The sequence below is a fragment of the Cryptomeria japonica genome, chromosome 3 (genome assembly GCF_030272615.1).
Source record: "Cryptomeria japonica chromosome 3, Sugi_1.0, whole genome shotgun sequence".
In the NCBI taxonomy this organism is placed as follows: Eukaryota; Viridiplantae; Streptophyta; class Pinopsida; order Cupressales; family Cupressaceae; genus Cryptomeria; species Cryptomeria japonica.
The window spans coordinates 506,257,624-506,329,712 of record NC_081407.1 but is presented as its reverse complement, the minus strand read 5'-3'; the positions used below and the strand labels follow the sequence as shown (position 1 = coordinate 506,329,712).

At 37.0% G+C, this 72,089-nt stretch overlaps 1 pseudogene; it reads left to right on the top strand.

The window, feature by feature from the left end:
* The first annotated feature begins 14,359 nt into the window (after positions 1 to 14,359).
* LOC131045498 (NADH-ubiquinone oxidoreductase chain 4-like) lies at positions 14,360 to 70,263 on the top strand (annotated as a pseudogene).
* The last annotated feature ends 1,826 nt before the right edge of the window (positions 70,264 to 72,089 follow it).

Sequence of the window (72,089 nt, the reverse complement as noted above, 5' to 3'; positions counted from 1 at the left end):
TCTGAAAATTCTTTTATTTCTCTCCCACCAGATGGCCCAAATGGCGAGAGAAGGGGAACATTTCCAAATGCCTGAGAAAGTTGAAGATGAAAATAGAAGAGGCCAAGAGTTAAACATATCCCAAAGTGATTTCGGGAAGGGCATAAGAACTTGGAGTTTATTCATGATGAAGAACCAACATTGAGAGGCAAAAGTGCAGTGTAAAAATAAGTGATCCATTGATTCTTCTTCTAAGCCACAAAGCACATGATTGAAAACTTCTGAGATGCCCAATTTTACTAGTCTATCTATTGTTAGGATTATTTTGTTCAATGTTAACCATGCAAAACAACCTGCTTTTGGCAAAACAATATCATTCCAACAAAATGAGTATGCCTGACTACTCACCTTACTGCTACATCCCTGTTGTGTGGCTTTGTAGCCTTCTTTAATTGAATATTGCCCTAATTTAGAAGCTGCCCATATTATCACATATTCCCTATTAGACATGAAAACTGTTCTATTCAAGAAGATATCTTCCAAGGAAGAGGATTGCTGATTGGATATAGGAAGAAGAGACAGGTCTTTCCATATTGTTTTACCTGAAAAGATTTCTACAGCTGACACATAGTCACTCAATTTTATACCCCAGTGAGCTATAGCTATATTCATAATATCTTCCATATTATCCATTTGAGCAATTGGAGGATTCCCACACCATGAGTCTATCCAAAAGTTAACACTAAAACCATTATTGACTTCCCATGTAATATACTTAGTAACTAGACCTCTTGAATCAATCATAAATTTCCATATAGCTGACCCTTTTAAAGGATCCAAAGTTGTCAAAACTCTAGATGGTTGATTGTTGTCCAAATATTTGGCTTGCATGATCTTACACCATTTTGAAGTAGGATTAGTATACAATTTCCAAATCAATTTTCCTCCAAAAGCCTTGTTGTGATGTTTTAAGTTATGAAGACCTACTCCTCCTTGAGACTTTTGTAATGACATATTTTCCAGAGAGACTAAGGGGATTTTCCCTTTCATTTGTCATATTACTATTCCATAGAAAATCTCTTACAAGTTTCTCTAACTGTTGAATGACAGATGAAGGTGCTTTGAGAACAAACATGTAGTAGTTTGGTATTGTTGTTAACATTGTCTTTACAATAAGAATTCTACCAAATAATGATAGCCACCTTACTTTCCATGCTGAGATTCGTGCCTTGATTCTTCCAATAACAACAAACCAATAAGAAGATTTGTTTGTCCCCATAAAGAATGGAATACCAAGGTAAGAAGATGGCAATTGATCCATTGGGAAGTCCAAAATCTTGGATATTTTTAGTGACAAAATTGGATTTGTATTGAAAATGAAAAGCTTAGACTTAGCATCATTAATTTTCTGACTCGAAGCTTATGAATAGACTTCCAAAGTTTGCTTAATATGCCTAGCTTCTTTTAGAGAAGACTTACCAAATAACAACGTGTCATCAACAAAAAGAGAGTGAGTAACTGCAATTGAAGTACCTGGAAGACTAGCTCCATGCCAAAGCCCTTTTGATGACTCAAGATTAATGCTTTTGCTAAAGGCATCTGCCATAAGAATAAAAAGGAAGGGTGATAAAGGGTCACCTTGTCTTACTCCCTATGTACCTTGAAAAAACCCTGAGGGATGTCCATTTACTAGAACCAAAAAGTATGCACCTGACACACATGCTTTGATCCATTTGCACCATTTGTCTGAGAAGCCAAATTTAGATAATACCTTAAAGAGAAACTCCCACTTAACCCTGTCATAAGCTTTCATCATGTCAAGTTTGACAACAAAATTTGCTTGCTGATTTTCATTGATAGAATGTAAAACCTCACGTGCTACTAAAGCCCCTTCCATAGTCTCCCTTCCTGGAACAATGCCCCCTTGTTCTTGCGAGATGATCTTAGGTATGAGATGATGCAGTTTGAGGTAAACTGCCTTAGTTACTATCTTATAGATCATGTTGCAGAGTGAAATAGGTCTGAACTCTACAAATGTTGATGGAGAGGTTGTTTCTAGAATAAGAGCAATATTTGTTGCATTGAAACTTTTTAACATTGCACCCCTTTTCCTGGATTCTTCCATTACCGCCAAAAGGTCTATCCCTATCACATCCCAACACTTTTGGAAGAAGAGATCAATGAATCCATCTAGACTTGGAGCTTTATCTGGGGAAAGGGAGAATACCACTTTGTGGACTTCCCCTAATGTGAAAGGGGACAATAAAGCTCTATTATCCAAGTCAGTAATTAGAGGAGGAATAGACTGCAGTAACTGCTCAACTTTATCATTCCAAGAAGAATCTAAATTAGAAGGTATAGGGGCTAAAAGATTCTTAAAAAACCTAACTCCATCTTGAATATCTGCCAAATTTTCAATCAATGCCCCTGTGTCTGCATGCTTGATTGAGAATATAACATTTGATGCTTTTCTTTGTTTTGTGGATGCATGAAAAAAAATTGTATTCTTGTCTCCCTGCTTCAGCCAAAGCTCTCTAGACTTCTGTCTCCAATATTCTTCTTCTCTCTTACAAACCTCTTCCCACTCACTTTGAAGACCCTTCTGTGTAGAGTACAAAAGCTGATCCAATCCCTTGGAGATTATATTTTTATTAACTTCTTCCAACTGTTGTTCAATGATTTTTTTTTGTTCAAATACATTCTTGAAGACCTTTCCGTTCCATTCTTTTTCCTTAACCTTAATAACTGAAGTTTCTTGAACCAACATCTTTGTTCCTCTGCATATAGGGGCATATACCCACCACTGCCTTAATAATGCCTGAAAGTGTGGATGTCTAAACCACATACGTTCAAATTTAAAAGAAGAACCAAAACAAGGCATCGGGTTCTGATTTTGCCATTCAAGTGCAATATGAATACGAAAATGGTCTGATTCTGATATAGGAAGAATTTCAGAGCAATAACTAAATTGTTTGAGTCGCCACTTCAAAGGTATAAAAAACCTATCAAGTCTTTCTGCAATCTGAAGAAACCCTGATCTCCTGTTAGTCCAAGTGAAGAGACCATTATTGGGAATCACATCCAATAAGTTGTTATCTATGGTGAAATTTATAAAATCCTGCATAGTTTGTGGAGGTGGGTAGATTCCTCCTTGTTTCTCCTTATGAGGCAAAATTGCATTAAAGTCTCCCCCTATGAGAAAATTCTGATCTTCTTCTCATTGGAGCAATTGAGTCAATTTATCCCATAAATCTTTCTTTTCCTAAAAAGGGGTAGCACCATACACATTTAATAGCATAAAGGTCATATCATAACATACTACTTTCAACATTTGCCAATTATGATCATGATCTAGTAGTTGGACTTGAACTCTTTTAGGGTTCCATAATGTCAACAATCCTCCTAAGGCCCTAGTACCTTGCATATGTGCAGATCCAAATTGTGTCCATTTAGCCACTTTTTTGAGATACATTTCCTCTGATAACTTCATTTCTTGAAGTATGTAGATGTCAGCCTTTGTAGAATCAAGATGAAGCTTAATTCTACCTCTTTTGTCAGGAGCATTAATGCCCCTGACATTCCATGAAATCACTTTCATTGCGAACAAGGAGTTCCTTTTGCACTCCTTGTAACTCTTTTTGACACCTTGAATTTTCCATCTAATGTACTCTGAACACCTGCCTCTATTTCCTCTTGAATCTTGACAGAGTTTGGTTTTCTACCTCTTTTCTTAGGAGTTCTAAACACTTCTGTATTCATACTTGGACTTTGCTCGACCGATAATGACTTTGAATAATCAAAGTTACTTGTGTTTGTCTCATCATCTTGCTGAGGAACTTCCATAACTTCCTGCATAATTTTTTGTGAAGGGATATCTAAGTGTGAGGAGATCAGAGTGACATTTTGCTGAATCTTGTTTGTAAAAATTAATCTTGGTCCAATATGCAGGTGGTTTAAAGGTATGTGAAAGGAAAGAGATTCCCTAATACCGAAAGGGTGAAGAACAAATGAAAAGTTTGTATTAAAGACATCCTTTATTGGGGAAACATATTTACTTAGTCCAAGAGTTTCCTTACCCAAGGGAAGTTTCCCTTCCACTGAAAAATCAATTGTTGGGCAACAACACATTACCTTTCGTAAGGGACACATTACATTTGTCATACTAACACCTTCCAATTCTGCAATTTCCTCAATCATAGTGGAAGATAATGTAAACAAAATATCATCTGCTAACCCCTGAATATGTCCTTCATTTCTTGAAATAGCTACCCCTGAATCTGAAAAATTCTGCATTAAACTCTATATATCAATCAGGGATTCATTATACATTAGGCCCCGACCTACAAGCTCTCTATCATTAGTTGTTCTATCACATATTTGAAGAAATGTTGTCGGCCTAAAGCAAGATGTATAGATATAGAAAAGCCGAATCCATATATACATGCTGAAAAAATTGGTCAGCTGAATAAGCCATTGAACATAAGATAACTCAAATTTTGAGTCATCATGAGGCACAAAGACGACACTGCATGCTTGTACAAAATTAGAAGGCATATCTGCCTCATGCTGATGAATGGTGTACAATAAAGGGTCTGAGAAATGATTTTTACAAACTATAATCTATGAACACTCGAGACCACTACAAGCATTAGTAAAATGCCCTAGTTTATGTTGATATTTGCAAATGTCCTCTGCATTATCCATCACGATGTCTTGATACCATAAACCCCATTTTGATGTGATAGAGATTCGCCTTCGAAGGGTTTTATTTGAATCAAGAAGTAGGCAAAATCTAACTTCTCTTTGAATTACTTCAAAGGGTATAAGATCATGAGAAACAAAAATACCTGGTTGATTAGCCATGATCTCCAAAATTTCTGGATCTCTATATTCCAAAGGCAGACTCGGGAAATAAATCTAGTTAGGGTAAAATCTACATAAATTAGCATCTGGCTTAAAGTTTGGAATCCAAGGCATGGTAAATAGACCAGCCCCTTGACAAAACCAACCTTTGAATTTATGGACTACATCTCTATCTTTGGGTGAAGAAAACAGAACGACAAAAAACCCCGAATGGCTATCAACATAAAAAAGGTCATGAAAACCTAACCATTGGCTTTTAGCCCATGAAAGTAAAGATTGAAAAGGGATCGATGAAATAAACTTACCGATGAGAGCCTAATTTTGGAGAAATGATACAGATTGAGAGAGGAAATGCTCAGGAAAAGTAATATTAATGATAGAGGCATTCTCTTCCTGATCCGATTTGGAAAGAGGTATTTCCGCCTCCTTGAGATTGGTCTATTTTCTTCTCCACACAAGAGGCATAGATTTTGGATTGAAGGGACCTCCATGATCACCATGATGTTCTGTTTCATTATCCCCTTCGACTAAAAATTCCTTTTGCAAATATTGTTGGGATACAGACAGAGTTTCTACACAAATGTCAAAAACAGGTTGTTTTCCTTTTTGCTTTGGCTGATACGCTTTCAAAGGTTGAAACTTTTTGACAAGATTTTGAATTTTTTTTCTCACCCAAATGATTTTAGAAAAATAAACGTTTGATGGCCTGTATGCCCTCTGATAACATTTTGAGCCCCTTGTTTGGATGATTCTACCCATTCATAGTTGTTGAGATTCAAATAATTCTGCAAATATCCTTGTTCTTTGCAAAATTTTTAATGTAATGAGTGAGCCGATTGAACAATTGGTTGACTGTAGAAGATGTCAGAAATATCCGTATGAGCTTGGGATCCCCAATTAGTTGCGTTTCTTATGTAATCTTCATCAAGACATGCAAAATGATTCAACCATTGTTTCCCTGAAGGTAAGTTTGAAACCAGTTTAACAAAAGGTTTATCTCTGAAAATTTTGGTGAAGGGATTATTATCAAAATCTGGTTTATGAGCCAAATGAAGGACACCTTTGCCCTGCCCTGAATTTATCTGCTGAAAATCACCATAGCCTTGCCACCATCTTCCATTTCCTGAATGTCGTAACTACTCCCTACTCTGATACCCTAGTGCTCCATGTGGCCATCCCATGATTTTAATTCTACACCATCCTAGTTGTTGATAAATTTTGTTCTTATTGAACAATTATTGTTGTGTTAACCTTTTCCTTTATAAAAGTGTGACACAGGTTTATACTTTTACCCTCCTATAATTATTGTAATTTATGTTCTGATAAGCTGCCTATTCTATTGATTCTATTGATTTTGTTGATAAGGAGGCTGATAGGGTTTGGAATTCTGCCCTACTTTATTCTCAATGTTGACCAATTTGTTACCAAAACCTTGCATAATTTTTTGTATTTGCTTATTATTCTCATGAAAATTATTTATCATTCCTTTCAACTCCTAAAAATCATTATTTGGGGCTTGGGTAGGAATAAAAGATGGTATTTGCTGATTTTCATGTTTTGGGAAAGACAAAACAACAACTATGGTAGGAGGTATAATCGGAACATAAGGTTGAATCTCTGGAAAAAAGGGCATTAAGGGCCTTGAGGCTATTTTTCCTTCTTGAATCAAACTTTTTTCAGCCCTAACAACTATATCATAAGCTTGTGGCAAAGAATATCCTCCCATTGATTGAATCATAACTGATATATCACTATTTAAGGCCTTTAAATAATAAATGAAAGCATGGTCATTTGTAGGCCTTACCGCTTGTGGAATGCAATTCAGAGTCTTCTAGAAGCGACTGTTGAAATAAGTCATGTGCTCATATGGTGCTCTTTTGATAGTAGTAAGCTGCTCAATAAGAGAAAAATTATTTGATTTATCATCAAAGTGATGGTTTAGAGAAGCTCCAAGCTGATCCCATGAATTGATTGATGTTACTAGCAATGATTTGAACCATTCTAATGCTTGCCGCCAGTAGTCTAATTGTCAAATTCTCATGCATGATTTGATGAAATCCACACAAGGTAGAAATATCCCTGACGCGTTCAACTGCTATTACCTAATCTTCTCCAGTGAAACTTGGCATATTTTTCATAGTAGCAGCTAGAATATCATGATAATTGGCCAAAACTAGAGGATTACCTTGATGAAACGCCATGAGCAACTGGTTCCTTGGTGGATTTTGTGCCATTCGAACTAGTTCAACTAGCTGAATTGGTGGTAATGGTTGTACTGGTAGTGTTGGTTGCACTACTAGAACTACTAGTTGATAACTTGTAGGTACTGATCCTTCTAATTGTTCTGCAAAAAGTGGGTTTGAAAAAGATGCAACTTCCTCTCAAGTCCTTAAATTTATACAACTTACCTGATTTGTAGAACTTGTTATAGATTGTCGTGCTTTAATTCTCTTGTTCACAGTTAGCAATTGAACATGCTTTGCAGGATTAGATTTTGATCTTGTTTGTCTCATAAGCCGTCGAAAAAAGAACTGATCTGATTTCCCAGATCTTTAGAGTCGCTAGGTACATAGTAATTAACCTCAAAAGGCTGAAATAATTGTTGTAAGTACGAAAATAGCAGTAAAAATGAAATTTGTAAGAGCTGAAACAACTCAATGAGTCACACCGAGCATGCCAAAAACTATTGTACTCATGAAGGATTGCACCCGCTTCTACTAAGTATATCAATACCAGTAAGGCAATCTTGTGCAACATGGAAATGAAATCGAGCTTTTGGGTTAGCTCATAATGAGATCGAATCTCCAGGTTGTGGGTTGGATCCCTTTGAAATACCTCCTAAAACTAAAACATGGGCATGGAAAAGAGTAAGAAATGGCTTGAAATGCTAAAACTAAAACTATTCTAGGAGGCGATGCACCAAAAGTATGATGATGAAACTTGCTAACAACTCACAAAAATTTATCAAAATTATGTTCACACAAAGCAATTATCTTTTCAATCACAAAAATGATTCCTAGAAAGGTCAAGGAGTTAGTGAACTTGGAAGGAAAGCTGGTTTCACAACACAAATTAACTGAAAACCTACAACACAAACTAAGACCTGTGGTTTGATGAAAAGAAATGATGCATGCACACTAAAGAGATGGAAGTTTCAAGGTTTCAAATGAAACACAAAATTACTTCTATCAAATCTGTCATGAAAATACACAACTACTAGGTAAACTCATGAATTTCTACAAATAAAAGGAGTCCTTTGCAAACAATATAGAACTAAAGCTATTGTAAATCTCTATATCAGCGAATAATGAGTTACAAATCTCTGAAAATTCTCTTAAGGCAAGAGAATAACAAAGGCAAGAGTTGAGGAAAAAAATAGAAATTTTTTCCTCTAAATACAATAATAGGGCATGCAAACCCTTGAAGAATGAAACTCCACTCTCCAAGCTGAACTTGAGTCTTAAATCCGAGCTCAGAAGAAAAGCTTGGAAAATAGGTGCCAAAACTATATGAAAATATGCCAAAACAATGCCAAAATGTCCTCATATGAATGCATAACCCAAGAGATCTCCCAAAAAGAGCCCAAAATACTGAAAACTGTCTCATCTCCACTCAAACTACTGCTGAAATATCTTTTCTATCCTATGCATGTGTGTGTAATAAGGATAATTTTAGAATAAATATCAAAGTTAGTCAAAAAATGACTTCACTTTTAATATCTATTATATACATGTATGACTTCATCCCTTATTGTATCTATATAACAAATATTAACAATGATTTATAACAATATCACTTTAATATTTATTTGAATTTCTCAATTATGCATGTATGCATATGATAAAAAGCCTTCTAAGTGCCAAAAAAAATATTAATTATTCATTTATATAAATAGAAGTATAAAGATTTAAAAATCTTTATATTGCTTTTATTACTTCTATTTATATAAATAAATAATTAATAATTTATTATTATATTTACTATATTAATAATGGTGTATTAATTTCTTACCATTATTAATATATTAAATATAATAATAATATTAATAATATTAATACAAGCAATGCTTGTATTCATACATTACAAGCACTTAAAAATGATAAAGTGGGAGTCGTAGGCTCGACCACACATTACAATAGTTCAACAACACTTAATAAAAATAGAAGCCCATCATAATTCAAAAGGAATTAGAGCATAGTAAATGCGAATATTGCAAAAAGAGAAGATGCGAATGCATTCGCATGTATTTGTATCTCTCTTGGTTACCTGGACATGTTGTGGTTCTATTGGAAGATTTTTGTGGCTCGAACTTGGCTTAACTAGCATTCCTCTGGGCATTTCTTTGACTTCGAACTCATGAATCATGGCATTTCTCTATATCTCTATTGGTTTTTCATCATTCGTATGAAAGGATGAAGTGTTTTTGTAAATTTTTTTTTTTAAGCTTTCGATTCTTTTTAAAAAATTTATGTCACTCTTCTTGACTCTCTGAGACTCACGTGTTGGCCAGAAATGTTATGATTTTTTTCCTTTTCTTTCTGTATATGAACCCTAATAGGGTTTCCGCTCTTATGTATTTCATTTTCCCGTTACAATATTTTGCATTTAAAAATGGGACAGACCCAACTAGCTGAAATTAGAAAATATATGTTTCATTTGAACCCTAATAGGGTTTTGGCTTTCTTTACTTCATTTCTCTTTTGTTCTGAAACACATATGGGTCGAAATATATGAAATGGTTGAATATTCTAGAAAACCCGAGATGGGTTTCAATCTCATTTTATCATTGATGCCTCTGTATTTTTTCATAAAAACCTGATAATGGGTTTCAGCCTCTTGTATACATTTTGTATCTCTACAACTATATTACTCGATTGGGACTTATATGTCAGTCAGTCGAGATGAAAAAAATCATTTATTTATTGAAAACCCTAAACAAGGTTTCAGCAATCTATCTTTAACCTACTTTGTTGCTATTTCACTCAACTGTGACTTTCAATCAGCCAAGATGAAGGAAAAAATTAACCCTAATATGGTTTTGGCCTTTCAATTCTGAGATGCATTGAAAAAACATACTGAAACACATAAGGGGTCGATAAATGATGATTATGTTTTATGTTGAAAAATCAAGATGGGTTTCGGCCTCTTTACTTTTAACTTGAAACAACATTGAGTCTCAAACAGAAACCCTCATCCGAGGCCAACACACATAACACAAAACACTGCTTTGGTTTCACTATCAAGCATTTATCATTTTTATCATTAAAATGAAAATACAAATTGACATTCAAACATGGGCAATATGCGTACTGAAACTCTGGCACCTTCATTGCGAACTGAAATCTTGAATAAAGATCAAAATATGTTGAAACAAACAGTTAGGGTTTAAAAGAATGTTATAAATAACAACTTTAACTAGTTTAATATATGGTATTAAATATATCCTTTCCCTTATTCTGAAGATAATGCACATACACTATCACTATAATAATATATGATAATACTCCTATCAAGAACATAAAATATATTCATTGATATAAAGTAAGTCAATGTTTGAACTTATCTGCATTGAAATCTTGTTGTTAATGTCGTGATATCCTTTCTTTATTACCGTTCTATTTCAACTTGGATAATCATATAGTGTATAACCTCATTGTGTTGTAGCTACAACAACATCCTATTCACGACTCTCTCTTTTTTATTGTTTGATATTCTACAACAATGTACTTACTGGCTTGTCATTCTTTTACTTTTGTAGGTCTGATTTGTTCTAATAGATCTTTGACCCTGAAATGTACATCTTGTTGTAGCTACTCTCATGTATGCATTGTTCATTAGCACTCATAATGTTGTCCTTGATTTGTTATACTGTTTTAGTGAAATAGGAATCATTTGAATGTGCAAACCAAACTGAGGGTGGGGAATTTTTGTTTTTACGTGATCGGTTATCACACTTAGAGAACTTTGTAACTGATTCAAAGTTGGTTTCTCTTGTTACTTTTTTATGACATTGAAGGCATTTATTTTTTTGTGATAGCTACTTTTGCTAAAAAACAAAATTTCTCCTTCCTCAAAGGTTGATCATTCAAAAATTCTTGTTGTTCATTTGCATGGTTTGGATTGTTTGATAATAATGGTTTGAAAACACTAGTCTTATGCTTTCATTATTTCTATCATTGATATGATGGCTCTAGTCACTTGTCGACTATTGAGTGCAGTTCATTCATTGTTGTATATGTTGTCATTGGATGTTGGTTTATACTGTCATTGAATGACAATATATGGGACCATGGATAGAGTTGCATTCTATGGTTAACAACTTATTAGTGTCACCCTGTGAGTGATGACTGGTATATCGAGCTCAACCCTTATGGGAGCCCATTTTTTCCCACATACTTGATATTCATGAAATTGAAACTTTTCCGATACCTGCACAGTGAACACACAAGTTAGAAAAAATAAGAAGCTGATGAAGCTTCTGATAATTTGTCATTCTGATTTCTTTGATTCTCTTGCTTGATCTGATATGATTTTCTCCATTTGTAGTCTGATATATATGTGTATTAGTAGATTCATAGAGGAATAAAGATCCCGAGCTCTAAAACATCTGTTCTCCACCCCCCGCAACTACTTTTAGGAGCACTAGGAGCATGAAGACATAATGATGCAGCTTCAATAAAGCAATTGTTCATCATTGAAAGGAAATGACAAATCTTTCTCTCTCTCTCTCTCTCTCTCCTTCTATTTATACATTTGTATATCATTCTAGTTGTTACCTTTATCAGTTACACCCATGACTTGTGTGGGTACTTACACATTTCATGTAAATAAAAGAGCTTCTTTTATAAGCAAATTTGAGATATACATTGTTGAAATACATTGCAATTTGAAATAAATTATTCATTTGTATGATCTATTTTGATAAATAATGAAGTATGAAGATATGTTTTGTGTACCTTTCTTTCTTTTGATGTGTAAGGTCGATCATAGGCCTATTAAATTTTGCTGGTTCAAAATTTAAATAACAATTCTAAAGATTCAACTTTTGTTAATTCGGTCTTAGAAAGAGCACTAAAGATAGCAAACCTTGCTTTTTCATTGTCTTCAAATTCCTTGATCTCATCCAGAGTGTTTTCCCCAGTCTGCAGTTTAGTGTACTTTTGTGTAACAAACTTCTAAACTTCATAGCCAAGAGAAATCAGGCAACCTTGCATCTTCACTTTCCAGAAAGCATAGTCGGATCCATGAAACATAGGGATTGTCATTTTTTGTGCTATTAGGATATCCTTAATCAGTTAAGCTCTACTCCAAGGAAATAAATATCTGATACCAATTTTTTAATGTTCTTACACAAAAGACAACTAAGAGTGGGGTGTATCAATTGTACAAACAAATCTTAAAATCTTTTCTTTTAATCAGATCCTCAACTTAACTTTATTACTTAGACTACAAAAAGATATGAGCATGAAATAACATGAAAAGTAGAACACACCATACAAAAGGAACATCCTTTTACATGGAAAACCTTGTTAAGGGAAAAACCATAGAGAATGATATTCTCAATATATGAACACCTGCTAGGGTGGCATCGGTTAAGGTGATTTTTAAAAAGAAAGACTCAATGTTTGGAAGGAAGAAATAAACTATCATTGTCAAAGGGCTCACTACCCAAATGACGAAAAATAAAAGAGAAATAATCCACCGTGCTAATGTACCTCTGCAACTATAAGATCTATAGATATCTTTGGCCCACTAATTTTGGTAGCTAACACATGAAAGTCCACATTACTCAATATTTTTCACCAACTCAAACAACACTCATCAAACGATCAAGGAGACAGATCCTCTTTCACACACCTTCATCATATTTCACTTCCTTTATATGCAGACACACATATGCACATACATGTATATCATTCTCATCAAATTATCTTTTATTCATATCATCCTCACATATACAAAAATCCCAAGGCTAGCTAAGTATCTTAACAAAATACAATTCAAATTAGGTCAGCAATAAACATTCCTGCGGTGGAAAATAATGTAAAGTGGACCACAAAACATATTAACTAAGACCAAAATAAACATCAAACCTGTTATATAATGACCCATAATCATTAGAGCAATAATGTGAAGTGTAAACACCCAAGGTCAGACAAACCTAGAGTAAACACCATTAAAATTTGAAACCATGCTTCTAAAGCCCAAGAATGTATGCCAACTTAGTAGAATGAAGCTAACGATATTATCAACTTAACTCCAAAACCACAACACCAAAAACCATAAGGTGGAGAAATGTAGAGCATGCATTTAATATGAAAACACTGACAAACACTATCACACACTGGTGAACACAACTTCCTTTGTACTTTATGTCAAATATAGAATTTATAAACACTGGTTAACAACATATCCAAACTACATTAATATATATACAATATAGAAGATATGTAGAGTAAATATCTTAGCACAATTGCACATGAAACTCAATGTCAATTATACCAACCAATCATTAATGACAACCAAAGTATGTTGATGTCATTGACAAGACATCAACAACTCATTTTGACCAAACTTGCAACACAATGTAACATACAATGTTATGTATCTATGAAAACAACAAAAATAATTTTAAAAATAACCAATTACAAAATTTAATAACACGTATTTCTAAGTGTTTATCCATATGGGCCCACTCACATTTTTCACTTTAAAATTAGGAGTGTGTCACCATTTAATTATCTGACCACCCTTTTATGTCCACCATTGGCCATGTGCATAGCTTTAGCTAAGCCCTAAAAACATCTTTTTTGGGCAAATTTGGGGCATATGTTTGTTCTCTTATTTACTGAAATTTTTAAATGTATGCATATACATATGTAGACATAAATATTCTCCACAACATCAATGGAAGATAGACATATGCATACATATTTTGGGTGTCATTGAGGCCTAAAAATAATCCATGACAACTATGGAAGATAGACGTGCATAATTTGTTGTTTGGCATTGTTACAATTGACTATTTTTGCAGGTAGCAATAGTCTGTGAAAGGGGAATTCATTTTAAGAAACTATAAATTCAAAGGGCAAGCATGACATCTATATTTAGTGCATAATGTAAGTGTGATGAAAGAATTGGAGATCAATGCAAAAGGCTCTTGAATTGTGAGGATAATAAGGTTAGACATGCAATTTTGATGGTATTAAAAAGGTGTTATGCCTCTAGTTGTAGTGCCCCTCCTAGACTCACATTTTGTTTTTTGCTTCGATAGACCTATTTAGACTTATGGTTGATGTTTTGATGATTATTTATGACTCTATTTCCATTCAGATGATACTAATGATGCTAGACATTTTATATGGACATATGCTATCTGGTGATTCATATGATTGATAATATGTTCTAGATTACTTGATGGATGGATTTACATTGGATGGATCATATGCACTTGATATTCCTATAAGGACTATATGATGTATGATGTTATGATGGTTCTAACCCCTAGTTGGTCAACATGAATGCTTTGGTTTCCAAACTGGAACTGTTAAAGAGGAGAAATGATCAGAAGAAAAATGAGATCAACCAGAATATGATGCAAGTTGAGGAAGGGATGAAGAAAATTATGGAGAAGAGTGCTACTATGATGAAAGTTTCTGTTGTCAACATGAGTGCTTTGGTTTCCAGGCTGGAGAGTATTCACAATGAGAAGGATGTTGTGGATCTAGAAAATGATGTTGGGGCCTTGAGCTCTAAGTTGACTCCCCGCACCACTAGAAGAACTAGGCAGAGCACTAAACTAGTGGAAGAGTCTCTTCCACAGGACCTATTGGACCTTAAGGAAAATGCCAAGGCTATGCTACTTCTTGAGAAGGAGGCCTCCCAGGATTTAGACATTTTTAAGTAGGTGGCATGTGTTGCTATTTTTGCCAGCATCTCGTTGGCCTTTTGCTGGTCTTTTGGTGGCTGCTAGGTTTCCAAGTCCTAGGTTCTGTTATGTTTCTATAATTCTTTATCTTTAAATATGTGATGTAAGGGGTTTCGGGTCCCCTCAAAACCTATTTTTGCTTAATAAAAAACCCCTAGTTGGTAATTATGGTTTCATGTGATGTATTATTGTTGTCATTGTGTGATTGTCTTCGTGAAAGGGACGCTACCTTATCACTCATTGCGAGCTGGTGTTGCGATTCTCTTTTCACTTGCCTATTTATCATGATGGATATATGTTGTATATGTATTGTATTCTGGTTGCAATATTATAGGTACTGAACATCGACTCCACCTGGTCTCATAGGTCTGAGCGTGTCCTATCCCAATGGAAAGTTGTTGTAGATGGCATGGGTTTCTTTCACTCACTCTAGGCTTAGTTTTTCACCTTGTCAGATTGCACCATGACGCAAGTTGATGGTTAGAGTCTTGTGGTTAGAGTCACCAACTAGGAGGGACCTCAAAGAGATCAGTCCAAACCGGTTAGCAAGAGTAAACATAATGGAAAAATAGGGACATGATGTAGGAAATGCAACATAGATTGAATTATATCATGAAAATTGATTACAACTAACTGGTAACAACTTGGTTACAAAAACTGGCTCATAGGCCTGCTAAAACATGCTCAAAATACAGAACAAGTCACAACCGAGACCTCAAATCTTAAGATCTACCTTCTGTGATAATTATAACTTCTTGATTACATTCTAATGCTCTATTATAATGATTTATATGATCGAAACCCAAAGAACAAGACCTAATGTGCAAAACCAACAAGGTCGGCCTCCACCAAGGAAATTCCTATAAAAAATCCAAAGGATGAAGTATAGATCACGGGGAAAGGTCTGCCACATGCTAAGGAACACCAAAATCAATGCTCAGGGCTCCACAAGCTACGAAGGGGATCCGGTAGATCACCAATGCAAATAGGTCCAGGTAACCAGTAACATAAACTGTCTTGGAAACCAATAACGATAACTTGTCAGAAAATGATCCAAATGCTCCACAGTTTGGAAATCAGGAAGATGATCAGGACTTCAAGCAAAATCTAACTCCATAGGTTTTGGTGAGCCAAATCCAGAACACATAGAAAGAAATGCTGAAACTGCAAACAGAAAGCAAAGCAAAAAGGAAATATTTTTGGTTGATGCAAGATTTCTATGAACCGGGGATGCTCCTACATCAGAATGTGCGTTATTATTTAATTAATAATAGGAATAATGTAGTTTATTAATGTTTAAACTAATTGATCCTATAGTATGATTACCGTTTATTTATTTGGTTAATCAAATATTTGATAATTATTTATTGTAGAGGCTTGCATTTATTTAATTGAGATTAATTTAATTAATCTATTTGATCTATTTGATTTATTGATTAGTGATCTATTTATTATTTATTATTTTGATTTATTTGGTTATTTATTTATTATTGAGATTAATTTATTAAATAATTTGATTTAATGTTTAATTGATTTGCATTATTCATTTATTTATTATTTATCTAATGTTTATGCTTAATCATTGATTTGATTTTTACGTTTAATTATTAGTTTCTATTTATACAAGCCTTATATTTATTATTTGGATTTGATTTATTATTATCCCATTTATATTTGTATTGTTACATTAATATTATTTGTATAGCTGATATAATATATAGTTTACCTACCCTCTTCTCTGATTGGTTGATTTCAAATGAGTAAGTAAATAATATTCCTAAATAATACTTACCTTGAAATCGAAAAGGGTTGGTATGAAATATAGTATTTTTGAAATATTTTAATTGGATGACTCTATTACATGGTTTTTGAATGAAATCTATTTATTGAGTTCTCTGAGCTTTGTGCCAGGTTAGCTTTGGAAATTATTTCATGTATTAGAGATCTTGGTCAGTGCACGTTTAGCAGAGGAGAACCCGACTTTGGAATTGGGAAGTGTGTCAGGTGTGAAGACGGTTAGTGCTCCAATTTTGGGATCAGTTGTGAGGGGAGCATAGCTGCAATTGTCAGTAGTTGCCAAGAGTTATCCCTCTTCCTTTCAGAGTGGTTTGTGGTATCGAAAGAAGTATCCTTAGAGTTAGAGTTTTGTGAGTGGTTCTAGTTCTTAGTAGGATAGAGATCGAGGTAGGCAGCACAATAGGTGATCAGTTTCCTAGCTAGAGTTTTGTGAGTGGTCTAGTTCTTAGCAGGATAGAGATCGAGGTAGGTGGCACAATAGGTGATCAGTTTCCTCTCAGCTAGCTCAGAGTTTTCAGCAATCAAGTAGAGGTAGTGTTCAACAGTCTAGTGTACCTCCAGATACTTGAGGATTTGGTAGAGGGAGTTACTTTAATTATGGACAAGAGGGCCACTATGCATCCCACTACCCTCATAAATCCACACAGATGTCAAGATAGAGGCTATCAGCTTCCGAGCCTACAATAGGTGATGCAAGGAGATCCCATTGTGTGTTTGTGATGGTTGATAATCATCAGGTTGAGCAATAGGCTATAGCTGTTGAGACTACATGTGAGATAGGTGGTATCTATTGCTTAGTGCTATTTGATTCAGGTGCTTCTAATTCTTTCATTTCTCCTTTAGTGGTAGAGTGATGCAGACTTGTTGCAGCAAAGCAAGGTGATAGGTGATAGGTTGAGTTGGTCACGGGGTCCAAGGTGGCAGTTGATTCCATGGTGCATAGTTGTGAGTTCGTACCACCTTGGTAGATCTTCATGTTCTCTCCTTGGGTTCATACAGTTTTGTGCTAGGAATGGATTAGCTTGAGTCTCATCGGGCTAGTATTGATTGTCATGGTAAGAGAGTGCAGTGTGTAGATAATAGTAGGAAGAGTGTGAAGATAGTAGGTGTTTAGAGACCTATCTCTCTTTGCATGATCTCCACTACGTAGTTGAAGCGATGTGTGTAGAAGGGTTGTCAGTTGTTTTTAGTGAGAGTAAATTATTTGGATGAAGGAGCGAATCGTGATGACCTCTTTTATCGTCATTCCATTCTCCAGGAGTTTTCCGATGTTTTCCCTAGTGAGATTCTAGGTATGCTACCGAAATGCAACATTGATTTCCAGATAGATTTGGTTCCAAGTGCAGAGCCTATATCTAAGGATCCTTATTGGATGACTACTCAGGAGTTGAGTGAGTTGAGATTGCAATTGGAGGAGTTATTGGCTAATGGATTCATTCACCCCAGTGTCTCTCCATGGGGTGTGCTGGTATTGTTTGTGTAGAAGAAGGATGGATCTCTTAGGTTATATATTGATTACAAATAGCTTAATAAGGTGACAGTGAAGAACCATTATCCTTTGCCGAGGATTGATGACTTGTTTGATCAGATTAAGGATGCAAAGTCCTTCTCCAAGATAGACCTTAAGTCAAGGTATCATCAATTATGAATTCATGAGGTAGATATTCATTGTACCACATTCCACACTAGATATGGCACTATGAGTTCACAGTGGTACCTTTGGTCTCACGAATGCTCCATCAATTTTTATGAGCTTGATGAATGGAGTTTTCAGGACGTATCTCGACAGGTTTGTGCTTGTATTTTGGATGATATATTGGTTTTCTTGAGGTTAGTGGAGGAGCATGAGGAGCACATGAGGCAGGTTTTGCACTGTCTTTGGGAGAGTCAGTTGTACACCAATATGGCAAAGTGTGAGTTCTTCTAGATAGAGGTGAGATATCTTGGTCATGTTATATCAGGAGAGGGTATTACAGTGGATCCTGTTGGCATATGTGTTGAGCATGATGACATGATGATATTGTATGTTGTCATTGATGTCAATATGCTGAAGTATGAATCAGTATATTGTGGTAAGCAATCTGGCAAGAGAACCGATATGATGATGTAAACCAGTATATGCGAAAAAGTGAAGTGGTATGTTTGTTCAAGGTGAACCGGTATGTTGGAATCAGAACCGGTAAATGGAATTTTTGTATTGGGGTTTCATTTGGCATGACTACCGATTGGTAGTCTCAACTTCAGGGCTTCCGGTTGATGCATTCCAAGCCTGTGTGACTCAACCGATGACATCTTGTGATGAGTTAGAATTATAATAAATATTAGATAGTGTTTCCACGTCAGCCTTGTGTGCGTGAAGGATTAACTTGAGGATATTGCATGGAGATTGATCTTATCTACCTCGAGAATGTGCGAAGTCTCTCTAAACGATGGAGAACACATGATGGGTTATCAACTTCCTGAAGCGGCAAAGAATGAACGTTGGAGAATCTCTTGAGATCTGTTCAAGACTGTTGTATTCAATGCAGTGTGATTAATGGTCATGATTGAACCGATTGAATTGTTAAACCTAAATGTTTAGGGTTTAGGGTTTATGCTACCAACCTATCTATTTCCTATAAGGTCGATGATGTTTTTCATTTTGAAGTTGTTAGAAAATTCTATGTGTGTATCCAAGTGAAGAGATACTTGATTCTTTCTAGATAGGAGAAGTGTGTTGATACCTGCAGAGTGTGATTGTAGAAGAGAAGGAGCTAAAGTGGATCTACCTTGGCATTCAGTGTTGTTATCAGATCAGTGTATTACCTGTTGATTTCTAACCATTTCAGCAATTGGAAAATCCCTTAACTGGGTAACTTTAACAAGCTTTTGTGTAAATCCTTTAACAAGGTGACTCAACTCAATGATTTCTTCAAATCCTCTTGCGAGGTAACCTTTAACAGGGTTCTAATCTTTAACTAGCTATTTAGCCATCCCTTAACCGGGTGATCCCTAGCAGGATCGGTTCCTACCAAAACCTATTGTAAAAGTCTTTAACCGGACTAGGCTCGTAATAGAGCAGACTTCAAAAGAGTTCAAAGAACAGCTTGTGGGTATTCATCCCCACCATGGTTTTTCCCAGTTGGGTTTCCACGTGAAAAATCTGCATGTCATGTGTGATGCTTTAATATTTTCTATTAAGTGGTAAAGTATGTTGAACTAGCAGTCATTATATTTTTTATGATAGATTACTTGTTTATGTAGAAGGGTGAAGTGGAAATGAGGTATTAGATTGTATGGAAATCTAAGGGTTACCAGTTTATGTCTTTCACATTCTCACTATGTTTTACTGGTAGTAATCTGATTTAGACCAGTGTTATTGCTTGTCAGTCAAAGTTCAATGTGTGCAGTCAAATCGGTTCAGGGAAAGTGTTTTTGCCTGTACTGATTCACCCCCCCCTCTCAGTACCGGTTTGGTACTAACTATTCATCATTTATTCATCAATTGGTATCAGAGCATCCTCCAGGTCCTCTGTGTTGTAAGCTTAACCTCTTGAGGAAAAGATCCCACTCTAATGATGAAGAGGGAAGGTCCAAAGTTCAACAGAGACAACTTTAAAATATGGAAGGACAGAATGAAGATATACATCAGAAGCATTGGTGCTCAACACTGGAGCTATGTTGAGAATTATTATGTTATCCCTACCGGTACTCTCACCAATGATCAAAAGAGAGAGATTCAGGAGAATGGGCAAGTCATGGAAGCCCTAATCAATAGTTTATTTGACATTGAGTTTATTGATGTTCAGGATAAAGACAATCCCAAAGGAGTATGGGATGCTATTGAGAATATCTATGGTGTTGATGAGCATGTAAAACAAGCTAAGGAAGAGAGCCTTAGGGGAAAGTTTGAAGACATGCAGATGGTTGAAGGAGAGACCATTCAACAATATGGAATAAGAATCAAAACTATTGTTGGAGACATCAAGAGTGCAGGAGGTAAAATAGATGATTCCACTATTGTTAGCAAAGTCTTGAGATCCTTATTACCGGTTTATGCAATAAGGGTTGCTGCTATTCAGGAGTTGAGGTGTATAGACAAGACAAAGGTATCCCTAGACTCCATCATTGCTAAATTGACAGCTTATGAGCTAAATAATTATGATGGTAGTATGCAAAAGATTGAATCAGCCTTTAGAGCATCTGTTGTACCATCTAGAAAGGGTAAATAAGCTAGTACCAGTTGTGAACGAAGACAAAATAGAGAAATGGATGATGAGGAGATCCTGATGAAATTTGAAGCTCTTCTTGCCAAGAGACTTCCTAAGGGAACTGGTAAATATAGAGGTATGCTCCCTTTGAAGTGCTTTTCTTGCAATAGGATAGGACACATTGCTATAAACTATCCTAATGGTGATAATAAGGACAAACCAAAGAAGTTCAAGAAGTTCAAAGGAGGAAACAAGAGAAACTATTTTGTAGCAGTTGACGAAGGTGTCAGTGATGAGGAATCAGAAGATGAAGAAAGTGAAGACATTGTGTTTGTAGCAGTTAAGGAAGATGTGTCAAACAAGAAGGCTCTTATCTCTCACTTTAATAATTCCAATGAGTGGATTATTGACAGTGGTTGTTCTCACCACATGACTAGTGACCAGAGTAAGTTTCTGTCTCTAGAAGAGTATGATGGTGGTGTGGTCCGATTTGGTAATGATGCACCATGTATGGTAAAAGGCAGAGGGTCCATCTCTTTGAATGGAAAAAGCAGTGCTGGTAATTTGTATTGGGTAGAAGGTCTCAAACACAACCTTTTGAGTGTTGCCCAGCTGAATGATAATGGACTCACTCTAGAATTCAAAGATAGATTATGCAAAATCAAAGGAAAGAATGGTGAACTGATGGCCACCGGTATGCAGACCAAAGGTAACCTATTTCAGCTAAATGCAAATATCAGTACATGTCTAATGGCTAAGTTTGATGATAGCTGGCTATGGCATAGGAGACTTTGCCATGTAAACTTTGATAATTTTGTGAAGGCCAGTAAGATCAAGGCAGTTAGAGGATTGCCTATGTTGAGAAAACTGGAGAATCCTTTGTGTAGAGAGTATCAACTGGGGAAAATGTCTTCCTCAACCTTCAAAGGTAAATCTTTCATTGCAGACAATTTACTTGATCTTGTGCATACTGATTTGTGTGGTCCTATGAAAACTAGGAGTGTGTAGGGAGATAGGTATTTTATGATTCTTACTGATGATTTCTTAAGAATGATGTGGGTCACATTCTTGAAGGACAAGTCTGAAGCCTTTGGAAAGTTCAAAGCCTTCAGAGTACTGGTTGAAAAAGAAAGCAGTAAGAGGATTAAGTGCCTAAGAACTGATCAAGGAGGAAAATTCACTTCCAGTGAATTCAACAAGTACTATGAAGAGAACGACATCAAGAGACAATTGTCTGCCCCTCGGACTCCACAACAGAATGGCCTAGCAGAGAGAAACAACCGAACTATAGTTGAAGCAGCCTGAACAATGTTGATCCAAGGAAAAGTTTCTCACACCTTTTGGAGAGAAGCGGTGAGCACTGCAGTCTACACAATGAACTGGGTACTCATCAAAAAGGGTAAGGATAAAACACCTTATGAGTATTGGACCAGTAAGACTCCAGTAGTAAGCTACTTTAGAGTGTTTGGTAGCAAATGCTATATCAAGAGGAGTGAACATTAGAGCAAGTTTGATGTAAAATGTGATGAGGGAATATTCCTAGGGTATTCCACAAAGAGTAAAGCTCTCAAATGTTTCAACAATAGGACTCAGAGAATTGTTGAAAGCATCAATGTTAGAGTTGAAGAAACCTCTGAGAAACTTGAGGAAATTGACAACGAGCAAGTGGTAGATGAACTGGTAGTAACCTTCTAGGAATCGGTTGCAAAACAACCTAGTACCAGTAACTGAGCTCCTACACCGATAGATACTGATGCTGATGAAGATGAGGATGAAGAAGAAAAGCAAGAGGAAACAACCAAGATCATTCCTAGGTATGTAAAGCTGAATCATGATCCAAAGCAGATCATAGGAGATAAGGATGCAAGAATTCTTACAAGAAGAAAGGTCAGAGAAAACTCTTGCATGATCTCTAAATTTGAGCCTAAAACATTCAAAGATGCACATAAAGATGAAGACTGGATCAAGGCAATGGAAGAGGAACTTGACCAGATAGAAAATAATGGTACATGGTCTTTGGTACCTAGACCTGAGCATAAATATGTCTTTGGTACCAAATGGGTTTTCAGAAATAAGCTGAATGAAGATGGCTCAGTGGTTAGAAACAAAGCCAGACTGGTGTGTAAAGGATATGCTCAAGAAGAAGGAGAAGACTATGGAGAAAGCTTTGCTCTAGTAGCTAGATTGGAGGGAGTTCGTATGCTTCTTGCATATGCAGCTTTCAAGGGATTCAAAGTATATCAAATGGATGTAAAATCTGCATTCCTGAATGGAATACTAGAAGAGGAGGTGTATATAGAGCAACCAGATGGGTTTTCCCTATTAGAAGACAGTGACATGGTGTGTAGGCTACATAAAGCCTTGTATGGACTAAAGCAGGCACCTAGAGCATGGTATGGATGCTTGCACTCCCATCTTGTGAAGATTGGATTTGAAAGAACAAGTGAAGATAGCAATATCTACTTGAAATCAGAAGGAGATCAGATTCTGATCTGTGAAGTATTTGTTGATGACATAATTTTTGGTGGAGATGACAAGACGAGTTATGACTTTGCAGATGAGATGAAGAAGGAATTTGAGATGTCACTTATAAGGGAGATTAAGTTCTTCATTGGACTACAGATTCAACAAATGAAAGATGGAATCTTTATCACTCATTCCAAGTATGTCAAAGAGGTGTTGAACACCTTTGGCATGGAAGACAACAAACCGGTTGGTACACCGATGGTGACCAGTTGTAAATTATCAAAAGAGGATGACTCAGTGATGGTAAATGAGAAGGAATACCAATCAATGATTGGTAAATTGCACTATGTAGTAAATAGCAGACCAGACATTGCACATGTAGTGGGCATTACTGCACAGTTCTAGAAAAGCCCAAGAGAATCCCACTTGGTAGAAGTCAAGCAGATTCTTAGATATCTGAAGGGAACTATTGACTATGGATTATGGTATCCATACAGTAATGATTTCAACCTGAAAGTGTTTACAAATTCTAATTGGGCTAGTAATGTGGATGATTGGAAGAGCACAACTGGTGGTGCATTCTTTGTTGGTGGTAGACAAGTCTCATGGATGAGTAAGAAGTAGAGTTGTATCTCTCAGTCTACAATAGAAGCAAAGTATGTTGCAGCATTTATGAACTGCACCCAGACAATTTGGATGAAGCATGTATTAAATGGCTTCAAAGTTCCTCTATTTGAATTGGTAAGTATATTTTGTGACGAAACAAGTTCAATTAACATCTCCAAGAATCTGATTTTACATGCTAGAACCAAGCACTTCGAGCTCAAGTATCATTTCTTGAGGGAGAAGGTTCAGAACAAAGAGGTTGTATTGGAACATGTTGCCAATAAGGAGCAGTTAGCAGACATATTCACCAAGCCTCTATCGAAGGCCACATTTACCTATTTGAGAGGTGAATTAGGGGTGTTGCCCCTTCAAGAGGTGAACTAAAGGTGTGTTCTTGTGAGGTCCTACCCCGACCCATCCTAGTATTTCAGTGATTTTCATGTTGGAACTATTATAGATGCTCTATTTTATTGCATTATGGATGTAGGACTTTATAAAATCACAGGATTTTGATAACATTGATATATTGATGCTTCATTTCTATGCTTTGTTGATATAGAATTTTATATGATTCTAGAATAGGATAACATTGAGATGTTGTATGTCATTATTTGATTTGCAGGACTTTATTATGATGCTAGAAATATGGTTGCATATCTTATGAATGGATGAAATTATGAGGATTATGATGAATTGCTTATGTGAATTGCCTTGATATGTGGTAAATTGTTTTGTATAATGTCAATTCTATGCAGAGTGATTGAATTGTATTCTTAATTATGTGGTTTAATATTATATGAGACTGTTGGAAAGTACTAATGTGTAATTGAGATGCGTAGGAAATTATCCATGTGACCATGGAAACATTATGGAGAATCAAGCCTAGTCCTATGTACGTTCGTAAAACCAGGGGTTGTCTATTTGGAGAGACAACACCCCGTATGTATCGTATTTTATTTGTAAACGTAGTTGTTTGCATGTGTGTAAATTGTATTCATTAAATTTGTTTAAATCATTCAAGGGAAAATTGCCATGTGTATAATTGTGATGTGGAATTATTTTTTTAGTGTCACTTGACACATATGTTGTATGCTGTGTTCGCAATTGTCATGTCACTTTTTGGAGAGATTTATTTTTGTTTAATTTTTATATCTCCTAATTATCCTTGAAGGTTCCAAGAAATCTAGGATAGTGAGCCATAAGGAGGGTCAACTCAGAGTTGACCCGTAGGTTAACTTTAGGTGGACTTTCAAAGGTTAAATCAACTCCTAGAGTAAGTTTTGGAGCATTTTTATTGGGCCTCGTGGGGTACCTATGGGTGAAGGCCAAATTTGGCCATGTCTCTTTCCCCTAGGGCTTGTTTAACCACCCAAAAAAGTGGGTTTTCCTAGATGGTCGAATTTCATATTTAGGAGTGCCATCCTTGGTTAGATAACCTTCTTGGTAGGTGTTATTCCTCTTCCCCATTTCATTCCTCTTCTTGAGGTGCCTTGGTTAGGGAGTGTGTAAGACCTAGGGAAGACCAACCAATGGGAGTCCCTCACTCTATCCAAGAGGTTGGAAGGAGTGAGAGAAGCCTTCTTAGGCTAGAGATTGAGGCTTAGTGAGCTAATCACCCACTCTCCATCTTTGGAGATTTTGGACAATTTTTGGAGGAAAAAAAAAATAGTTTGAGAATAGAAAATTTGGCTAAGTGTTGCAGAAACGTTTTGTGGATTGGGATGCTCTTCTCCAAGCTATCCCTAGAAAACCCCTTGGCAGATTCAAGGTAGGTGCATTATCTTACTTGTATGTTAAAATCTGTTTGTAGAGATGTTGAATGTAAATATTGTATCTTTCTTTGTAATGTATTTGTGAAGGTTTTTATGTGGTTCTTTCCTTTTATTTTGTTATGCATTTTATTGTGTTTTGGGAGTATGCAAGGCCATCTTACGTTTGGGAGGGCAAAATGGTCTTGGGGGTGGAAGGAGTTTGACAGCCTTAGAGTGAGAGGCTCTCATCATGAGAGTGATCTCAAGGGTTTGTCCATGTGACCCTTGCTGCATAGTTTTGTTTATGCATTCGGGGGTCATAAGGGGAGAAAAATGGCATGTTTTCCTTTGGGGGTCATAAGGATATGGGGGTTAAGAAGTTTTTTGTTGTGTTATTAAATGCCATGAGTTGGTTGTGAGTTACTATCTAGCAGATCTCCTCAAAGGTACTTGGTCCACTTCCACCCTAGTAAAACATCACATTATGTGATGAATTTTCAGCTTGGGATGGGAATGTGTTTGTTGTTTTTTTCCCCTTGCTTGTTTGTGTTTGCTTGAGTGTAACCCGTCTAGGACTTGGTTCTCCAAGCTTGGGGGTGGCTTCTAGTAAGCCTAGGTTGGGAGGTGAGCACCCCATGGTCACAACCTTATGTTGTGTATGCAGGTTGCTTGGAAAAAGGAAAGAAAGCTAGGATGTTGCTGATTTGTTTTTAGTTGCAGAAAGAAATAAAAATGTAATTATTGTAATTATTTGGAAAGATAGAAATGTGTTATTTAGTTAATTCCTCATCTATCAGGGATGAGAGACTAATTGGGTATTTTACCCATTTATAAAAGTTGACAACTTGAGTTCATACATTCTTATCAGAAAAACATTTTTATTTAAATTCTGTAATATATTATGCTGCCGTTAATTTTATTTAAATTTGCCTTAAACTGAAATCTGTTATTCATTTATCTCTGCAAATTATATATATAAAAAAAGAAGAAGGGAAATGCAGAAAATGTTATGTTAATGTTATAAGTATTTTCTGTGCTATTTATATGCTGCTGCAAATGTATTTACTACTATCATTTTCTTAAAAAAAAAAGAAAGGAGAAAATAGAAAGCTAAAGTAGATAATTTTATTTTCTTCCTATAAATGACTTTATGATACAGAAAGTAAATTAGATATGCATTTATCCTAGTATGCAATTACATATATGCATTCCTTACATCTATAAATAAAACAAAAATAATAAATAAACCTATTTAAAGTTTTTTTAAGCTTGCTGCTATCATTACTGTCATAGAATGTATTGTTGTTTTTAAAAAGAAAATAATTGCAGATTTAGCCTTAGACAATGAGGGTATAAGTTAATCTATTCATGTTAGATAAATCATCTCAAAAAAATTTATATAACTATATCTATCTAAGGGCTGCCTGTACATTTCTAACATTCCTGCATGTTAATGTCTAAATTTATTCTTTGGAAAAGAAAAGAAAAAAGAAACCCTAACCCTAAGAGATTGATATGCATATATATATATATAAATATATATATATATATATATATATATATATATATATATATATATATATATATATAAATATATATATATATATATAAATATATATATATATATAAATATATATATATAAATATATATATATAAATATATATATATATATATAAATATATATATAAATATATATATAAGTATATATATTTATATTTTAAATATTTTAAAAAAATATAAGCAAAAAAAAGGGGGCATATTTCCTTAGGGCCGAACCACTGTGTGTTAACACAGTGGATAGCTCACGGGCCGAACGACTATGGACGGCGCGGGAGGTGCCGCCACTATGGGTAGACATAGTGGACGGCCCCGGGCCGCCACTGTGTTTACACACAGTGGATGGCACCGGCCGCCACTGTGTGTACACATAGTGGATGACACCGACTGCCATTGTGGGTGCACATAGAGGATGACACTCGGCCACCGCTGTGGGTAGTCACAGTGGCATCTGGGGGAGTTCCGCACTATGCCTCGACCCCTCCACTCGACCTTCACCCTTTCACTTAGCCGCCGCCATGCCCCATTTCGGCCGTCGCCTCATGGCCTTCGAACCTGCATAACACACACAACATACACACGCACACACTTAAAATAAAATAAAATATTATAAACCATACCCATTGTTGGATATTGCCCCCGTAAAAGTTAGAATATGGCTCTTATGGGTGGTTTGAGGAAATATATGCCAATTACAAGAATCACTTTTCTTTTAGGGACATTTTCTCTTTTTGGTATTCCACCTTTTGCTTGTTTTTGGTCTAAAGACCAAATTCTTAGTGATAGTAAGTTATATTCTCCCATTTTCGGGGGGATAACTTGGTTCACAACAGGATTAACTGCCTTTTACATGTTTCGTATGTATTTACTCACTTTTGAAGGGGACTTCCACGTAAATTTAGTTAATTCATATAACAACCATATTACATTATATTTGACTTCTATGTGGGGAGAGGAGGAATCCAAGATATTAAATAGAACGAGAGCAGATTCTATGTCGAATCAAATTATAGGAAGGAATAATTCCTTTTCCAAAGAAGCATTTCAAATTTTGAATAAGATTGAAGGATTGTACAAAAAGAACAGAGGTTTGGTTATCACTTATCGTTTCTTTTATAAAGGATCTTTTGCATATCCGAAAGAATCGGGCAAGGCAATGCTATTTCCTTTAGTTGTATTGGGAATATTTACTCTATTTGTTGGATTAATAGGAGTTCCTTTTTTTCAAAGCGGAATGAGGTATGACATATTATCTCAATGGTTTGCTTCATCGACGACCCCTTTTGATAAGAAACATCTGGAGAATTGGTCCAAATTTTTCATAGACGAAATCCCCTCAGTTGGTATAGCATTTCTCAGTATATTGATTGCCTGTATTCTATATAGGCCTATTTTTAGAAGCTAAATGATATAATTTAAACTTTAGCCAATCAGGTAGAGTCCACAATTTTTTCCTAGCGGCACGAGAATCCCCCCGATGCTATAAACCGCCAAACAAGACTTGCCAAAATTCTTTACTTTTTGCCACCGAGTCGGTTCATATTTGTCTAAATAACGTATAGTTTCTTCTAGCTTAGTTGTAATTTTAGAACAAACGGTTCTTACCCATTTCTTTTTTGAAATAGATCTTATTCTTTGATTTTTTGAAAGATAATTTTTCAATTTCGTTAGAAATTTTCTTAGATTTTTTCCTATGATTTCATTTTTTAGAAGAGAATCTCTACTTTTCGTTAGAAATTTTCTAAGTTTATCCCTAAAAGAACTTATCAATTTTAGAAGAGAATCTCTACTTTCCGTTAGAAATTTTCTAAGTTTATCCCTAAAAGAACTTATCAATTTTATCATTTTTGTAAGAAGTTCATTGCATGAGGAGCGGCCAGAAGGAAAAGATGCACTTATGCTACAAAAATTATTCTTTTTTTGCAGCTCTACGTGATGTATAGGTTCATTTTGTCCATTGGACTTATTTTATTAACTGGATTTGTAACTACTTTAGCTACTTTAGCTGCTTGGCCAGTTACTCAGAATCTGCGATTATTGCATTTCTTGATGTTGGCAATGTACAATGGCCAATTGGGGTTATTTTCTTCTCGAGATATTCTACTTTTCTTTCTCATGTGGGAGTTGGAACTAATTCCTGTTTACCTACTTTTATCCATGTAGGGGGGAAAAAGACGTCTATATTCGGCCACAAAATTTCTTTTGTATACTACCGGTGGTTCCATTTTTATCTTAATGGGAGCTTTAAGTATGGGTCTTTACGGATCTCATGGACCAACCTTAGATTTTGAATTATTAGCTAAAAAAGATTATCCCATCACACTTGAAATACTATTATATTTAGGGTTTTTGATCGCTTATGCAATAAAATTGCCAATCTTCCCTTTACATACCTGGTTACCAGATACTCATGGGGAAGCACATTATAGTACATGTATGCTTTTGGCTGGAGTTCTATTGAAAATGAGGGGATATGGGTTGATTCAGATCAATATGGAATTTCTACCTCATGCTCATTCTTTAATCAAATATTGTCCCAACCAGAAGGTATTGTGCCAAAGGAGATTCCAGATCGGGAATTATTTAGTTTACTCTTCGACCTTTATTTCAATCCTATTGATGAGGGGAAACATAAAAATAATATGGAAAATTTACTTGGATTTATGAATATTTAATCAACATATTTATAATCATTTATGTCAGTGAAAATTGATAAACTCTCACTGTCGAATGTGAGACAGGTAATTATCATACTTTTTGTCCAATTAGTTGTGTATCTTGGTTATATCAAAAGATTTAATATAATTTCTTTTTAGTTGTGGGTACAAAGACATACAGTTATTTTTTGCAAAATGCACTTGGAGTAATGATTTTTGCAGAACCTCGCTATGCAATGGCAGAATTGGAAGAAAGAGATATCAATCAAGAATCCCAAAATAGAGTCCACAATTTTTGCCTAGCGGCACGAGAATCCTCCCAATGCTATAAACCGCCAAACAAGACTTGCCAAAATTCTTTATTTTTTGCCACCGAGTCGGTTCATATTTTTCTAAATAACGTATAGTTTCTTCTAGCTTAGTTGTAATTTTAGAACAAACAGTTCTTACCAATTTCTTTTTTGAAAGAGATCTTATTCTTTGATTTTTTGAAAGACAATTTTTCAATTTCGTTAGAAATTTTCTAAGATTTTTTCTTATGATTTCATTTTTTAGAAGAGAATCTCTACTTTTCATTAGAAATTTTCTAAGTTTATCCCTAAAAGAACTTATCAATTTTATCATTTTTGTAAGAAGTTCATTGCACGAGGAGCGGCCGGAAGGAAAAGATGCACTTATGATACAAAAATTATTCTTTTTTTGCAGCTCTACTTGATTTATAGGTTCATTTTGTCCAAAAACCAGTGAACGCTTCGTACCCAATAAACTTTTGGTCCGATTTGCCAAATCTTGAAGAATCTCTCTTACTGAAATAAAACTTTGTTTTATAAAATAAAAACTATTTTTCATATGTTCCGAATGATCTATTTTGGGATACATGCGTACCCTCAACATAATAGATCGACTACCATTACTAGTATTCCACCAGAATCGATTCATGCAAATTAGATCCTCTACTCAATAACGAGGCTAAAGAAAACGTCTAATTTTTGCTCTTGTATCTATGCAAAGAGGTTCATCTTTTTCGATGAGACCTTCGTCATTTAGTATCACTTTACTATTTACTCCTTACCCTTCTTAAAATGATATGCGTGTATTCGAGTGATAAAGTAACCCATGGAAGTGAGAGCCATTACAATTATTAATGCTCAAATGAAATTAATTTCCCCATGATCCGTATATCCAATTGTTGCAATATAGAGACACAGTTCCTTTTGGAAGCTATTATTAAATTGAAATATGCGAGATTCTCTCATTTGTGTTTAGTAAAAAAAAAATGTTTGAATTAAGTTGATCAAATATAGTTGGAGTAACTGGCAACTAGCAGGATGGTTCTATCCTGCTCTCTTTTAATGTTAAGCAAAATTATATTGCTATGTTAGAAGCAGGCTAGCTATACTTAGTATACTTCAAATATACCCTTGGTATCATATTGACAATCAAGCAAAGATTGTACAAGATATCAGTAGTTTTCCATTTCCCGATCTCTTTCTTTCATGGGATCAATTTACCCTTGATTTTACAATAATATAGGGAGCTTAGCATGTCTGGGAATACGGGAGAACGTGCTTTTGCTGACATTATTACTAGTATTCGATACTGGGTTATCCACAACATTACTATACCTTCTCTATTCATTGCAGGTTGGTTATTTGTCAGTACGGGTTTAGCTTATGATGTATTCGGGAGCCCTTGGCCAAATGAGTATTTCATAGAAAGCCGACAAGAGGTTCCATTAGTCACTGGCCATTTCGATTCATTAGAGCAACTTGATGAATTTACAAGATCTAGTTTTTAGGAGGTATTAATGACTATAGATAGAACCTATCCGATTTTTATAGTTAGATGGTTGGCCATTCACGGGCTAGCTATACCTACGGTTTTTTTCTTGGGATCAATATCAGCAATGTAGTTCATACAGTGATAAACTTTTTATAAACTAAATCATGGAGCTATTTATGACACAATCAAACCCGAATGAACAAAATGTTGAATTGAATCGTACCATCCTCTATTGGGGGTTGTTACTTATTTTTGTACTTGTTGTTCTATTCTCTAATTACTTTTTCAATTAGGAGCAGCGAGAATATTTTTTCTTGCCCAATTTCATTTATTGAGATATAATCTAACATGAAAACTTAAAGTAAATATTAAAAGAGTTTATAGAAATGACCGATACCACCAGAAGGATCCCTCTTTGGTTGATAGGCCTTTTTGTGGGGTTGATTCAAATCAATATGGAATTGCTACCTCATGCTCATTCTTTGTTTTCACCATGGTTGATAATAATAGGAGCAGTGCAAATTATCTATGCAGCTCTAACTTCTATGGGTCAACGCAATTTGAAAAGAAGGATAATCTATTCATCAATATCTCATATGGGTTTTGTAATTATAGGAATTGGTTCCATGACATATATAGGTCTCAATGGAGCCATTTTGCAAATGATTTCTCATGGATTAATTGGTGCTGCACTTTTTTTCTTGGTAGGAACAAGTTATGATAGGATACGTACTCTTTTCCTTGATGAAATGGGAGGAATCGCTATACCAATTCCTAAAATCTTTACTATGTTCAATAGCTTTTCAATGGCTTCTCTTGCATTGCCAGGAATGAGTGGTTTTGTAACAATAAAAAAGAGAGAGTAGAATACTTGGTGCAAAGAAATGCAACCCTAACCCAATTTTGGGTTAGGGTTAGCATTTAAATAACAAAGTAAAATAAAAATACAACCCTAGCCCATATTCGGGTTAGGGTTTGCATGTAAATATATATGAGAGGGAATTTGAATTAAGTTTTTAAATTATAACTTAAAATTTAGGGTTATTTATGAGTTGCATTTTAATATTTAATGGGCATAGTTGGTTCATTTTATTAAAGAAATATACATGTATAAATAAGTTTAAATATAGATTTGTTCATCCAAATTGTTTATATATATATAATTTATATATATGCTATATTTTTACATATATATATATGTAAAAATATAGCATATATATAAATTATACATGTATAAATAAGTTTAAATATAGATTTGTTCATCCAAATTGTTTATATATATATAATTTATATATATGCTATATTATATATATATATATATATATATATATATATATATATATATATATATATATATATATATGAGGGTAAGTGAAAACCTATTTTATTTTATTTTATTAATTTTTATATATCTCATATCGCATAATTGACGTAATTTTATCAAGTGTTTTTGATAAGGATATTTCATAGGTAATTTTTGTATTTAATTAAATAGGGACGTCAAGATAAAATTAATTTGGGGAAATTTGTAAATGAGAAATATTATTTATTCTAAACGAATTTTTAACCTATGAGGCCAATGTTGGCCAGATTATTTATTAGTCGAAAGTTGAAGGTTTGGGGGAGATTAAAATTGGCTATAGTATAATTTAGATTTATTTGGCAAATAACATTATTAAATTTGTAACCTTATTGGTTAAATTTAAATAAAGAATTTGCATGCGCCCAATTAATTAAATTTTAAATTTATGATAGCATATCCTTGTTTTGGCCTGGGATGTCTTAAATGCAATTGAGATATTTAAATACCCCTTGACTTTAATTAGCGGCAATTTATTTAAGATAATTAAATTAACTAATTAAATTTGCGACAACCCTCTTGGGAATAATTAATCTTCATTAATTAATGTTGCTTAATTGAGTTAGTTAATTAATCCAACTTTAGAAAACAATTCTATTTACATCCTAGTTAAGACAAAACTTATTTGATTCCTCTTTAAATGTAGATTATTTTGTGAGTTTATGTTGTTCAAAAAAATTTTGTTGTTCCATTTTTTTCCCAAAAGTTTGGGCACGACATTTAGGTATCACATCAAGGTTTCCAACACTAGGAACCTTTCTCCATTACGTTTCGCTTTAATTATTTAATTTATTAAATTTTTCCCCAAAAATTATTTATTTTATTTTATTTTCTCATAAGGATGCCTTCGACTACGCGATAAGCTTGCAAGCATGGAAGGGGTCCTAAGCATACGTGTATGGCACGTGAAGATGTTGTCAGAGAGGAACCGGTTCCGGAAGGGAACCCAGAGGCCCCTCCCAAACCACCGGTTGACCCAAACCGAGACATGTTATTAGCACTTCAGAACCAAATTGGGATAGTGTAGGATAGGCTTCCAGTAGTAGACCATCATGCAGAAAACTAGAACTCAGGGAGCCTTAGATCAGCAGATAGGGAACAGAGTAGGAGTCCACCTCCTAATTCCTTAGAGGGCCAGGCTGAGCATGAGCCCGAGTCCGTTCATCTACCTAGACCACCTCCAGTAGCCACACCTATTTATATTGAGAGGACACATCGAGAACCAGGGGATCCGATCAGAGAGGTTTTGCGCCTCCAGCCACCATCTTTTGGGGGATCTATCGACGGGGTAGAAGTTGAGGCTTGGCTTTTGAGCCTAGATTGGTGCTTCGCATTGTGTTCTTACGAAAGCAATATGAAGGCACGCATTGCAGTCCACCTTTTGAGATCGACGACCTCCACATGGTGGAGACAGGAGGAATACAAGTGTGGTCTAGCTGCAGACACCCTCACATGTGAGATCTTCATAGAGAGGTTCAGGGAGAGATACCTATCAGAGCACTTCAGGTAGCGTAGGATAGATGAGTTCCACGACCTCCAACAAAAGGGTCTCTCAGTGACCCAGTACGAGAGCAAGTTCATTGAGCTCCTACCTTATGTAGACTGCCTGAAGGATGAGAAGCTTCTCGTCAACCAATTTATCAGGGGACTTAATGCTAGGATAGTAGGACTAGTGAGGATGGCCACTCTAGGGAGCCTTCGGGTTGCCATGGAGAAGGCCTTGATAACTAAGGAGATCCAGGTCAGGCCACAGGACACGAGGGATTGGTTTCAGAACTGAAACCCGGTACCCCAATCTTTTGGGTTTCAGAAACCCCACTAGAAAGGCAACCACAGAAATGCATTGGGGTCTTATAAACCCCCTCCTCTACAGCAGTCACAACAGAGTCAGAGGCAGAGGCCCCCTCAGGGAGAGCAGGGCTTTAAGCCCAAGCAGTGGCAGTCATAGGGTCCTAGATGCGACTAGAGAGAATAGGGTACATACACACCTCTGACATAGACTCAACAGTCCTCCAGGGGTGGGTAGAATGGTTCGAGCAAGATAGGTGGGCAGCCTTTCTCTAGGCCTCAGGGCACATAGTTTCAGGCACATGGTGCTTGTTTCACATGTGGAGCCATGGGGCACATGGTGAGAGAGTTTCCACAGGGTCAGATGACAGGTAGTCAGAGGATGGCAACATCAGAGCCTACAGTTGGAGATATGGGCAAGTCCCATAGGGTCTTCGCAGCAGTTGACAACCGCTAGGCAGAACACCAAGCCACAGTCATTGAGGCTCCAGGTATGATCAGAGGTATCAGTATTTCTATATTATTTGACTCAGGAGTGACTGACTCCTTTATATCTCCATTGGTTGTGGAGCGTTGCGGGCTAGTGGGAGTTAGGCAAGGTGTCAGATGGGAAGTGGAGTTAGCATCAGGGGCTAGAGTGTCAGTGGATTCAGAGGTTAGGGGATGTCCGCTCCAGATTGGTAATACCACCACCTTAGTAGACCTTAGAGTTACACCACTCGGATCTTATGGCGTTGTACTTGGCATGGATTGGCTTTACTCCCATAGAGCCAAGATGGATTGTTGCCTGAAAAAGATCAAGTGTGAGGATGATCATGGTGCTCCCATAGTAATCACTGGGATTCAAAGGCTCGTGTCTCTTCGTATAATTTCTGCTATGCAGCTTAAGTGGAGCATGCGAAAGGGATGCCAGTTATTTGTTATCACCATTAGTGATAAAGAGGAAGAAAATGAGAGGGAGCCTTCCCTAGATGATCATCCCATCCTTGAGGAGTTTGCAAATGTGTTTCCAATTGAGCTACCTGGTATGCCACCTAGTAGAGAGATTGACTTCCACATAGATCTGGTACCAGGAGCCGAGCCAGTTTCGAGAGGACCTTATAGGATGACCACACATGAGATTAATGAGCTCAAGATGCAGCTAGAGGAACTCTTAGAGAAGGGTCACATTCATCCTAGCGTCTCCCCTTGGGGTGCACTAGTCATCTTTGTGAAGAAGAAGGACGGGTCCCTTTGGTTATACATGGATTACAGGAAACTGAACAAAGTAACCATCAAGAACCGTTATCCCTTGCCCAGGATCGATGACTTGTTTAATCAGCTTTAGGGTGCTAAAGTGTTTTCCAAAATAGATTTGAAGTCAGGGTATCATCAGTTGAGGATTGTGGAAAGTGATATCCACAAGACCATGTTTCACACCAGATACGGCCACTATGACTTCACTGTGGTCCCATTCGATCTTACGAATGCTCCAACTGTATTCATGAGTCTCATGAATGGGGTATTCCACACTTTCAAAGACTGATTTGTGATTATGTTCCTCGATGACATATTGATATATTCTCAAAATGAGAAGGAGCATGAGGAGCATTTGAAGCAGGTTTTGCAGTGTTTGAGGGGTAACCAGTTGTTCGGCAGTTTGTCGAAGTGTGCTTTCTTTAGATCAAAGGTCAAGTACCTTGGGCATGTTATATCTGGTGATGGGATCTCAGTTGACCCATCAAATATCAGAGCTATAATGGATTGGCCAATGCCAACCAGTGTGACAGAGGTCAGGAGCTTCATGGGTTTAGCAGGATACTATAGACGCTTTATTGAGGTATTTTCTAGAGTTGCACACCCCATTACATCCCTCCAACAAAAGGGAAAGAAATTTGAATGGACAGAGAGGTGTGAGAGGGCTTTTAAGGATCTGAAAAGGGCACCCACCAGTGCACCTATCCTCATTGTGTCAAACCCCATGACTGATTTTATGGTATGTACGGATGCTTCCTTGGATGGATTAGGAGCAGTCCTTATGCAGGAGGGTCAAGTTATAGCTTATGAGTCTAGGAAACTTAAGACTCATGAGCTTAACTACCCTACGCATGACCTAGAGCTTGTAGTGGTAGTACATGCACTTGTGAGGTGGAGACACTTCTTTTTGGGTCATCACTTCGAGCTTCATTCAGACCATCAGAGTTTGCAGTACATCTTCACCCAATCTAATCTTAATGCCCGTCAGAGGAGATGGATGGAATTCCTATGCGAGTATGATTTTGATGTCCACTACATCAAGGGGAAAGAGAACATAGTTGCATATACCTTGAGTAGGAGATGACATGAGGTATACTCCATATCTATGAGCACAGATTTGAGAGACTGTATATTGCAGCGGTTTCTAGAGGATGGATGGTACTTAGAGGTTTGTCAGAGGATTCGATCTCAGGAGACCCTGGAGGGGAAGTATGTGGATTACTCTTTAGAGTCTGATGGATTATTATGCCATAGAGGGCACATCTATGTACCTTCTCCTGGGGGATTACGAGAGTTCATTATCATGGAGGCTCACAAAGCTCCTTATGCAGCGCATCCCGGGGTTAAGAAGATGCATGCAGACTTGAGGCAGTTATATCATTGGCCAGGTATGCGACATCTTATTGTTGAATTAGTAGCCCAATGCCTTGAGTGTCAGAGAGTCAAGGTGGAGCACCGCCATCTAGGTGGGTTGCTCTAGTCTCATGCTATACCAGAGTGGAAGTGGGATACTATATCCATGGATTTCATCATTGGTCTTCCCTTGTCATCCCGTCGCCATGATGCTATCTTGGTGACAGTTGACAAGTTGACCAAAGTGGCCCACTTCTCACCGGTTTGGATTACATTCACAACACCAATAGTGGCACAGGTGTTCTTGTGAGACATTGTCAGGCTTCATGGTGTTCCATGCAAGATTATTTCTAATAGGGATTCCCTCTTCACTTCTTCCTTTTGTAAGGCATTACAGGCAACAATGGGCACCAAGCTCAACTTCAGCACAACCTATCATCCAAAAATGGATGGATAGATAGAGTGGGTTAACCAAGTGTTAGAGGATATGCTCCGCATGTACGTCATGGATCATCAGACAAAATGGGAGGAGTACCTTCATTTAGTACAATTTGCCTATAATAATGGGCATCACACTTCTTTGGGGATGCCACCTTTTCAAGCTTTGTACGACAGACCTTGGAGGACACCTTTGAGTTGGGACCATATTGAGGATAGAGTGGCCATAGGCCCTAAGATGGTTAAGGATATGGAGCAGTAGGTAATTTTGATTAGACAGCACCTTAGAGAGGCATAGGATAGGCAAAAGAAATATGCAGATGCAAAGAGGATAGACTGGAGTTACATGGTTGGGGACAAAGTTTTTCTGAGAGTGCGGCCGCATAAGAGTCCAATCCATTATGGAAAGGGTTCTAAGCTTGCACCTCACTTTGTCAAACCTTTTGAGATCCTTGAGAGGATAGGACCAGTTGCTTATTGCCTAGCTTTGCCACCTAGCCTATCACGCATCCACGATGTGTTTCATGTATCAGTTTTGAGGAAGTATATCTATGATGAGTCTCATATTTTAGATTGGGATGCCTTGCAGGTGGAGTCGGACGGGCAACTAGCTTTGGAGCCCATTCACATTTTGGCTCGCCAGACATTGGCTCTTCGAGGTCGAGAGCTAGACCAGGTTAGGGTCCAGTGGGATTGCTATGATGAGGTTACAACTTCATGGGAGGATGCAGAACATATGAGATCATAGTACCCTCATCTTTTTGATGAACTCCAGGAGGATGTTCGTGCCTAGAGGGAGAGGGTGTGAGGCCCTACCCCAACCCATCCTAGTATTTCAGTGATTTTCATGTTGGAACTATTATGGATGCTTTATTTTACTGCATTATGGATGTAGGACTTTATATGATCACAGGAATTTGATAACATTGATATATTGATGCTTCATTTCTATGCTTTGTGGATATAGAATTTTATATGATTTTAGAATAGGATAACATTGAGATGTTGTATGTCATTATTTGATTTGCAGGACTTTATTATGATGCTAGAAATATGGTTGCATATCTTATGAATGGATTAAATTATGAGGATTATGATGAATTGCTTATGCGAATTGCCTTGATATGTGGTAAATTGTATTGTATAATGTCAATTCTATGCAGAGTGCTTGAATTGTATTATTAATTATGTGGTTTAATATTAGATGAGACTGTTGGAAAGTACTAATGTGTAATTGAGATGTGCAGGAAATTATCCATGTGACCATGGAAACATTATGGAGAATCAAGCCTAGTCCTATGTACGTTCGTAAAACCAGGGGTTGTCTATTTGGGGAGACAACACCCCATATGTATCGTATTTTATTTGTAAATGTAATTATTTGCATGTGTGTAAATTGTATTCATTAAATTTGTTTAAATCATTCAAGGGACAATTGCCATGTGTATAATTGTGATTTGGAATTATTTTTGTAGTGTCACTTGACACATATGTTGCATGTTGTGTTGGCAATTGTCATGTCACTTTTTGGAGAGATTTATTTTTGTTTAATTGTTATATCTCCTAATTATCCTTGAAGGTTCCAAGAAATCTAGGATAGTGAGCCATAAGGAGGGTCAACTCAGAGTTGACCCGTAGGTTAACTTTAGGTGGACTTTCAAAGGGTTAAATCAACTCCTAGAGTAAGTTTTGGAGCAATTTTATTGGGCCTCATGGGGTACCTATGGGTGAAGGCCAAATTTGGCCATGTCTCTTTCCCCTAGGGCTTGTTTAACCACCCAAAAAAGTGGGTTTTCCTAGATGGTCGAATTTCATATTTAGGAGTGCCATCCTTGGTTAGATAACCTTCTTGGTAGGTGTTATTCCTCTTCCCCATTTCATTCCTCTTCTTGAGGTGCCTTGGTTAGGGAGTGTGTAAGACCTAGGGAAGACCAACCAATGGGAGTCCCTCACTCTATCCAAGAGGTTGGAAGGAGTGAGAGAAGCCTTCTTAGGCTAGAGATTGAGGCTTAGTGAGCTAATCACCCACTCTCCATCTTTGGAGATTTTGGGCAATTTTTGGAGGAAAAAAAAAACACAGTTTGAGAATAGGAAATTTAGCTAAGTGTTGCAGAAAAGTTTTGTGGATTGGGCCTCTCTTCTCCAAGCTATCCCTAGAAAACCCCTTGGCAGATTCAAGGTAGGTGCATTACCTTACTTGTATGTTAAAATCTGTTTGTAAAGATGTTGAATGTAAATATTGTATCTTTCTTTGTATTGTATTTGTGAAGGTTTTTATGTGGTTCTTTCCTTTTATTTTGTTATGCATTTTATTGTGTTTTGGGAGTATGCAAGGCCATCTTACCTTTGGGAGGGTAAAATGGTCTTGGGGGTGGAAGGAGTTTGACAGCCTTAGAGTGAGAGGCTCTCATCATGAGAGTGATCTCAAGGGTTTGTCCATGTGACCCTTGCTGCATAGTTTTGTTTATGCATTCGAGGGTCATAAGGGGAGAAAAATGGCATATTTTCCTTTGGGGGTCATAAGGATATGGGGATTAAGAAGATTTTTGTTGTGTTATTGGATGCCATGAGTTGTCTATGAGTTACTATCTAGCAGATCTCCTCAAAGGTACTTGGTCCACTTCCACCCTAGTAAAACATCACATTATGTGATGAAGTTTCAGCTTGGGATGGGAATGTGTTTGTTGTGTTTTTCCCCTTGCTTGTTTGTGTTTGCTTGAGTGTAACCTGTTGTTCTCAAAATCTGATTCCCCTTCAATGCCTTTAATAATATAATCTAAAATGGGTGCCGAGAAGACATCAAGGATAAAAGGATTTCAGAGACAACATATGACAAGGTTTGGTTAGACCTTCTACACTTCGGGCTCTTCCTTAAGCCCAGGCGGGTATACCCTTTGTGAATTAACTTCACATTCTTAAGCAACAAACCCACAGCAAACCAGTCCAGAAAACCAGTGAGTTTATTCACCTTGAAAAAACAACTGAAAACAAAGAATGAAACAATACTCAACTTCAGTATATTTGATCAACAAAGCATGCAATAAACAGCTTCGATTAGTACCAGTGCTTTATCCAAGGCTACAGAGTCACTCAAACTCAAATAAAACTCCTGAAGTAAAACATCTCTATACTTCCCATCAACTTGGTCTCCATTTATCCCTGTAAATGCCTAGCATCAACAAGAATTTAATCACTTCAAAATAAGCTATGGTCCTCAAAATTCAAAGTTTATCCTAAAGTATTTACTGGTAGAGTGGTCATGCCTGTTTAATTTCCCTCCTAAAGAGAAAAGCTAGAAACACCCATACTGAGATTGCCTTACAATTCCATTCAAACAGAAAAATCCTAGACTATTCTGAATGAAAGAATAAATACAATTAAAGACAAATTTGAAGACGACACAGAGATTTACTCAAAACTGACGGTCTGTATATTAATATTCATTTGAAAAAGATTTTACAAAAGTCTGATTCTCCATTAGACTTTGGAAAAGCTCAGATAACATTTCTGCAGCGTTTTCTTACAAAATTTTGTGATCCCTTTCTCTCTAGTCCTGGTATCCATTTATAACAATATGGATGCACAAAGCTTCGGACTTCTTGAGGAAAGTTTGTTACAATTACTTCAAAAATTGAAGAAGTTACAATTTCAGTTATGCGCTCTTTTCAGCTTCTTCAGCAGTCTGTTGGACGGGTTGTTCAGTTGCAACCTCCTCTGGCTCTTCAGGGACGTTCTCCAACTGCTCCGGATCTCGAGTGGAATATTTAATTCCCCACTCACCATATATCTCCTCGGTCGGCCATACAAAATTAATCACATCACTTTTAACCTTAGTCAACCCTTTCCAAGAATTCCTCAGTTTGTTGACTTCTGAGTTAAGAAAACTGTAGTGTGATTTAATTCTCTCTATTTCCTGTATGGTTATAACAAAAAATGAGGTATCATCCAGATCAATAATTCCCTTGACCCTTGCTGACAATTTAGCATTTATCTCATTGAGCCATATCTGCTTATCTTTCAGCTGATCTGGATTGGCAAAAATTCCTGGGAGTAACTCACAAACCTGATCAGTGTATTCCTTTTTAAGCAATTTAACCCTTCTTTCCACATTATCCACCTCTGTTGCCAATTGCAATAAACTCTTAGTGATATCAGAAGTGGATTTGATAATAGGGTTAGCTCTTGCTTCATCACAGGAAACACACATGAACTCCAAATCCTGCTCCCTAGGCCTCCATCTGTCAAAAATGGGTGTCAATATGACTTTATCTCTTCTCAACTCAGTCCATATCTCCATGACTTTTCCTACACTATTGTGAAGGAGTGAAGCATTTATAGTGTCTGCAAAACTGGAGACTGTGGCCTTGATCTTTTCTTCATACTTCCCTGCATAATAGGCCTGAGTTTACTTAAGACTCTCCAATTCTTGGGGAGTTATCTCTATCATCTGAGAGCTGGAAGGCACAGGAGATGGTGGGAGCTCAATAATGGGGCTAGTAGGTGGAGGTCTTGCAGGAGAAGAGGTGATCATTAATGTTGAAGACTCACCTTGTTGACGTTGTCCTGCTAACTGGCTCTGCAATTTGGCAATGATACTCTCCTTGCCTCTTATTTCCTCCTTGGCACTGTCATAAGCTTTCAAGACTATTTCCAATTTGAGCTGGAGAGCCTCCTTTTCTTTAGCATCCTTCTCAGCTACTGGAACACTAAATTTGGCAGTCTCCAACACTGTGCTAGCAGCCTCTACTACCCCTGTACTTTCTACTCTCTTGACCATCAATCCGCCAATGTGACTTGTCCCTGTGGTGTCTTTACCCTTCTTGTCCTCATTTCTCTTAAGGGACCACATGACTAGAGTAGCATTGTCTTTACTGAATGTAACCCCTTCCATGGGTTTGGTTTCTTTCCTCACTGCATCTAGCACCAGAGCATCAGCAATATTCCATTCTGGCAAAATGAGCACTCCAGCTTGTGCTACTAAATCTCTCCCCTGTTCAGGACTGATGGTTTTAAATTCTTCCATCATCTCCTGTTTATTTCTTCCTCCACCGAGGCTGGATCTTTATTTGGTTGTTCTGCCTTTCTTGTTTCACATCTAGCATTATATTTATCTATATGTTGTTTCCATATAAACTGCATGAATGCTTCAGATGTTACAAAACTATCATCTGCTAGAAAAGCACTAGTGGCCTTCTTTATCTCAGGATCCCACTCCTGGCCTTTGAGTTCAGTCAAGGTGATGTCCATTTGTGTTTCAATGGGCTCTTCTGGCATCCCTTCTTCCACTTCATCATATGTATACGCAATCTCCCCCAAGCTGCCCAACTGAGAGAGGTATTTAGTTGCTGCTTGTTCATCTCCAATGTGGAGAGGGGATTGGGATGGGGAATATAAGGGTGTATCTGATTGCACTTCCTTCCCCACCCTCTGCTTCTTTGGGCTGTCTTGGATGTCAATGACTTCATGTGCTTTCCTCTTCCCTTTAGATGAAGAGGGTTCCCCTGTTGCAGACACCAACACACTGTAACCTGCTTTCTTATGCAGGGTATAATCACCAGGAGGGATGGCTTTAGTGGGAGCTGATTTCCCCAAAATTATTCTTGCTTTCTCAGGGTTGTTTTTAATTACAACTCCCCTTTTCTCCTTTATTGTCTGCATCACATCCTCAAAACAAATGATCAAAAACTTTATCTTTTCTTCCAATGGGAAGAAGCTAGACAATGGGTCATAGCTGGCATCAAATTGATGCACAAAATCCAGGGCCTTCCTGTAAGCCACCCATTTTTCCTTCCTCAACTCCTGTTCATCTAAATCAAATTCATTCCTGATTAAGTCTTCAGGAAAGTGGAATTGATGAGGCCTACCTCTGCATGCTACTTTCTTCTGGAATACACCATTATAGAAGTCCTCCAGGTCAGCACATCTAGACACTGCAGTGGACAAATGGTAGGGTTTAAGGAAATCCTCAAAACATTTCCAGCCTCCCTTGGTGATTACAAATTGGTGGGCTACTATAGCTGTAGGGAAAATAGTCCCTTTACCTCGGCCTATTAACTCTGCCTCTTGCAAGTCACCAATTTGTCTGAGAATCTCAGCTATTCCCACTTTGAGAGGGACCTGGTATGGTAACAAAAATGGGGTGCCTCTGAAACCAAAGACCCTAAACACTGTGGACACTGGATACAAATACATATCACCCCAGTTATGAACAATCTTGACATTCTCTGTGAATTCTTTTGGTCTTAAGAATTCCAGAAGAACCTTGGGGACTCGTGGATTGTCAGAGCAAAGAAGAGTCCTTATCTTGGATGCAAAGTATTTATCAAACTTTAGAAAACTTGCATCCTCTCTATCCCATGACAATACGGTACTCCATAATTGTACCGGCATCTTTTCTCCCTCCTTTTCTTTTACCAGGTCCATTCCACTAGCAAAATAATCTCCACCTTTGAAGAGGAAGAGGTGCATCAATAGTGAATACCACCCAAATGGCCTATCCACCTTCCCATTCTTTATCCCCATCAATCCTCCATGGATAGCATCAGCAATATAGGAGGCATAATCAAATGTAATAGCAAGAGAAGGATTCAGAATTTGAACAATCATTAATAGATAATGATTTGGCATATTAGATTCAGCATCCTCTCCTAGAACTTGGCAAAGTGCCCAGTACATCCCTTTTGCCCTTAAGGTAAACATACTTAGTGAAAAAGGCTCTTGTGTATTGGGCCCTACAACTGCTAACCCCCCTACTTTCAGAAAAAGTTCTTTGAGAGGCCCATTCCTGAGATGAGTCCTTTGTGCCCTGTATACCTGAGCTAATTGTGTGAAGTTTATAGGCTCCTAGAAATTGGTAAACTCACTAAACCCAAACGCTTTTCTCAGCTCTTCTGCATTTATCTCCACGAGGGTTTTTCCATTCACATCCCGGATACACATGGTAACTGAATCATAATTCAATGCCATTTGGGTTAACAAATCTGTATCCATGAACACCCCTGGGACTACCAATCTCCCAACATCTAATTCCCAAATGCTATTTTGAGGAGCAGGAGAATTCCTCATTCCAAAACTGATTTTAAATAACCCCAACCCAGACAGCCCAACCTGTGGGTCTCTCAACCAATTACCCTTGTCATATAATCCTTCTCCAATTTTCAGTCGGGGAGCCCTGGGTACTAATTCTTTGGCCTTAGAGGCCTGGTTGGTTGACAGCATCAACTGCTCTAAGAAGTCATCACACACACTTCTTTCAAGATAATCAACTTTACCAGAAAATTCCCTTTTAGGAGCCATTTGCAATACAACCAGATAAATATTACTTCTGAAAATACTTCTGTTATACGAGAACAATTTCACTTATTACAACACAAGAATGGCTGCAAAATAAGAAAAAACCTGATGCTTGCTCGAAGAAATTCGCTTTGCAACCAATTCGCCTTCTCTGTTTTTATAAAAGATAATTCTGCGTTTGCTTCCTCTGCAAAAATCCTTTTAAAAGGTATCCTTACAAGGTTGTTAGGAAATCAAATGCTTATACTCTGGGCCTTAACTGTAACATTGATTCCGCATGCTTCGGCCGTCCCTTCAAAATCGAATTCATACGAGAATTCATATTTTAGCTCCAACGGGTCGCAGTCTTTCTGCAAGTGTCCCACTGTGAATTTCATTTTGATGGTTTTGTCTTTAGTCTAAATCTTGTCTTTCTATTGGCTACATAATACCACGCGGCATCAGACCATTGGCTTAGAAAATCCCCTCACATTCTATTTTGATACTGGCTGAATGTCGCCCTTTATACTGTGGCGGGCCCGTGTCTTTCTCTTTTTGCCATGTCATCATCATGACACATGGACGGCCGATATTCATTCTCGCTATTTCGCAGCCTTAAAGGGTGAGCACTTAACCCTTGCGAAATAGCGCGGGCCGTTGGATTATCTTTCAAGTTAATCACCTTTTAATCCTTCGAACAGGTCCTTAGGAATGGTGGGCCCACTGAGTCATCAGTGACATCTGGCATCTAGTCATCTTCGGAGCTGACCTGTCACATTTTTATTTGTCAAGCATACACTACAGGGACCCACAGTGGCCTTTTAGACCGCGTGTCATCAAGACACATGGACGGTCCAGGTTAACTTTCGCTATTTCGCAGCCTTAAAGGGTGAGCACTTAACCCTTGCGAAATAGCCCTGACCATCGGATCCTTTCTCAACTTGCTCGGCATTTAAACCCTGTTAGGAGCTCTTAGAGGTGGTGGGCCCACGGACACGCCATGGACACCTGGCGTCCTGTCATCTTCAAAGCTGACCTGTCGACTTTTCATTCGCTGGAAGGGGCCACAGGGTCTCAATAAATTGTAAGAGCTGTCCCTGCCAGGTCACCTCCACCTGTGAGCTGACTCATCTTTGGGGCCCACTTTTGAACCTTGATCTCAACATGCTAACTGTGGCGACCTGTGCCATGTGCTGCCCTCTAATACGCCAGAGAAGACCACGTAGAGGGGGCCCCACCTTCTTGACAGCCGCAACCTTCACTTCCTCCGCATGACACTTGGATGACTGATATTAATCCTCGCTATTTCGCAGCCTTAAAGGGCAAGCACTTAGCCCTTGCGAAATAGCGCCAACCGTCGGATCTTTCCCCAAGTTGATCAATGTTTACTGGGCCCGGCACTTTAGAAGGAAATAATAAAAGGTGAAAATTTTTCAAATAATTAACATGACCGCCTAGGTAAATAGCAAGGGGGGGACACTTCTTACGACCCCGCGACCCATGACTTAAGTGAAATAAAGTAACGACGGAATAGAAACCAGGGGATTTAAAACAAAAGATAAAGCGTAAAACTTGGAAAACCCTTAAACCCTCTAGGTTTAGAACAAAGCTGAAACACCTGGGGCCACACCCTACGAATATTTTCAAAGAACCATAACCAATTATGGGAAAAGAACCCAATTTTAAAAACAGTGATAACATAACCCATTTAGGACTTGGTTATCCAAGCTCAGGGGTGGCTTCTAGTAAGCCTAGGCTGGGAGGTGAGCACCCCATGGTCACAACCTTATGTTTTGTATGCAGGTTGCTTGGAAAAAGGAAAGAAAGCTAGGATGTTGCTGATTTGTTTTTAGTTGCAGAAAGAAATAAAAATGTAATTATTGTAATTATTTGGAAAGATAGAAATGTGTTATTTAGTTAAGTCCTCATCTATTAGGGATGAGGGACTAATTGGGTATTTTACCCATTTGTAAAAGTTGACAACTTGAGTTCATACATTTGTTATCAGAAAAACATTTTTATTTAAATTCCGTAATATATTATGCTGCTGTTAATTTTATTTCAATCTGCCTTAAACTGAAGTCTGTTATTCATTCATCTTTGCAAATTATATATATATACATATATATATATATATATATATATATATATATATATATATATATATATATATATATATATATATATATATATATATATATATATATATATATATATATATAAAATGAAGAAGGGAAATGCAGAAAATGTTATGTTAATGTTATAAGAATTTTGTGTGCTATTTATGTGTCATTTTCTTAAAAAAAAAAAGAAAGGAGAAAATAGAAAGCTAAAGTAGATAATTTTATTTTCTTCCTATAAATGACTTTATGATACAAAAAGTAAATTAGATATGCATTTATCCCAGTATACAATTAGATATATGCATTCCTTACATCTATAAACAAAACAAAAATAATAAATAAACCCATTTAAAGTTTTTTTAAGCTTGTTGCTATCATTACTGTCATAGAATGTATTGTTGTTTTTAAAAAGAAAATAATTGCAGATTTAGCCTTAGACAATGAGGGTATAAGTTGATCTATTCATGTTAGATAAATCATTTAAAAAAATTATATATAACTATATCTATCTAAGGGCTGCCTGTACATTTCTAACATTCCTGCATGTTAATGTCTAAATTTATTCTTTGGAAAAGGAAAAAAAAAAGAAACCCTAACCCTAAGAGATTGATATGCATATATAGATTTATGTATATATATATATATATATATATATAAAATTGCACATAAATATAAACAAAGATACATGTTTAAATCTGTTCATATATATATATATATATATATATTTAATATTTCAAAAAAATATAAGCAAAAAAAAGGGGCATATTTCCTTAGGGCCGAACCGTTGTGTGTGAACACAATGGACGACTCATGGGCCGAACCACTGTGTTTACACATAGTGGATGATGCGGGAGGTGCTGCCACTATCGGTAGACACAGTGGATAGCCCTGGTCCGCCACTGTGTTTACACACAGTGGACGACACCGACCGCCACTGTGGGTGCACCTAGTGGATGACACTCGACCGCCACTGTGGGTAGTCACAGTGGCATCTGGGGGAGCCCCACACTATGCCTCCACCCCTCCATTTGACCTCCACCCTTTCACTTGGTCGCCGCCATGCCCCATTTCGACCACCACCTCATGGCCTTCGAACCTGCATAACATACACAACATACACACGCACACACTTAAAATAAAATAAAATATTATAAACCCTAACCCCATTTCGGGTTAGGGTAAAAATAGTAAAAGAGAGAGAGTAGAATACTTGATGCAAAGAAATGCAACCCTTACCCAATTTCGGGTTAGGGTTAGCATTTAAATAACAAAGTAAAATAAAAATGCAACCCTAGCCCATATTTGGGTTAGGGTTTGCATGTAAAAATATATGAAAGGGAATTTGAATTAAGTTTTTAAATTATAACTTAAAATTTAGTGTTATTTATGAGTTGCATTTTAATATTTAATGGGCATAGTTGGTTCATTTTATTAAAGAAATATACATGTATAAATAAGTTTAAATATAGATTTGTTCATCCAAATTGTTTATATATATATATATATATTTGAGGGTAAGTGAAAACCTATTTAATTTAATTTTATTAATTTTTATATAGATCTCATATCGCATAATTGACGTAATTTTATCAAGTGTTTTTAATAAGGATATTTCATAGGTAATTTTTGTATTTAATTAAATAGGGATGTTAAGATAAAATTAATTTGGGGAAAATTTGTAAATGAGAAATATTAATTATTCTTAACGAATTTTTAACCTATGAGGCCAATGTTGGCCATATTATTTATTAGTCAAAAGTTGAAGGTTTGGGGGAGATTAAAATTGGCTATAGTATAATTTAGATTTATTTGGCAAATAACATTATTAAATTTGTAACCTTATTGGTTAAATTTAAATAACAAATTTGCATGCACCCAATTAATTAAATTTTAAATTTATGATAGCATATCCTTGTTTTGGCCTGGGATGTCTTAAATGCAATTGAGATATTTAAATACCCCTCGACTTTAATTAGCGGCAATTTATTTAAGATAATTAAATTAACTAATTAAATTTGCGACAACCCTCTTGGGAATAATTAATCTTCATTAATTAATGTCGCTTAATTGAGTTAGTTAGTTAATCCAACTTTAGAAAACAATTCTATTTACATCCTAGTTAAGACAAAACTTATTTGATTCCTCTTTAAATGTAGATTATTTTGTGAGTTTATGTTGTTCAGAAAAAATTTGTTGTTCCATTTTTTGCCCAAAAGTTTGGGCATGACAGTGCTCCACATCAGTCAGGTCTTACATTGATATATCTTTTTCAGGATTGGTGTCTTGAAGGATGCTACTCCTTAGGGGGAGCAACATAGTGGAACATAGATGTGTATGCCTCCACTTTGGCATTGTTGTCAAAGGGGGAGAAGATGTGAAGCAGATAAGATATCTATAGTATTGGGGAGAAGATGTGAAGCAGAGAGATATCTTTGTATATTGCCATCAATGCCAAAGGGGGAGATTGTTGGCATATGTGCTAAGCATGATGACATGATAATATTGTATGTTGTCATTGATGTCAATATGTTGAAGTATGAACCGATATATTGTAGTAAGCAAACTGGCAAGAGAACCAGTATGATGATGTAGACTGGTATATGTAAAAAAGTGAAGCGGTATGTTTGTTCAAGGTGAACCGGTATGTTGGAATGAGAACCAGTAAATGGAATTTTTGTACTGGGGTTTCATTTGGCATGACTACCAGTTGGTAGTCTCAACTTCAGGGTTTCCGGTTGATGCATTCCAAGCTTGTGTGACTCAACCGATGACATCTTGTGATGAGTCAGCATTATAATGAAGATCAGATAGTGTTGCCACATCAGCCTTGTGCGCGTGAAGGATTTCCTCTAGGATCTTGCATGGAGATTGATCTTATCTACCTCAAGAATGCGCAAAGTCTCTGTAAATGGTGGAGAACGCGTGATGGGTTATCAGCTTCTTGAAGTGGCAAAGAATGAACGTTGGAGAACATCTTGAGATCTGTTCAAGACTGTTGTATTCAATGCAGTGTGATTAATGGTCGGGATTGAACCGATTGAATTGTTAAACCTAAATGTTTAGGGTTTAGGGTTTATGCTACCGACCTATCTGTTTCCTATAAGGTCGATGATGTTTTTCATTTTGAAGTTATTGGCAAATGCTATGTGTGTATCCATGTGAAGAGATACTTGATTCTTGCTAGACCGGAGAAGTGTGTTGATACCTGTAGAGTGTGATTGCAGAAGAGAAAGAGCTAAAGTGGATCTGCCTTGGCATTGAGCGTTGTTATCAGATCAGTGTATTACCTGTTGATTTCTAACCATTTCAGCAGTTGAAAAATCCCTTAACCGGGTAGCTTTAATAGGATTTCGTGTAAATCCTTTAACATGGTGACTCAACTCAATGAGTTCTTCAAATCCTCTTACGAGGTAACCTTTAACAGGGTTCTAACCTTTAACCGAGTATTTAGCCATCCCTTAACCAGGTGATCCCTAGCAAGATCGGTTCCTAGTAGAACCTATTGTAAAATTCTTTAACCAGACTAGGCTCCTAACAGAGAGGACTTCAAAAGAGTTCAAAGAACAACTTGTGGGTATTCATCCCCATCGTGGTTTTTCCCAGTTGGGTTTCCACATGAAAAATCTGCGTGTCATGTGTGATGCTTTTCATGTGATGCTTTAATATTTTCTGTTAAGTGGTAAAGCATGTTGAACTAGCAGTCATTATATTTTTGATGATAGATTACTTGTTTATGCATAAGGGTGAAGTGGAAATGAGGTATTAGATTGTATGGAAAGCTAAGGGTTATCGGTTTATGTCTTTCACATTCTCACTGTGTTTTATCGGTAGTAATCTGATTTAGACTGGTGTTATTGCTTGCCAGTCAAAGTTGAGTGTGTGCAGTCAAACCGGTTCAGGGAAAGTGTTTTTGCCTGTACTGATTCACCACCCCCCTCTCAGTACCAGTTTGGTACTAACTGTTCATCATTTATTCATCAGATCCCTCTAAGATTTAGGCTATAGTAGATTGGCTAGCACCCACTAATGTGGGTGAGGTTCATAGCTTCATGGGTCTTGTAAGTTATTATCACAGTTTTGTTCAATATTTCTTGAGGATTTCTCACTCTATCACTTCTCTTTAGAGGAAAGGGAAGAAATATGTGTGGTCATAACAGTGTGAGATGACTTTTCAAATCCTTAAGGACCGTTTGACTAGTGCACCCATTCTAATACTGCTAGATCCTTTGCGTGATTTTCGTAGTGTGCATAATTCATCTCTAGAGGGTCTTGGAGTATTTTTGATGCAAGATGGTAGAGTGATAGAATATGAGTCACATAAACTCAAAGATCATGAGTTTAATTATCCGACACATGATTTAGAGCTAGCAGCAGTGGTTCATACTTTGGTTCGTTGGAGACATCTTCTTCTCGGGCATCGGTTTGAGATACACAATGATCACCATAGTTTGCAATACATATTCAAACACCTGAACATGAATGCTAGGCAAAAAAGTTGGATGGAGTTCTTGTGTGAGTATGATTTTGAGGTGAGATACATTCAGGGCAAGGAGAATGTGGTAGCATATGGCTTGAGTCGTAGAAGGTATGGGGCTTCAGTGATATTTCTCGGCGTAGATGAGGAGTAGGATTCTTAGTGCCCTTCCTTCAGATAGTTGGTATCAAGATGTCAGTGCATAGATTGCATCAAGGAGAGCTTTGGATGATAGATATGCAAGTTACTCTTTGGAGTCTAATGGTCTTCTTCAATATTTGGAACATATATATGTTCCACCTTCAGATGGTTTGTGAGCATCAATCTTATCAGAGGCCCATCAGACACCTTAACACATCTAGGTGTCAAGAAGATGCACGCAGATTTGTGACGGCTATATTATTGGGTAGGCATGAGGAGAGATATAGTGGATTATGTGTCATGTTGCTTAGAGTGTCAATGTGTGAAGGCAGAGCACCAACATCCAACAGGTTTGTTGCAATCAAACCTAGTTCCAAAGTGGAAATGGGACATTATATCTATGGATTTTAATATTGGTTTACCTATGTATTCACGTCATCATGATGCTATCATGGTCACTGTTGATAGGTTGACCAAGGTGGCACACTTCTCTCCGATCAGATCTTCACATACAACAACGATAGTGGCTCATATTTTCTTGGAGTAGATAATGAGGTTGCATGACATTCCTCAACAAATTATATTGAATCCTGATCTAGTGTTCACTTTAGCATTATGGACTGCCCCTCAGCATGATTTATGAGTGTAGCTGAACTTCACCTCAGTATATCATCCTGAGACAGATGGTCGGATGGAGAGGGTTAATCAAGTGTTGGAGGATATGTTGTGAATGTACATCATGGATCAATAGTATAGATGGGAGGATTACATTTGTTTGGTGGAGTTTTCCTATAACAATGGCTATCATAGTTCGATTGGTATATCTCCTTTCCAGACATTATATGGTCGACCATGTCATACACCCTTGAGTTGGGACAGATTGGAGGATTGTTGGACATAGTTTTTGTTAGGATATGTTGTTTTCATTGATGTCAACATATTCCTACTATGGTGATTGCAGATTGGTTTATTATGATCATGGTTTGGTGTATGGAGAATTTCTAGTGTTATTACATATTTCTGTATTAGTTTTTGTGATCCAAAAAGCTTAACTGATCATATCATATGATCCAGTTTGGAATTTATTTTTCTGATTTGTGCTTTGTAGAGTTCAGTATTTACTCCAGTATATTCCGGTGTGATCAGATATTGAGCTTATCTTTTGAGATATTGTTTGGGATGGTCTTGTGTATCTTCATTGCAAATGATTCATGATTTGGTGCCCCACAAGTTATCTTTGTTCGCGATAGTTTCTGTTGTTTGAGTTCTTGAGGTTTAAATGTTGATCGATGAAGATTTCACAAGTGGTGTTGGTGCAACTGTTACTAATGATTCTAATGTGCTTTCTAGTGTTTCCTAATTGTGTCCTATTTTTTTTGACGATCTGCATTGATATTTGTGCAATTTTTTGGTGATTTTGTTGAACCGGTGATGTTCTTCGTGTTATGCAGTTTTCCTGATGGTGTTGCGTGTTGTGATTGATTTTGACAAGATTTCTGGTGGTGTTGCATGTTTGGAGATTTTAATTAGGTCCATACTTTGTCATGTATCTCATTATATTGGTCCAGTGGTCAATCTTTGTATCGTGTGATATAATTTTATAATTATGAGTTGAGGGTTTATCCGACCTTGTTGTCAAGGTTGATGAATTGTATAAATAGGTGATATTGTCATGTAATTTAGGTATCAAGGTTGTGTCTGCATTATTAGAGAGTGGTATATGTAAAAACAAGGATTCATATTTCAGTGTGGTGTATTGAGTAGAGATTGGTGTTGTAGAGCAGACATATGTGCTTAATTAGAACTATCATCAGGCATTTGGAGCTGGTATTCTTTCAATTCATTTCTTCTAGATTGTAGGCTGAATCTTGTTGTAAGTCAGTGAGACTTCCCTAAGGGTTTTAGCCTTTTGGGTTATTATCTTTTGAGTAGTGAGCTCTAGGAAGTGTGCGTAAATGCATGTGCATTCCCCATTGTAATCATTATCACATACTACTGGAGAGTATCATCTTATTGTGGGTAGGTTCCCACCGCGGTTTTTCCCTTAACCAGGTTTTCCACATCAACATCTTGGTGTTGTGTGTTGTGCTTTCAATTTTCTTATCTTTGTTATTGCTGTAGTTTATCAGATCTGTATTTGTGGTTAAGTTTGTAGATCTGGTAAAAATTGATTTACCCCCCACTCTCAATTTTCTTTCATTGTTGTTGCCAACAATTGGTATCAGAGCTAGATCCTTCTGAATAAGATTAACCACTTGAGGAGATCCGAGATGGAAACCATACGTGTTATCTTTAAAAAGGATAGTCTACGATTTGATGGAAGTAATTATGCTATATGGAAGAACCAAATGGAGGTGCACTTGAGATGTCTTGGAGAAGATTACTGGAAGATTACAAAGAATGTCTATTCTGTTCCTCAGAATGGATCAATTACTACTGATGAAATCAAGGAAGCTAAAAATAACATTAGAGCTAAGGAAGCATTGTTGAGCACCCTGACTTATTCAGAGATGACTAATGTAATAGGAATTCAGACTGCACATGAGATTTGGGAGAAGTTGAAACCTTGTATGAAGGAGATAAACAAGTAAAAGTTGTAGAGTTTGAAAGGGAAGTATGAGATGCTGAAGATGGGAGAAGATGAGAACATAAATAATTTCATGGCTAAAGTGAATAATCTTTTCCTTGGTATCAGATGTGCCAGTGGAAACCTTGAAGATGATGAAATTGTTGCTAAGCTGCTAAGATCATTTCCTCCTTCTTACAAACATAAAGTAGTTGCTATTGATGAGATCCAGAGTGTGAGTACAGTCACAAGAAATATGTTGGTTAGAAATATTGTTGCATTTAAACTAAGTGAGTTTGGTGAATCACATGGAAAGTCTGAGACAACATTTAGAGCATCTGTATCCGGAAAGCAGAAGTATGATCCTGATGAATGCAAAATATCCAGCTATGAAAGAGAGAGAAGAGAAATGGAAGAGCAAGAAAGAGAATTGGATGAGCTTGAAGTATTAATTGCCCAAAGATTTCCTAAGGGATCTGGTAAGTATGATGGAAAAATGCCCTTGAAATGTTTCTCTTGCAATAAGATAGGACATTTTGCTTCTAGGTGCCTAGAGAGAATGGCTAAATATGATAGACATGATAAATTTGATAAGCATGGTAGGAAAGATAGATATGAGAAGCATGAGAAGTATGATAAGACTTACAAGCCTAGCCAGAAGTATAAGCATTAGAAGAACTCTTACTATGCTATTGATGAAAGTGTTACAGATGAAGAATCAGAAGGAGATGAAGTTGTGTTTATTTCTATCAAGGAAGATAGACTGGTACCTGTTGATTCCACAAGCTGCACTATTGATGAGAAAGCTTTAGCTTCTAAAGTTGAAGAAAAAGATGAATGGGTGAGTGATAGTGGCTGTTCACATCATATGACTGGTGATAAAAGAAAATGTGTGAGTATGGAAATATATGATGGTGGAATAGTAATATTTGGAGATGACAAATCTGGTATAGAGATTACATTTGGAACTAAGACTGAAGGTAATATCTTTCATTTGAATGCTGGGGAGAAAAGTTGTTTGATTTCTTAGATTGATGAAAGTTGGTTGTGGCATAGGAGAATGTGTCATGCTAACTTTGATTCAATGGTTAAGATTAGTTTTGTACAAGACGTTAGAGATTTCCCTAAAATTGTTAAGCCTGCTAATCCAGGATGTAAAGAATGTCAATTGGGTAAGAAAACAAGAACTTCTTTCAAGAGAAAAAAATATACATCTGATGGATTGCTAGATCTTGTGCAAACTGACCTATGTGGACCTACAAATATTAGAAGTGTGTAGGGTGATAGATAATTTATGTTACTAATTGATGATTATTCTAAGATAATGTAGGTTGTCTTTTTGAAGGAGAAATCAAAAGCATTAGATAAACTCAAGATATTCAAAGCAAAGGTTGAGACTGAGACAAGACTGAACGTGAAATGTCTGAGATCTGATAGAGGATAACTATGTTTCGGTAAATTTGATTCATTCTGTGAGAAACATGGGATTATAAGATAATTATCTACTCCTAGAACCCCTCAGTAGAATGGAGTTGTTGAAAGGAAGAATAGAAAATTCTTGGATGCTGCAAGGACTATGCTGATTGAAGGGAATGTTCTAAAGATCTATTGGAGAGAATTTGTTAGCACTTTTGTTTACACATTCAACCGAGTACACATTAAAGGTGATATCAGTAAGACTCCTTATGAGCTATGGTTTGGTCATGTTCCTACTGTGAGATATTTCAGAATTTTTGGAAGCAAGTGTTATATCAAGAGAGATGAGGATATAGGAAAGTTTGATGCAAGAACTGATGAAGGAATTTTCTTTGGATACTCAACAAAGAGAAAAGCTTACCGGTACTACAATAACAGACTAAGAAAGATAGTAGAAAGTGTAAATGTGAATATTGATGAGAACTATGAAAAATATATTAGAGCTTGTGGATATGATGATGGTCAACATGTTGTTATAACGTCTATTCAGATAGAAGAATTGAAGCATAATGATCTGGTAGAGACTATTAGTCCAGATGTTGTTGCTACCGGTGGAGAAGTACAGGAACCTAAAAATCAGAATAATGAGAAGACTCCAAGGTATATTAGATTGAATCATTTTAAAAACTAGATTATTGGAGATAAAAATAATGGTGTGATGACTAGAAGAAGGTTAGCTACTGAAGAGGTATGTTTGATTTCTAAAATTGAACCTAAAGATGTTGTTGAAGCCTGCAAAGATGAAAATTGGATGAGGGCTATGGAAGAAGAATTGAATCAGATTGAAAAGAATAACACATGGGAGCTTGTGCCTAGACCTAAAGATAAGAATGTTATTGGTACTAAATGCGTATTCAGGAACAAATTGAATGAGTCAGTGAAGTTGTTAGAAATAAAGCAAGACTAGTATGTAAAGGATATTTATAGAAACAAGGAATTGATTATGTGGAGACTTTTGCTCCGGTAGCTAGACTTGAAGTTGTTAGACTATTGTTTGCATATGCTACTTATAAAGATTTTAAGGTATATGAGATGGATGTTAAGTCTGCCTTTTTGAATGGTGATCTTGAGGAAGAAGTCTACATTGAGCAACTTAATGGATTTTCACTATCAGATGATGGAGACATGGTATGCAAACTAAAGAAAGCTCTTTATGGATTGAAACAAGCCCCTAGAGCCTGGTATACTAGATTAGATAAGTACTTGTTGAAATTAGGATTTAATAAAGGTACTGCTAATAGTAATCTGTATTTTAAGATTGAGAATGATAACATTTTGATTGTTGAAGTCTGTGTTGATGATATTATCTTTGGAGGAGATGATGACTTGAGTATGAAGTTTGCCAGTGATATGCACAAAGAATTTGAGATGTCTATGATAGGAGAGATGAATTTTTTCTTAGGTTTGCAGATTTCATAGATTGGAAAATGTATTTTTATATCTCAAACTAAATATGTGAAGGAATTGCTGAAGAAGTTTGGGTTGGATGAATCAAAACCGATTGGAACTCCTATGGTGACTGGCTGAAAATTATCTAAAAATGATGAATCTCCCAAAGATAATCAGTCTTTGTACAGATCTATGGTTGGTGGATTTATATATCTTACTCAGACTAGACCATACATTATGCATGTTGTGTGCATGGTTGCTAGGTATCAAGCTGATCTCAAAGAGAATATGTCACTACTGTAAATAGGGTATTTAGATACTTGAAGGGGACTATGGATTATGGTTTGTGGTATCCGAGGAGTGATGATTTCATGTTATGTGCTTACACTGATGTTGATTGGGCTAGTGATGTTGACGACCAAAAGAGTACCTCTGGTGGTGCATTCTTTTTAGGTAATAAATTGGTTTTATGGGCTAGTAAGAAACAATATTTAGTGTCCTTATCTACTACTGAAGTTGAGAACATTGCTGCTACTGGTAGCTACACTCATGTAGTTTGGATGAAGCAAATGTTGAAGGATATCAGAGTTATCTATGATCAACCTACTGTCATATATTGTGATAATTCCAATGCTATTAACATGTAAAAGAACCTGGTGCAACATTCAAAGACCAAACATGTGTCAATCAAATATCATTTCTCGAGAGAAAAAATCAGTGAAGAAGAAGTAAAGTTGGAGTATGTATCTACAAAGGAATAGATTGTTGATATTTTCAGTAAGCCATTGCTTGCAGATACATTTGTCTATTTAAGAGACAAATAAGGGGTTTCTACGTATCCCTCCCGATGAGAACTAGATGCATTAAGGTGCATCAATCCGGTGGACTTCACAAGTCTTATTTCTTTATCCGGATTGATGAGTTGGTGGAGTAGTTTGTTGGATTGGTTATCTGTTTATGATGGAGAGAATCATGATTTGTTTATCTAAAGGGGAGAGTGAGTTTGGTTTTCTATTTTTAAATCTTTGGCATTGTTGTCAAAGGGGTGTTGGCATTGTGTTGTCATTGATGTCAACTGGTATAACTATCATTAATAACAACCGGTAGTGTAGACAATGCAACCAACCGATAAGAAGATTAGAGTCACCGGTTAGTGGATGTACAAGATGATGTTGGGTGAGAAGAGACTAGTACCTGGTGAACAAGTGGTATATAAGTTAGTGATTGGTTCTCACTGGTGAGTTGTATTGGTCATGTCAACTAGTAAGTGATGTGTTGGGATTGACCAGTGAAGTGATGGATTGGCATTGAGCTATTGCCAATCGGTATGCATGTGACCATTAAGAATGCAAGGTGAGAAAATGGAGGAATTAAGTACAACTGATATGCAAGATGTTGATTAGCAAGGCTCCCATTGGTTAGAGCTGCTATCATTGAATGAGGAGATGACTGATAGAGATTTTACTACTGCTGAATAGTAAGGAAGTCACATTAATACTTGCAGGTGACAAAGATCCTCCACCGGTATTTGGAAAATGGAGTGCAACTGTCTATTCTTTCCATCGGTAAGAGGTAATACCCTATTTATCCCACAATATACATGAAATAAATCATGACTCTCTGGGATAAGACATTCTGTACAACCAAAGGCAAGTGATTGGATGCAGAGACCGAATGACCATTGTGGATGGTGAGGAAGCCTCTTGAGTTTGAGATCAATGATGTGCTACTGGGACAAAGAAGGAAGAGTAAATAAGTGATGGGTTTGTCACTTTGACAAACTGGTTGAGATAATGTTTGGGTTGATGATGAAGAAGGCAAGGTTGAGAAGCTCTAGACAGAGAACGCAACCAGTATGCAGATGCCTCAGATAGAAATAGTTGAAGATTGATGACATAGTGTCATCAAGGTGGTTACTGGTAAGTATGTTCACCGGTAAAGCTGACGAAGTGACAAGTGAAGATCTCTTGTCTAATGAAGATGAGAATGTTGTGGATTGGCATATCTGGTGATCGGTTAAGGTGTTCCACCAATAGAGCAGAAAAGTGCAGACTTGAAGGTTGAGTGGTTAGGGTATAACTGACAAGGTTAGTGAACCAGTAGATGAACGCGGTTGTGTGTTGGTCGGTGACAGAGTCTGTTGGCATATGTGCAGAGTATGTTGACATGATGATATTGTGTTGTCATTGATGTCAATATGCTGAAGAGAGAACTGGTATTATGCTGAAGAGTGAACGGGTAATATGCTGAAGAGTGAATTGGTAATATGTTGAAGAGAACCAGTTTATTGAAGTTAAGCTGCTGGAAAAGTGAACTGGTATAATGTTGTGAACCGGTATATGTGCAAAAGGTGAAGCAGTACGTTTGTCCAAGTGAACCAGTATATGGAATGTTTTCTATCAAGGTTTAATATGGTAGGACTACCGGTTGATAGTCCCAGCCTCAGGGTTTCTGGTTGAAGTGTTTCGAGCCCGTGTGATTCAACTGATGGCATTGTGTGATGAGTTAGCATTATAATGGAGATCAGATCGTGTTGCCATGTCAGCCTCATGCGCGTGAAGGATCTTGCATGAAGAGGATTGATCCTATCTACCTTAGGAATGTGTGAAGTCCCTGCAAACGGTGAAGAACGTGTGATGGGTTATCACCTCCAAGAAGCGGTGAAGAACGAACGATGGAGAATGTCTTGAGATCTATTCAAGACTGTTGTATTCAAATGCAAAGCGTTCAATGGTTAGGATTGAACCGACTGAATTGCTCAACCTAAATGTTTAGGGTTTAGGGTTTATGCTACCGACCTATCTATTCCCTATAAGGTTGATGTTGTGTTTCATGTTGAGGTTGTTGGCAATTGTTGTGTGTGTATGTAAGTGTAGAGATACGTGATTCTTGCTAGACCAAATAAGAGAATTGATACCTGCAAAGTGTGTGTGCAGAAGGAAGCAACTAAAATAGATCTGCATTGGCATTGAGTGCTATTACCAAATCATTGTAATACCTGTTGATCTCTAATCACTTCAATAGTTGGAAAATCCCTTAACAGGGTAGCTTTAACCAACTTGCTGTAAATCCTTTAACAGGGTGACTCAAAGCCATTGAGTTCATAAAATCCTCTAACAAGGTAACCTTTTATAGGGTTTAACCCTTAACCGGGTATTCTATCCATCCCTTAACTAGGTGATCCCTAACAAGATCAGTTCCTAATAGAACCTGTTGTAACAGTTTTTAACCGGACTAGGCTCCTAACAGAGTGGACTTCTAAAGAGTTTAAAAACAACTTGTGGGTATTCATCCCCACTGTGGTTTTTCATGTGTGTCATGTGTGATTCCTATTTCATGTGATGTTTTGTTATTTCCTGTTTAGTGGTGAATCATGTTGTTCTAGTAAATTATTGTATCTCTCATGATAGATTATATGTTTATGCATAAGGATGAAGTGGAAATGAGGGAGTAGATTGTATGGAAAGCTAAGTGTTGCCAGTTTATGTCTTTCACAGTCTCATTATGTTTAACCAGTAGTAATCTGGTTTAGACCGGTATTAGTGTTTGTTTGTCAAGTGCACTATTTGCAGTCAAACTGGTTCAGGAAAAGTTTTTGTGTCTATATTGATTAACCCCCCCCCCTCTCAGTACCAGTTTGGTACTCACTATTCATCATTGAGCTATCAATTGGTATCAGAGCGTCCTCCAGGTCCTCTATGTTGTAAGCTTAAATGCTCGAGGGCAAGATCCTATTGTAATGATGAAGAGGGAAGGTCCAAAGTTCAACAGAGATAACTTTAAAATATGGAAGGACAGAGTGAAGATATACATCAGAAGCATGGGTGCTCAACATTGGAGCTATGTTGAGAATGCTTATGTTATCCCTACCGGTACTCTCACCAATGACCAAAAGAGAGAGATTCAGGAGAATGGGCAAGTCATGGAAGCCCTAATTAGTAGTTTATCTGACATTGAGTTTATTGATGTTTAGGACAAAGAGAACCCCAAAGAAGTATGGGATGCCCTTGAGAATATCTATGGCAGTGATGAGCATGTGAAACAAGCTAAGGAAGAAAGCCTTAGGGGAAAGTTTGAAGACATGCAGATGGTTGAAGGAGAGACCATTCAACAATATGGAATAAGAATCAAAAATATTGTTTGAGATATCAAGAGTGCAGGTGGTAAAATGGAAGATTCCATTGTTGTTAGCAAAGTTTTGAGATCCTTATTACCGGTCTATGCAATAAGGGTTGCAGCTATTCAGGAGTTGAGGTCTGTAGACAAGACAAAGGTATCCTTGGACTCCATCATTGGAAAGCTAACAACTCATGAGCTAAATAATTATGGTAGCAGTATTTAGAAGACTGAATCAGCCTTTAGAGCATCTGCTGCACCATCCAAAAAAGGCAAAGAAGCTAGTACCAGTGGTGAACCAAGACAAAACAGAGAAATGGATGATGAGGAGATCCTGATGGAATTTGAAGCTCTTCTTGCCAAGAGACTTCCTAAGGGAACCGGTAAATACAGAGGTAAGCTCCCTTTGAAATGCTTTTCTTGTAACCGGATAGGATACATTGCTGTAAATTATCCTAATGGTGATAACAAGGACAAACCAGAAAAGTTCAAGAAGTTCAAAGGAGGAAACTAGAGAAACTATTTTGTAGCAGTTGATGAAGGTGTCACTAATGAGGAATCAGAAGATGAAGAAAATGAAGATATTGTGTTTGCAGCAGTCAAGGAAGATGTGTCAGACAAGAAGGCTCTTGTCTCTTGCTTTGATAATTCCAATGAGTGGATTATTGACAGTGGTTGTTCTCACCGTATGACTGGTGACCAAAGTAAGTTTCTATCTCTGGAAGAGTATGATGGTGGTGTGGTTCATTTTGGTAATGATGCACCATGTATGGTAAAAGGCAGAGGGTCCATCTCTCTGAATGGAAGAAGCAGTGCTGAAAATTTGTATTGGGTAGAAGGTCTAAGGCACAACCTTTTGAGTGTTGCTCAATTGAATAATAATGGACTCACTCTGGAATTCAAAAATGGAGTGTACAAAATCAAAGGAAAGAATGGCGAACTAATGGCTACCGGTATGCAGACCAAAGGTAACCTATTTCAGCTAAATGCTAATGTTAGTACATGTCTTATGGCTAAGTTTGAGGATAGTTGGATATGGCATAGGAGACTGTGCCATGTAAACTTTGATTATATTGTGAAGGCTAGTAAGATCAAGGTAGTTAGAGGATTGCCTATGTTGAGCAAATTGAAAAATCCTTTGTGTAGAGAGTGTCAACTAGGGAAAATGTCTTCCTCAACCTTCAAAGGTAAACCTTTCACTGCAGACAATTCAATTGATCTTGTGCATACTGATTTGTGTGGTCCTATGAAAACTAGGAGTTTGCAGGGAGATAAGTATTTTATGATTCTTACAGATGATTGCTCAAGAATGATGTGGGTCACATTATTGAAGGACAAGTCTGAAGCCTTTGGAAAGTTCAAAGATTTTAGAGCACTGGTAGAAAAGGAAAGCGGTAGAAGAATCAAATTCCTTAGAACTGATCAAGGAGGGGAATTCACTTCTGGTGAATTCAACAAATATTGTGAAGAGAATGGCATCAAGAGGCAACTGTCTTCCCCTTGGACTCCACAGCAGAATGGCCTAGCAGAAAGAAACAACCAGATTGTGGTTGAAGCGGCTAGAACTATGTTGATCCAAGGAAAGGTTGCTCACACCTTTTGGAGAGAAGTGGTAGCACTGCAATTTACACAATGAACTGGGTACTCATCAAGAAAGGAAAGGATAAGACTCCTTATGAGTATTGGACTGGTAAGACACCAGTAGTAAGCTACTTCAGAGTGTTTGGTAGCAAATGTTATATCAAGAGGAGTGAACATCAGAGCAAATTTGAGGTAAAATGTGATGAGGGAATATTCTTAAGATATTCCACCAAGAGTAAAGCTCTCAAATGTTTCAACAATAGGACTCAGAGAATTGTTGAAAGCATCAATGTTAGGATTGATGAAAACTCAGAGAAACCTGAGGAAACTGGTAGAGAGCATGTAGGAGATGAACCGGTTGCAAATCAGTCTAGTACCAGTAATTGTGCTCCTACACCGGTGGATGCTGATGCTGATGAAGATGAGGATGAAGAAGAAAAACAAGAGGAATCTGTTAAGAATATACCTAGGTATGTAAAACTCAATCATGATCCAAAGCAGATCATAGGAGACAAAGATGCAGGAATTCTTACAAGAAGAAAGGTCAGATAAAACTCATGTATGGTCTTTGAATTTGAGCATAAATCATTCAAAGAGGCACATAAAGATGAAGACTGGATCAAGGCAATGGAAGAGGAACTTGATCAGATAAAAAATAATGGTACATGGTCTTTGGTACCCAGACCAGAGCATAAAAATGTCATTGGAACCAAATGGGTCTTCAGAAATAAACTGAATGAGGATGGCACAATGGTAAGGAACAAAGCCAGACTAGTATGTAAAGGATATGCCCAAGAAGGAGAAGACTATGGAGAAACCTTTGCTATAGTAGCAAGATTGGAAGGAGTTCATATGCTTCTTGCATATGCAGCTTTTAAAGGATTCAAGGTATACCAAATGGATGTAAAATCTGCATTTCTAAATGGAATACTTGAAGAGGAGGTGTATATAGAGAAACCAGATGGGTTTTCCCTATCAGAAGACAGTGACATGGTGTGTAGGCTACATAAAGCCTTGTATGGACTGAAGTAGGCACCTAGAGCATGGTATGAACACTTGCACTCCCATCTTGTGAAGATTGGATTTGAAAGAACAAGTGAAGATAGCAATATCTACTTGAAATCAGAAGGAGATCAGATTTTGATCTGTGAAGTATTTGTTGATGACATAATCTTTGGTGGAGATGACAAGATGAGTCATGACTTTGCAGATGAGATGAAGAAGGAATTTGAGATGTCACTCATAAGGGAGATTAATTTCTTCATTGGACTGCAAATTTAGCAAATGAAAGATGGAATATTTATTACTCAGTCCAAGTATGTCAAAGAGGTGTTGAAGACCTTTGGCATGGAAGACAACAAACTGGTTGGTACACCAATGGTGACCGGTTGTAAACTATCAAAATAGGATGACTCAACATTAGTAAATGAGAAGGAATACCGATCAATGATTGGTAAGTTGCATTATGTAGTGTATAGCAGACCAGACATTGCACATGCAGTGGGTATTACCGCTCGGTTTCAGAAAAGCCCAAGAGAATCCCACTTGGTAACAGTCAAGCAGATTCTTAGATATCTGAAGGGAACTACTGACTATGGATTATGGTATCCATACAATGATGATTTCAAACTGAAAGTGTTCACAGATGCTGATTGGGCTGGTAATGTGGATGATCGAAAGAGCACAACCGGTGGTGCATTCTTTCTCGGTGGTAGACTGGTCTCATGGATGAGTAAAAAGAAGAGCTGTATCTCTTAGCATGTTGCAGCTTTTATGAACTACACCCAAACTATTTGGATGAAGCATGTATTGAATGGCTTCAAAGTTCCTGTATCTAAACCAGTAAGTATATTTTGTGACAATACAAGTGCAATTAACATCTCTAAGAATTTGGTTTTACATGCTAGAACCAAGAACATTGAACTCAAGTATCATTTCTTGAGGGAAAATAATCAGAACAAAGAGGTGGTATTGGAACATATTTCCAGTAAGGAGAAGCTAGCAGACATATTCACCAAGCCTCTACCAAAGGCCACTTTTACCTATCTGAGAGGTGAATTAGGGGTGCTTCCCCTTCAAGAGGTAAACTAAAGGTTTGTGCTCCACATCAGTCAGATCTTACTTTGCTATATCTTTTCAGGGTTGATGTTTTGAAGGATGCTACTCCTCACGGGGAGCATCATAGTGGAACAGGGAAGCTTGTGCCTCCACTTTGGCATTGTTGTCAAAGGGGGAGAAGATGTGAAGTGGAGAAGATATCTGTAGTATTAAGGAGAAGATGTGATGCCGAAAGAGAGATATATTTGTATATTTCCATCAATGCCAAAGGGGGATATTGTTGGCATATGTTCAGAGTATGTTGACATGATGATATTGTGTTGTCAATGATGTCAATATGCTGAAGAGAGAACCCGTAATATGCTGAAGAGTGAACTGGTAATATGCTGAAGAGAACCGATTTATTGAAGTTAAGCAATTGGCAAAGCGAACTAGTATAATGTTCTGAACCGATATATGTGCAAAAGGTGAAGTGGTACATTTGTCCAAGTGAACTGGTATATGGAATGTTTTCTATCAAGGTTTAATATGGTATGACTACCGGTTGGTAGTCCCAGCCTTAGGGTTTTTGGTTGAAGTGTTTCGAGCTTGTGTGATTCAACTGATGGCATTGTGTGATGAGTTAGAATTGTAATGGAGACCAGATCGTGTTGCCACGTCAGCCTCGTGCGTGTGAAGGTTCTTGCATGAAGAGGATTGATCCTATCTACCTCAGGAATGTGTGAAGTCGCTGCAAACGGTGAAGAATGCGTGATGGGTTATCACCTCCAAGAAGTGGTGAAAAATGAATGATGGAAAATGTCTTGAGATCTATTCAAGACCATTGTATTCAAATGCAAAGTGTTCAATGGTCAGGATTGAACTGACTGAATTGATCAACCTAAATGTTTAGGTTTTAGGGTTTATGCTACCGACCTATCTATTTAAGGTCGATGTTCTGTTTCATGTTGAGGTTGTTGGCAAATGTTGTGTGTGTATCTAAGTGTAGAGATATGCGATTCTTGCCAAACCAAATAAGAGAATTGATACCTACAAAGTGTGTGTGCAGAAGGAAGGAACTAAAATGGATCTGCATTGGCATTGAGTGCTATTACCAAATCATTGTAATACCTATTGATCTCTAATCACTTCAATAGTTGGAAAATCCCTTAACAGGGTAGCTTTAACTAGCTCGTTGTAAATCCTTTAATAGGGTGACTCAAAGCCATTGAGTTCATAAAATCCTCTAACAAGGTAACCTTTTATAGGGTTTAACCCTTAACCAGGTATTCTAGCCATCCCTTAACTGGGTGATCCCTAACAGGATCGGTTCCTAACAGAACCTATTGTAATAGTCTTTAACCGGAATAGGGTTCTAACAGAGCGGACTTCTAAAGAGTTCAAAAATAGCTTGTGGGTATTCATCCCCACCGTGGTTTTTCCCAGTAGGGTTTCCATGTGAAAAATGTGTGTCATGTATGATGCCTCTTTCATGTGATGTTTTGTTATTTCTTGTTTAGTGGTGAATCATGTTGTTCTAGTAAATTATTGTATCTCTGATGATAGATTATCTGTTTATGCATAAGGATGAAGTGGAAATGAGGGAGTAGATTGTATGGAAAGCTAAGTGTTGCTGGTTTATGTCTTTCACAGTCTCATTATGTTTAACCGGTAGTAATCTAGTTTAGACCGGTATTAGTGTTTGTCTATCAAGTGCACCATTTGCAGTCAAACCGGTTCAGGAAAATTTTTTGTGTCTATACTGATTCACACCCCCCCTCTCAGTATTGATTTGGTACTCATTGTTCATCATTGAGCTATTAGAGTCTAAACTGACATGGTAGCTTGAGTTGAGATGGATACCAACAATGATGCCACATGGAGTCAAGGTGGTGAACATGCATGAAGTGATAGATGAACATAGCAATCGGTGAGGTAGTTGGTGGGTGGTCGACATTAATTGTTGACTGTGACTACTATGGGTCAAGTTGCAGAGAGGTTGTGGCTTGAGGTAGGATGAATCAGATTAGATCCATGATGTGCACTGATCAATGTAGGTTGTCTGGGTATAGATCAAAGTAGGTGAAGCAAACCACCTAACCATTTATGGTGTTTGACCAAGAGATGAGCTGACAGATTGAGTGTAGGTCACGTAGGACAGAAAGCGTGCACTGGAGGGCATGTTAATGGTAGAGATGTGTAGGTAGTTATCTTAGAGATTAGATCTGATGAGATACGATTGGATTTGGTATGCCTCATGATCGATGGAGAAACCATAAGGCACAGAGTTTGAACTAAAGCTTTGGCAGAAAAACTCATGTATATGTATGCAGGAAAAATATAGGAATGGAGATGATGCTGCTAGAATATTGGGTGTCGCATGTTGAAGAGTAGAGTGAGAAAAGAGCAACAGAGAGCCAACCAGTGATTTAAAAGGGTTTAGTAGAGGTTTAACCGGTAAGGCCAGAGAAACCAGTAAACTACAAGAGTGCATAAGTGAAGACAATCAATAATGGTAGAACCAACAGGAAGGCAACTGAGAGCGAAGTGGTGGAGAGTGAGTTTCAGAATAGAGCTAGCAAACTAGAAGAAGAGAAGAAGGAGAAGAGATGGAGATAACATGGAACTAGTAACTAGTTGTAGAGGCAGACAACTGGTAGAGTCTGAACCGGTGTATTAGCAGCAACAGGTGAAGGTGAGTAGAGAGAGGAGGTGAAAAGGAAGGAGAGGACAAAAAACCAGCAGAGAACAGAATAGAGGCAGAGTGACAGAAGGAAAAGGAGGAGTTAACTAGTAAGGCAGAGGAGAATTGAAACTGACAGAGTGAAGTGTATGCAGTGGTTAGAAGACTCACTTGTAACCGGATTATCACTTTTGTATTTGATAATGTTCATTGTAGATCACTAAGTTGGTGCTCGGTGTAGGGGTTGGTGCTCCTTGGGTTGGTGCCCTAAAACTGCAGGGGTTTGTACTCCTTGGTTTGGTGCCCTAAAATAGCAAGGGTTGGTTCTCCTTAGGTTGGTTCCCTTAAATCAGGGGTTGGTGCCCTAAAGAAGGAGTATTACTCCTTGGTTTGGTGCCATAAATATTGTAACCATTGTTTCATTGTGAGGCTAGATTGGAGTAGTAGACTCCAACAATATTTCTCACCAAGGTTTTTCCCATCTTGGGTTTTCCTCGTATGTATCGGTGTTATGTGATATGATTTTGTCTGGATACAGTTTGATATCTCCTCTTATCTCATCGATAGGGTTGCTCAGTGTTTGTTGTGTTAACCCGTATTTACATTTGGGATTAAATGGTCAAAGTTTTAAAAACCACCGATTCACCCCCCCCCTCTCAATGGCATCTTGTGTCCAACAAGGGGGAGAGAAGCATGTGAAAAAATGTTTTATCTACTTGATCTTAGGGGGAGTCTGTTGGAGATGTTTTCTTTCTTTGCATTGATTTTTTTTCACATTCATATGTTGCCATCAATGCCAAAGGGGAAGATTGTTGGACATTGTTGTTGCTAGGACATGTTGTTGTCATTGATGTCAACATCTTCCTGCTCTGGTGATTGCAAATTGGTTTATTGTGATAATGGTTTTGTGTATGGAGAATTTCTAGTGTTATTATATCTTTCTATATTGGTTTTGGTGATCTAGAAGGCTTAGCTGATCATATCATATGATTTGGTTTGCAGTTTTCTTTTCTAATCAGTGCTTTACAGAGTTCAGTATTTCCTCCGGTATATTACGGTGTGATTAGATCTTGAGCTAATTTTTTGAGATATTGTTTTGGATGGTCATGTATTTTCATTGAAGATGGTTCATGATTTGGTGCCCCACAAGTTATCTTTCTTCGTGATAGTTGTTGTTGTTTGAGTTCTTGAGGTTCAAATGTTGATCGATGAAGATTTGATAAGTGGTGTTGGTGTAGCTGTTACTAATGATTCTAATGTGCTTTCTCATGTTTCCTAATCGTTTCCTATTTGTTTTGATGATCCACATTGATCATTGTGCAAGTTTTTGGTGATTTTTCTGAACCGGTGATGTTCTTCATCTTATGCGGTTTTCTTGGTGGTGTTGCGTGTTGCAGTTGATCTTGGCAAGATTTTTGGTGGTGTTGCATGTTTGGAGATTTTAATTAGGTCCATGCTATGTCATGTATATCATTATATTGGTCCAATGGTCGATCTTTGTATCATGTGATGTGATTTTGTAATTGTGAGTTGAGGGTTTAGCCAACCTTGTTGTCAAGGTTGATGAACTGTATAAATAGGTGATATTGTCATGTAAATTAGGTATCGAAGTTGTGTCTGCATTATCAGAGAGTGGTATATGTGTGAACAAGGATTCATCTTTTAGTGTAGTGTATTGAGTATAGATTGGTGTTGCAGAGCAGACATGTGTGCTTAATCGGAGCTATCATCAGGCATTTGGAGATGCTATTCTTTTAGTTCATTTCTTCTGGATTGTAGTCTGAATCTTGTTGTAAGTCAGTGAGACTTCCCTGAAGGTTGTAGCCTTTTGGGTTATTATCTTTTGAGCAGTGAGCTCTAGGCAACGTTCCTAAATGCATGTGCATTCCCTATTGCAATAATTTTTACATACTACTATAGAGTATCATTTGATTGTGGGTAGGTTCCCACCATGGTTTTTCCCTTTGACTGGGTTTCCACATCAAAATCTTGGTGTTGTGGGTTGTGCTTTCAATTTGCTTATCTTTGTTATTGCTGCAGTTTATCAGATTTTTATTTGTGGTTAATTTTGTAGATCAAGTGAAAATTGACTCACCCCCCCTCTTAGTTTTCTTTCATTGTTGTTGCCAACAAGAATAGAGTGGTTCTTGTTTCAGAGATGTTGCAGGACATGGAGCAGCAGGTGGCACGTATTAGGGAGCATTTGATAGAAACATAGGACAAATAGAAGAAATATGTAGATGCTCACCATGTGGACAAACAATTTGCGGTTAAAGATAAGGTGTTTTTGAGATTGCGTCCACAAAAGAGTCCTATTAGTTATGGAAAAGGCTCTAATTTGGTGCCTCGATTTGTTGGACCATTTAAGATTTTGGAGCGGATTGGTCCTATAGCATATCACCTTGCCTTGACACCTAGCTTGTCCCGTATCCATGATGTGTTTCTTGTGTCTATGTTGAGACCTTATCATCTTGATATACTGCATGTTTTGGATTGGCATTCATTACAGGTCGAGGACATGCAACTTTCTTTGGAGCTCGTGCACATTATTCAATGTCGAAGGCTAACTCTCTGGGGTCAAGACATAGATCAGGTGAGGGTTCAGTGGGACCCAAGTGATGATTCTTTGGGGACATGGGAGGATGCTGCATGAATGAGAGAGTTGTACCCCTATTTGTTCTCAAGATTCCAGAAGTAATCCTAGGCAAAGGGGGAGGGAGGATGTAGTGCCCCTCCTAGACTCACATTTTGATTTATGCTTCAATAGACCTATTTAGACTTATGGTTGATGTTTTGATGATTACTTATTACTCTATTTCCATTCAGATGATATTGCTGATGCTAGACATTTTATATGGACATATACTATTTGGTGATTCATGTGATTGATGTTACATTCTAGACTACTTGATGGATGAATTTACATTGGATGGATTATATGCATGATAAGGTGTTGTGATTCTCTTTTCACTTGCCTTTTTATCATGATGGATATATGTTGTACATGTATCGTATTGTGGTTGCAGGATTGCAGGTACTAAACATCGACTCCACTTGGTCTCATGGGTCTGAGCATTTCCTATCTCAATGACAAGTTGTTGGAGATGGCATGGGTTTCTTTCACTCACTCTAGGCTTAGTTGTTCACCTTGTTAGATTGTGCCACGATGCAAGTCGGTGGTTAGAGTCTTATGTCAATGTTGACCGTTTTTGTGAGGTTGCTTGAGGTGATGTGAGTGTGTGTTATTATTTAATTAATAATGGGAGTAATATAATTTATTAATGTTTAAACTAATTGATCCTATAGTATGATTACCGTTTATTTATTTGGTTAATTAATTATTTGATAATTATTTATTGTAGAGGTTTGTATTTATTTACTTGAGATTAATTTAATTAATTTATGTGATCTATTTGATTTATTGATTAATGATCTATTTATTATTTATTTATTATTTTGATTTATTTGGTTATTGATTTATTGTTGAGATTAATTTATTAATTTATTTGGTTTAATGTTTAATTGATTTGTATTATTTATTTATTTATTATTTACCTAATGTTTATGCTTAGTCATTGATTTGATTTTTATGTTTAATTATTAGTTTCTATTTATAGAAGCCTTATATTTATTATTTTATTATTTGGATTTGATTTATTTTTATCCCATCTATATTTGTATTGTTACATTAATATTATTTGTATAGCTGATATAATATATAGTTTACCTACCCTCTTCTCTGATTGGTTAATTTCAAATGAGTAAGTAAATAATATTCCTAAATAATAGTTACCTTGAGTTCAGAAAGGGTTGGTATGAAATATATTATTTTTGAAATACTTTGATTGGATGACTCTATTACATGGTTTTTGAATGAAATCTATTTATTGAGTTCTCTGAGCTTTGTGTTGGGTTAGCTTCGGAAATTATTTTGTGTATTAGAGATCTTGGTCAATTTGTTGTTTTGCTTGATTTTTGGCTTGTTGGTTTTGGATTGGATTTGGTTCTTCTTCAAATTGCTTACCATCACTTCTAATTATCAAGGTTAGAGGATTTTTCTCTCTTCCTTTGCAATTTATTTCAAAAAAAATGTATGCTCTGTGCATGGAATTGTCTGTGGGGAAAGTCAATTCAAAAATCATTTATAAGGGTTATCATATGGACTGAGATATTTATATCTATGTGAATTGGGATATATGTATATGTATTTGTGTGCCTATGTTTTATGTATATGGCTCTCGACCCTGTTCTCTATGTGTCATACATGTCCTTAGTGTTTCGATTGTTTAGCTACTATGAAAATGGCTCTTGTATTGCATTGCATCAATTTGAATTATGATATTTCCTACAAGATTAGGTGAGCCCTGTTCCGCTCCCTGTAAATTTATTATTTCCTCGGTCTTGCCAACAATCACCACTTGAGATTTTGATCAATTTTGTGATTTTGATTCGCCCTGGAGTTTTTCCCAGACCCTTGGC